This window comes from Lithobates pipiens, unplaced genomic scaffold (assembly GCF_037356315.1).
Source record: "Lithobates pipiens isolate NorthernLeopardFrog02 unplaced genomic scaffold, aLitPip1_a1.2 Scaffold_10, whole genome shotgun sequence".
Lineage (NCBI taxonomy): Eukaryota > Metazoa > Chordata > Amphibia > Anura > Ranidae > Lithobates > Lithobates pipiens.
Window position 1 is genome coordinate 40,697,607 of NW_027507686.1, and position 72,089 is coordinate 40,769,695.

A 72,089-nucleotide genomic window follows, 5' to 3' on the forward strand; every position below is an offset into this window, starting at 1 on the left:
ACTGCTGCCCTTCTGCTGCAGTAGTCCTTTATCAGTATAGGGACTGAGGTACAGTCTGCTAATCATTCACAACCTACTTGTTCCACAAAGGTCCTTATAAGGACTGGTAAGGTATAGGGTACTACAGTACATAGGGTGGAGTGAGGTACAGTCTGCTATTCCTTAAGGGCTGGTATAGGTCCATAATACATAGGGTTGAGGTGCACTACTGCTGACTGCTGCCCTATACTGCAGCAGTCCTTTATCAGTATAGGGACTGAGGTACAGTCTGCTAATCATTCACAACCTACTTGTTCCACAAAGGTCCTTATAAGGACTGGTAAGGTATAGGGTACTACAGTACATAGGGTGGAGTGAGGTACAGTCTGCTATTCCTTAAGGACTGGTATAGGTCCATAATACATAGCGTTGAGGTGCACTACTGCTGACTGCTGCCCTATACTGCAGCAGTCCTTTATCAGTACAGGGACTGAGGTACAGTCTGCTAATCATTCACAACCTACTTGTTCCAAAAAGGTCCTTATAAGGATTGGTAAGGTCTAGGGTACTACAGTACATAGGGTTGGGTGAGGTACAGTCTGCTATTCCTTAAGGACTGGTATAGGTCCACAATACATAGGGTTGAGGTGCACTACTGCTGACTGCTGCCCTTCGGCTGCAGTAGTCCTTCATCAGTATAGGGACTGAGGTACAGTCTGCTAATCATTCACAACTAGGGATGAGCTTCGTGTTCGAGTCGAACGTACGTTCGACTCGAACATTGGTCGTTCGGGCGTTCGCCGAATTCCGAACGTTTGGGCCGTTCGCGGCAAAATTCATGTGGCCCACAATGCACTGCGATGGCGCAGTGCATTGCTGGCTCATGATTGGCCAAGCATGCACTGTGACCCCGCATGCTTGGCCAATCGCAGCGCCAGCAGCGAGGAGAGCCATGGTTGGCCACAGGCATCCTGCCTGTGGCCAATCATAGCTCAGGCTGTGTAGTGCACGCCCCACACTATATAAGGCCGCCTTTGAGGCGGCCTCGTGTAGTGTGTTAGCATCTGAAGCAGTGGGTGTTCTGTGTACCTTCAACACAGTTACACACCAATCGTTTTTGGCTGATTTCCTATCTTGCTCTTGTGTAGTGGTTACTGTCTGTGCCCTGACCGCAGTATACACCACTATATTCACCTCACCTATATAGCTAGTGATCTAGCTTTAATAATAGAGCTTGCAGTCAGTAGTGCCAGGAGATAGTGCGTGCTGTCTGCGTGCTCTGTACCCAGTACATACCACTATATCCACCTACATAGCTGTTCTCTATTTGAGCCCAATTGCCATCTGCAGGAGTTATTGGAAGTTGTGTGTGCTTCCAGCACAGCACAGCACAGTATACATCTGTATATACCCCTTTAACTCTGCTGTTTTCTGGTTATTGTCTGCGTGCCCTGACCGCAGTATACACCGTGATATTCACCTCACCTATATAGCTAGTGGTCCATCTTTAATAATATAGCTTGCAGTCAGTAGTGCCAGGAGATAGTGCGTGCTGTCTGCGTGCTCTGTACCCAGTACATACCGCTATAATCCACCTACATAGCTGTTCTCTATTTGGGCCCAATTGTCATCTGCAGGAGTTATTGGAAGTTGTGTGTGCTTCCAGCACAGCACAGTATACATCTGTATATACCCCTTTAACTCTGCTGTTCTATAAAAAAGGCATCTGCAGGAGTTAGTGGGTGTTGTGTGCCTCCAGCACAATATAAACTACCCAACTACTGTTTTACCCAACTCCCTTCAGGCCATTACCATGTCTGGAAGGCCAGCAAGGAGAGGCAGACAGGCGCGAGCCGATAAAAGAGGGCAAGCAGGCTCTGTGTCTAGAGACAACAGTGCTGGTCGTGGACGCGGTGCATTGTCATCAGCACATGGCCATGGGACATGCTTGTCCTTCTTTTCTGCAGCTGGACATGTTGAACCGCAACATGCCAACGACTTGGTAGAGTGGATGACCAAGCCCTCTTCATCCTCCTCATCCTCTCTCACCCAGTCTCAGGGTAGTAGCAAAGCAGCTGCCAACGCATCGTCTTCCCTCCTCTCAATGTCATCATCAGTGACTCCTTCGCTAGACCCACCACATCCTCCTGAGGAGTCTCCTGAACTCTTTGAGCACAGTTCTGGGTACATGCTCCAGGAGGATGCCCAGTGTTTGGTGGGCTCTGATGATGACACTCAGCTAGAGGAAGGCAGTAGCGTGAGCGCAGAGAGAGAGGATGCTCAAGAAGCACAGCAATCTGGCAGTCATGTTCCACAAGCTGCAGCATACTGCCAGGTTTGCTACAGCGATGAAGAGGGAGGGGATGATGAGGGCACTGACTCCACGTGGGTGCCTGGAAGGAGGGAGGAGGAGGAGGAGGCACATGTCCGGGGGCCAGCTTAGGGGCAGCACACCGACTGAATCACACCGCAGAGCTCCGCCTGCGCAGAGCGCTTCCTCTGCGCGTTATTCTAAAAGTTCTTTGGTGTGGGCCTTTTTTGAGACGAGTGCATCAGATCGCACCGCTGCTATTTGCAACATATGTCTCAAGCGTATCTCACGTGGCCAAAACATCAGCCGCTTGGGCACCACATGCTTGACCAGACATATGTTGACCTGCCATGCAGCTCGTTGGCAAGCGTACCTCAAAGACCCACACCAAAGAACAAAGCGGACCTCTCCTTGCTCCTCATCAGCTGGCATCTCCAACCCCACTAGACCTTCAGTCCTCTCTGAAACCTGCTCTGAGAGGAATGAAGGTGTAGAATTAGGTGTGTCACAGCCAAGTGCTTCCGGGAACCCTGCTAGTGGTACATCCACATCCGATTATAGCAGGCAAATGTCCCTGCCCCAGCTGCTGGACCGGCGGAAGAAATTTACTCCCAGCCATCCACATGCCCAGCGGTTGAATGCTAGCTTGGCTAAATTGCTAGCACTTCAACTGCTGCCTTTTCAGTTGGTAGACTCGGCCCCCTTCCGTGAGTTTGTACAATGTGCGGTTCCTCAGTGGCAGGTCCCCAAACGCCACTTTTTCTCATGGAAGGCGATTCCGGCTCTCTACCGGCATGTGGAAGGCAATGTCCTTGCCTCGCTGGACAGGGCGGTCAGCGGTAAGGTGCATATTACCGCTGACTCATGGTCCAGCAGGCATGGACAGGGACGTTACCTGTCTTTCACGGCCCATTGGGTCACTCCTCTGGCTGCTGGGAAGGATGCAGGACAAGGTGCAGTAGTGTTGGAGGTTGTTCCGCCACCACGCCTCCAAAATGCTACTATTGGTTGTGACACACCTCTCTCCTCCACTCCCTCCTCTTCTTCTTCCTCCATGGCCTCTTCCAGTGCTCTGTCCTCAGAACCAGCGGTGCTCCGTAGGCGTTCCAGGGGCTACGCAAGTATGCAGGCAAAACGATGCCATGCCGTGCTTGCGCTGGTTTGTTTGGGGGACAGGAGCCAAACTGGGGCGGATGTTTTGTCAGCTCTGCAGGGGCAGGCCGAGAGGTGGTTGATGCCACGCCAGCTTAAGCCAGGAATGGTGGTTTGCGACAATGGCACCAACCTCCTCTCCGCCCTCCGACAGGGACAACTGACCCATGTGCCCTGTGTAGCTCACATCCTTAACCTGGTGGTGCAGCGGTTCTTGGGCAGGTACCCCGGCTTACATGATGTCCTGAAGCAGGCCAGGAAAGTCTGTGTGCATTTCCACCGATCATTTAATGCCTGTGCTCGGCTGGCTGAGCTCCAAAAGGAGTTGAACCTGCCCAAGAACCGCCTTATATGTGACATGCCCACCAGATGGAACTCAACATTGGCCATGCTGCAGCGGCTGCACACGCAGCAGAGGGCCATAAATGAGTACCTGTGTGACTACGGCACCAGGACAGGGTCAGGGGAGCTTGGTTTTTTCTCACCACGCCAGTGGGGCATGATCAGGGATGCATGCACTGTCCTGTCACCGTTTGAGGAGGCCACAAGGATGGTGAGCAGTGACAGTGCATGCATCAGTGACACTGTACCTCTTGTCCACCTCTTGGAGCATACGCTGCGTGGAATAATGGACAGGGCACTTGAGGCAGAACAGAGGCAGGAAGAGGAGGACTTCCTTGCCTCTCAAGGCCCCCTTTATCCAGACAGTGTTCCTGCTGTGCCACCCATCACACAGGAAGAGGGTGAGGAGGAGGAAGAGGAGGAGGAGGATGATTGTGTCAGCATGGAGGTGGAGGCTGGCACTCAGCATCAGCATCAGCAGCAGCAGTCTTATAGGGATGATTTACAGTCCCAAGAAACACGTGGACTTGTACGTGGCTGGGAGGAGGTAGCTGCGGATCATGTTGTCCTTAGTGACCCAGAGGACTCCGGACCGAATGCCTCAGCTAACCTACGCTGCATGGCCTCCCTGATCCTGCAAAGCCTGCGGAAGGATCCTCGTATTCTTCGGATCAAGGAGAGGGACCATTACTGGCTGGCCACTCTCCTTGATCCACGGTACAAGGGTAAGGTTGCCGACCTTATCTTGCCATCGCAGAGGGAGCAGAGGATGAGACATCTCCGGGAGGCCTTGCAGAAAGCTCTGTGCAATGCGTTCCCAGAGACTGGGAGGTCACAAACTCCTGGTCCTGGACAACGTGTTGCTGAGGCATCAGTCAGAAGGAGCGGTGGAGAAGGTGGCCATCTGACTGATGCTTTCAGACAATTTTTTAGTCCGCAGCCCCAAGGTATGATTGGTTCCAGCACCCATCGCCAGCGTCTAATTTACATGGTGCAGGAATACCTAGGGGCAAGGTCAGACTTGGACACCTTTCCCACCGAAAATCCTCTGGCTTACTGGGTCTTGAGGATGGATCACTGGCCAGAGGCAATTGAGCTACTGGCCTGTCCTGCATCCAGCGTTCTTTCGGAACGCACCTTCAGTGCTGCTGGTGGCTTTGTTACCGATCACAGGGTGCGCCTGTCCACCGAATCAGTTGATCGACTGACCTTCATCAAGATGAATCAGTCTTGGATCACCCACAGCTACCAAGCACCTGAAGCTGATGTAACCGAATAATTTTTTTTGAAATACCACATCCCTTCAAGACTGCCTATGCTGATGCTGAGTGACTGTCCTGTTATGTTGATTGTCTATCCTCTTCCTCCTCCGCTGATATGTTGGAAGAACATTTTTGGTTCTGGGTGATGCCAGCAGCCCAATTTTTCTGCCCCTGTTTAACAGGGGCGTTTAATTACAATTTTTGATGCAATGCTTTGCAGCAGGGCTAATTCCTGCAATAAAACTAGAGTATATGGCAGAGGTTGGAGTGTGGTGGCACCAGCACCAGTGCCTAAGGCCCAATTTTTCTGCCCCTGATTAACAGGGGCATTTAAGTACAATTTTTAATGCAATGCTTTGCAGCAGGGCTAATTCCTGCAATAAAACGAGAGTATATGGCAGAGGTTGCAGTGTGATGGCACCAGTGCCTAAGGCCCAATTTTTCTGCCCCTGTTTAACAGGGACATGTAATTACAATTCTTGATATAATATTTCACAGGAAGGCCCCTTCCTGTGCCCACCCAGAGTAACGGTGAGGACTTATAGTGTTGTGGCACCAGCACCACAACCACCAAAGGTCAATTTTTATACCACTGTTCAACAATGGCATGTAATTACAATTCTTGATATAATCGTTCACAGCAGGGCACTCCAGCGCCCACCAAGAGTCACTTTCAGGGCTTACAATGTTGTGGCAAAACCAACACCTTGTTCCGCCATTTCTGCAGAGCATATAGGGCAGGCCCCTACTTTCAAACATCCAACTTACAAACATCAGACAGCAGCAAGTGAGATGAAAAAAGATGGACGACAAAACAAATTATACAGGGGTGATAACCCTTCCCTATGTTTTCCAAAAAGCTTAAAAATAATTTTTTTGACTGGAGCTACACTTTAAAAATGTACCAGTTGAAAATTACAAACAGATTCAACTTAACACAACAAACCTACACAGTCCCTGTCTTGTTTGCACCGCCTGTATACTGCTGTTCTGAGTATATAGGGCCTGGGGGCCACACGCATTTCCTTTTTTTAATATGGGTACGGGGTTCCCCTTAATATGCGTACAAGACCCAAATAGGCTGGTAATGGGCAGGGAGGGCTACCCATGCCATTTTTCTCAATGATTTTCAACCATATTGCAGGAACCAGATATAACATTAAGTGCTCATGCACACGGACGTTTTAAAAAACTGGCTGCAAAGCTAGCTCCGATGCCTGGAAAAATCGTTGTTAAAAACGTGATTTTTACCACGTTTTGCATTGACGTTTTTGCGCGTTTTTTAGCGTTAGCGTTAAGTAGCGTTTTTTAAGAAACACATCTCTTGGCTATAGCACTCAGAAAACAAAGAAAATATGTTGCGCGTTTATGCGCGTTTTTGCGCGTTTTCCCGCGATTCGCGTTTTTACAGCTCTAGCTCCACGCCACGGAACGCACTGGTCCTGGGTTTTTTTTACAGCTTAAAAACGCCTATGCCATTTGCAGCTCAAAAACGCCTAGGTGGGCATGAAGCCATAGACTAACATGGACAGCCGTTTTTAAGCTGCAAAAAAAGCTCAAAAAAGTGGCTGTAAAAACGTCCGTGTGCATGAGGCCTTAAACCGCAAGCAGTTTTAAATGGTGTTATTTCCGTTTAATGTCATTTTGTGCAGGGACTGTTCTAAACACGGGAAACACGTGGCACTTCACAGGCATACTACAGACACCCCCCAGGCACCATATTTAAAGGAATATTTCACTTTTTTTTTTCACTTTAATCGTCATTAAAATCAGTGCTCCCGCCAAAACGGCTGTTTTTTAAATCTTTTTTTGCATTGACCCATGTCCCCTGAGGCAGGAGTCAGGTCCCCAAACCGTTTTTAGGATAGTATCTTGCATATTAGCCGTTAAAATTAGCACTTTCCATTTCGAACGTTCGAGTCCCATAGACTTCAATGGGGTTCTAACGTTCGTTTCGAACGTGGGGTCCGTTCGAAAGTTCTGGTGCGAACCGAACCGGGGGGTGTTCGGCTCATCCCTATTCACAACCTACTTGTTCCACAAAGGTCCTTATAAGGACTGGTAAGGTATAGGGTACTACAGTACATAGGGTTGAGTGAGGTACAGTCTGCTATTCCTGAAGAACTGGTATAGGTCCACAATACATAGGGTTGAGGTGCACTACTGCTGACTGCTGCCCTTCTGCTGCAGTAGTCCTTTATCAGTATAGGGACTGAGGTACAGTCTGCTAATCATTCACAACCTACTTGTTCCACAAAGGTCCTTATAAGGACTGGTAAGGTATAGGGTACTACAGTACATAGGGTTGAGTGAGGTACAGTCTGCTATTCCTTAAGGACTGGTATAGGTCCACAATACATAGGGTTGAGGTGCACTACTGCTGACTGCTGCCCTATACTGCAGCAGTCCTTTATCAGTATAGGGACTGAGAGTTTTGTCACAGGGTCATTTAAAAAATGACAGGCAGAGGAAGAGGCATGCCCTTCCGCAGGGGTGGTAGGGGTAGGGCAGGAGCAACAGGCTTGAGCCAAAGTGGGAAGATGCAGAAGGTGCGTTCAATTACTTTAAAGGACGCACCAGACTTGGTTGAGTGGCTCACTCAGCCTTACTCTTCTGCACCCTCCTCATCCTCTCGATCTGCACCCTCTTCTTCACTCTCTGCTATGTGCACCCCCAAAGACACTACCACCAACAACACCACCACATACCTTCCGCTTGAGTCACAGGAATTATTTTCCGATCCATATCAAGATATTTCTGATGCGCAGCCACTCTTGGTATTGGATCAGGAAGAGGAGGTAGCAACAACCGCCACTCAGCAGTCTGATGACAGTACCCAGATCAGCCCAAGGAGGAGGTAGGTCCCCGCTGTTGCTGCCTACTCCGAGATCTCTACTTATAGCGGTGGGGAAGGTGACGTCGATGATGACGTGTCTAGTGATGTCACGTGGGTGCCCACAAGAGAGGAAGAGGAGGGGAGTTCAGAGGGAGATATGGACCAGCAGATAGGGAGGAGAAGCAGGAATAACTTACATTGCACAGGAGGGACAAAGCAGACTGCAAATGTATCAGGAGCGCGTCATGGACCATGTACGGTCACATCTGGCACTCCCAGGACACCGGCACATGGCTCCGCAGTGTGGGCTTTTTTTTACGTGTCCGCTGCTGACAATAGCGTTGCCATCTGCAATCTTTGCAGTCAACGCATTAGTCACGGTAAGCCCAACACTCACCTAGGGACGACCGCCTTAAGAAGGCACATGAGCAGCCATCACCGAGCCCAGTGAGAGCAACGGAACACACAAAGCCACACTGCAGGCTCTCACCGTCCAGCCTCGTCTTCTATTTTTCCTTCTCCTCTCTCCTCACAATTGTCCTCCACTCCACCTTCCATCACGCCAAGCTCACGTTTTTCTGCAAAAAGGCAGGCTTCCGTGGGCCTAATGTTCGAGCGTAAAAAAATGATGACGCCGGATAACCCTCTTGCCCAATGGTTGACGGCTGGCTTGTCAGAACTCATAGCCCGCCAACTACTGCCATATAAACTGGTGGACTCGGAGGCCTTTCGAAAATTTGTGGCCATTGGAACACCACAATGGAAGGTCCCAGGAAGGAAGTATTTCTCAGAGAAGGGCATCCCAGAGCTATATGGCCATGTTCAGCGGCAAGTGAATGTATCTCTGGCACACAGTGTCGGTGCCAAGATACATCTGGCCACAGACACGTGGTCTAGCAAACATGGGCAGGGAAGGTATATCACTTTTACTGCCCACTGGGTGAACCTTCTAACGGCCGTCAAGCATGTAACCCGTGGCACCCGTGTAGATTTGGTTTTACCGCCACGGATTGCATGCAGGCCTGGCTCTTCTTCTCCTCCTCCTCCTCCTACTCCATCCTCCTCCCTCTCCTCCTCGGCTGACTCCTCCTTTTTCGCTGCTAGCATCTCTTCCGCTGCGCCGCCCAAGCTCCCCAGAACCTATTCGACCTGCCAGGTGAGACGTTGCCATGCTGTGCTGCGTCTGTTGTGCCTGGAAGCCAAGAGCCACACTGGCCCGGCACTCCTTTCAGCTTTGCGTTCACAGGCAGATCAGTGGCTAACACCGCTCAATTTGACAGTTGGTAAAGTGGTGTGTGACAACGGTGCCAATCTGCTTAGCGCATTGAAACAGGGCAAAATGACGCACGTGGCATGCATGGCATACGTCTTGGTCGTGCAGCGATTCGTTGTCAAATACCCTGGGGTCCAGGACATCTTGCGGCAGGCAAGAAAAATCTCGGCCCATTTCAGAAGATCTTACACGGCCATGGCTCGCCTTGCTGACATTCAGCGGCGACACAATCTGCCGGTCAGACGTCTTATCTGTGATTGCCCGCCGCGATGGAACTCAACCTTCTATATGCTTGATAGGCTGCTCCAGCAGAAACGTGCAGTTAACGTCTACCTGTATGAATTCTGCGGCAGAACAGGTTCTGGGGAGCTGGGGTTTTTTTCACCGCGCCAGTGGCTGCTCATGCGCGACGCATGCAGACTTCTGCTCCCATTTGAGGAGATTGCCAAACCGGTCAGTCGCAGCCATGGCGCCATCAGTGACATGGTACCTTATGCCTTCTTTATGGAGCGTGCATTGCGTTGTGTCATTGATCAAGCTGTGGAGGAGCAGGAGCGGGAAGATGAGGAAGTCGCAATGCTGGATGAATTCCCAGGGGGGGCTACTCTATCTGAGACAAGTGAACAACAGGAGTCTGAAGAGGAGTCAGAGGAGGATGGTGCCGGGGCGGATGAGGAGGAGCAAGAAGAGCATGCTTTAAACCTTTCTGGGATCCCTTTTGTGCGTGGATGGGGAGAGGAGAATGAAGAGGACAACATTATCCTGGATGATGAGCAGGAGCCAGGCCACCACACCGCTTCCAGTTTAGTGCAAATGGGGGCCTTCATGCTCCAGTGTTTTAATAGGGACCCCCGTATAAAAAGCATAAGGGTCAAGGACCAGTACTGGGTGGCAATGTACTTAGACCCCCGGTACAAACACAAAATGGCGGAAATGTTACCGCCGTCACAGAGGGCTCTCAGAATGGAGCACTTCCAGGCCTTGCTTCGAGAAATGCTGCATTCTGCTTTTGCGTGCGCTGGCAGAGGAGCAATTTCCACTCCCAGAGAAGGAGTTGCGGGTACCAATCCAACAGCACCTGCAAGAAGAGGCCGATTTGAAGATGTGTTGGTGACTTCGGATATGAGGTCATTCTTTCAGCCGACCCATCGACAGGTGTCATCCGGATCCAGCATCAGGGAACGCCTAGACCGTCAGGTGTCCGACTACATCGGGTTAACGGCCGATGTGGACGCTCTGAGGAGTGATGAACCCCTGGACTACTGGGTGGGCAGGCTTGAGCTCTGGCCAGAGCTTACCCAATTTGCAATCGAACTGTTGGCTTGCCCCTCGTCCAGTGTCATGTCCGAAAGGACGTTCAGCGCAGCAGGGGGGATCGTGAACGATAAGCGTACTCACCTAGCTCACGACAGTGTTAACTACCTTACATTTCTAAAAATGAATGAGGCATGGATCTCAGAGGAATTCAACACCTGTGACCAGTAGACCATGTATATGTCTAGAAACTATTTTTTTAATCGACCACACAGGCCTTCTTTCTTCATTTGGCACTTGTCCAAAAAAAGCACACTGTACTATATGCCCACACCCTCCTGTTTGAAGAGGTTGAGCGGTGTCATATTTCTACTGGGGCTGCTTATTATGAGGGGCTCCCACCATCCCTGTGCTGTGCTGACTTCCTCCTGGGGCTGCTTATTATGAGGGTCTCCCACCATCTCTGTGCTGTGCTGACTTCCTCCTGGGGCTGTACCTCTGCTGTGCATATTATGAGGGGCTCCCACCATCCCTGTGCTATGCTCATTATGAGGGGCTCCCACCATCCCTGTGCTGTGCTGACTTCCTCCTGGGGCTGTACCTCTGCTGTGCATATTATGATGGGCTCCCACCACCCCTGTGCTATGCTCATTATGAGGGGCTCCCACCATCCCTGTGCTATGCTCAATATGAGGGGCTCCCACCATCCCTGTGCTGTGCTGACTTCCTCCTGGGGCTGCTTATTATGAGGGGCTCCCACCATCCCTGTGCTATGCTGACATCCTCCTGGGGCTGCTTATTATGAACGGCTCCCACCATCCCTGTGCTGTGCTGACTTCCTCCTGGGGCTGTACCTCTGCTGTGCATATTATGAGGGGCTCCCACCATCCATGTGCTATGCTCATTATGAGGGGCTCCCACCATCCCTGTGCTATGCTCATTATGAGGGGCTCCCACCATCCATGTGCTATGCTGACTTCCTCCTGGGGCTGCTTACGGTGCAGGTGTCAGTGCTGTATATCACGGTTCTGTGCCAGTGCTGTATATGACGGTGCTGGTGTCAGTGCTTTATGTCACGCTGCTGATGTCAGTGCTCTCTATCACGGTGCTGGTGTCAGTGCTGTATATCACGGTGCTGGTGTCAGTGCTTTATGTCATGCTGCTGATGTCAGTGCTCTCTATCACGGTGCTGGTGTCAGATCACGATGCAGGTGTCATTGCTGTATGTCACGGTGCTGGTGTCAGTGCTGTATATCACGGTGCTGGTGTCATTGCTGTATGTCACGCTGCTGGTGATCATCTCCTACACCCTCTTCTTTGCCTACCCTGACCTTCCCTCTCCTCCATTGCCTTCATGCGCTCCACAGTCCTGAATTGTCACAACAATTTCACATATAAAAAAAGAATGCTTGTAGTTGTCGATCCCAGATTCACCCCATACATGTGTTATGTCATTGGCCATGTGGTGGGACTATGTTTACACAGCTAGTAATTATTTTGTGGCTGAAAATTTGACCTGTAGGTTTGCAAAGTTCGCCTCCCATTGAAGTCAATGGGGCCCGCCGCGAACGTTACGGTTCGCAAACTATCGGCCGCGTTCGCGGTCTGCGTTTGCGAAACGTCCCGTCGGAAGTTCGTCCATCACTACTCACCATCAAATTTAACTGAACTTTAGCAGTTTTGCAAAGAAGAGAGGACAAATATTGCAAAGTCTAGATGTGGAAAGTTAAGAGAGACAAATCCCAACATGCTAAAGGATGTAATTAAAGCAAAAGGCGGTTCAACAAAATACTGACACAAGGGGGTGATCCTTTTTCCAACCCAGTGATTACCGTATTTATCGGCGTATAACATGCGCCGGCGTTTAACACGCACCCCGAATTTAGGAGGGAAGTTTAAGGAAAAAAAACTTACATTTAAATGCCCATCAATGCAGCCTTATCAGTGTCCAGTGCAGCCTTGCCCCAGTGCAACCTTGTCCCAGTGCAGCGCATTGCTCCAGTGCAGCCTTGCCCCAGTGCAGCCTTGCCCCCAGTGCAGCCTTGCCCCCAGTGTCTATCGCTTGGACGGAGTGGAGCGAACACCGTCGAGATCGCAGGGACTGAGCGGAGCCGAGATACACATAGCCGAGTGTACTCAGCTCTTCTTGGCTCCGCTCACAGTCATGCCCAGTCCCGCCCTATGATGGACATACAGTAACGCATGACGGGACTGGGTGTGACTGTGAACGGAGCCGAGAAGAGCCGAGTACACTCGGCTATGCTTATCTCGGCGGTGATCGCACTGCTCCACTCACAGTTAGCCGAGATTGGCGGGGGATCAGTGGAGATCGGCGTATAACATGCACCCACGATTTTCCCCTGATTTTAAGGGGGGAAAAGTGTGCGTTATACGCCGATAAATACGGTATGTTTTTTTTTTTTTTGACATGTTGGTGTTATGTCTTTCACTTGGATTTTATAAGTTGCACTGAGTAAATACAGCTGGATAAAGCATAAGCGGTAACCCCGAGCCAGACTCGGGATCGCATCGCTGGATACAGGGAGGACACAGGGAGAGTTACTTACCTTGTCCCCTGGATCCAGCGATGTCCTCCACGCTGTGTGATCGAGCCATCCTCCGCTCGATTCACACAGTGCCAAATGCCGCCGAGCTCCATTCCCTGCGACGTTACGGCGCACGGGAGCGGAGATCGGCGCCAAATTCAAAAAAGTAAAAGTACACGGAACACACACAGTACTGTAATCTTACAGATTACAGTACTGTATAAAAAAATGACACACCCCCTTTGTCCCTAGTGGTCTGTGCAGTGCCCTGCATGCACTTTTATATTATAAATACTGTTTTTATGGCTGGAATTTGGAGATTGTCCATAGCAACCAGAAAGTGTCCCTTTTTCACTGTTTTAGGATTTGATTACATTATTGAATAATTTTTATTATTATTTATTATATTATAAACTTTATCATACCCGGGATGTCTGCTAGACTCTGGTTTGAACAGATTTAAGAGAGTTATTCCTAAGAATTACAGGACTACAATATAAAACGCCAAATTTCCATGCAAAATAATTGTACCGCTTTCAGCACCTAAAACCAGAATGAATCATACCGCCAGGGAGGTTAAACTAGAAAGAAGAAAATATTTTTTTTTTCTATTTTTTTTTCCAAATTTCCGCTCTTTTTTTGCTTATATCACAATAAAAAACATAGTCATGAATAAATACCACCAAAAGAAAGCTCTATTTGTGCGAACAAAATGATAAAAATTTTATTTGGGTATAGCGTAACATGACCGCGCAATTGTCATTGAAAGTGTGACAGCTCTGAAAGCTGAAAATTTGTCTGGGAAGGAAGGGGGTGAAAGTGCCCGGTATTGAGATGGTTAAATAACACATTCTTTAATCCATTAAATGCATGAGCACCTTAGATCAGAATTTCTGACAGTGATAAAGAAGAAGAGTCAGGTGACATTTGGTCGGTTGATAGCACCACATAAGCTTTCCTCTTATACCTCCAGAGCTCCCAATATAAAAATCTCCTTTAAAGTGTGCGTGAAATATTTTTCAGACAGCAAACATAGTTTCAGTCTATGATATGCAATCAGGTCGTTCTTATCCCCTTTAAACCAGTCGTGGTATCTAGCTGGATTTGGCAATTATTAATTTAAGTACTGACAGTAAAATGATTTGAAGGAAATTGCTGTTTCAGATTTATGAACTTTCTTTAATTCATTTAATTGCAATCACTGCTCGGATTTCGACAAGGAAATTGAATAAGTAAAAAAAGTTTGTCACTTGTCAGACATACTTAAATATGCTAATTTTATATCTCTGGCTTGATAGTCATTCTGCACATTTAATAGAAAATTATAAGAATGGAATTGCCAGGGTAACATGACTGTATTGTAGTGGTTCTATCGAACAAAATATAACCTGTATCAGCACTAATGCATTCAATGCCTGGCAAAGCAGTCGACTGCATGGGGGGAGAATTTTGCCAAGTTTCAAACAAGTATGCCTAGTACACACCATGAGAAAATCGGATGAAAATACTTCTTTCAGGGCGATCATCCAATAAGCTGATTGTTAGGGACAAGCATGAATATGTTTCTTGCATGATAACACAACAAATGATTTTCATGTAGTTAGTATAGTATTTGTATGAATAAAATAGCGTGACCAAGACCACTGGAGAGAGAAGAGGAAGAAGAAACACTGGAGAGAGAAGAGGAAGAAGAAACACCGGAGGAAGAAGACACAATTTTTAATAAAGGACTTGGTAAAAACTGTCTCTTGTGTTTTGTAACACTGCACTTCTTTCTTTTTTGGTGAATTGGTAGGGGTACAATGTATCCCATACTTATTCACATAGGGGGAGGCCAGGATCTAGGGGTCCCCATGTTAAAGGGGTCTTCCAGATTCCAATAAGCCTGCTGCTCGCAGATCCCGGCAACCACCACCCCAGGGTTGTTGAGAAGAGGACCTTGTCTCTATTAACATGGGGACAAGGTGCTTTGGGGTGGGGGGCGGAGAACCCCCCCATGTTGAGGGCATGCAGCCTGGTATGGTTCGGTGGGGGTGCACTCGCTCGTCCCCTCCCTTTCCTGACCTGCTAGGCTGCATGCTCCGATAAGGGTCTGGTATGGATTTTGGGGGGGGGGCCCACTCCATTTTTTTAAACAAATTTAGCTGTCAATGGGGAAACCCGCTGACAACTGATGACTCATCAGTTGTTAAGGATGTGGCACCCGGCTTCCTGACCCACTCCTTAGCAACCAGCTATATACAGTGTATTTACAGTGTGTTTAAAGACTAAAAAAAAGAAGCAAAGTCTAACGCAAAATGCATGAAAACTGCATGCAAAAATACATAAAAAAAGAGGGTTTAAAATACAAAATGCACTGTAAAACGTGCATCAAGCGCAGCACACATAGATGTTAACCTAGGGTAAATGCAGAAAGCCCAGCAGTGGGTCCTGGCGATAACCTGCGGACCGAAACACAGTTAAAAGTAATGAGAGGCTGACTCAGATAATTGTTGCATTTCACATGCAATTACATATGGAACGATTGCCTACAAATGATCGACCCTGAATGTAGACGGCTTATGATTAGCTACAAGAACTGTCAGCCACTAGGGATGGGCGAATGGTTCGGCCCGAGCATAAGTTAGGGCCAAACTTTGGTTATTTGGATTTTCTGCAGAACACCAAATAATATGCGGTGTTCGGGGCAAATTCAAAAGCCACCGGAACACCGTTAAAGTCTATGGGACATTAACATGAAAAATCAAAAGTTTTCATTTTAAAGGCTTATATGCAAGTTATTGTCATAAAAAGTGTTTGGGGACCCGAGTCTTGCCCCAGGGGACATGTATCAATGCAAAAAAAAGTGATCTTGGGGACATGGGTACAAGGTGCTTTGGGGGGCTTCCCCAAAGCACCCTCCCCATGTTGAGGGCATGTGGCCTGGTACGGTTCAGGAGGGGGAGTGCTCTCTCATCCCCCCTCTTTTCCTGCAGCCTGGCAGGTTGCATGCTCAGATAAGGGTCTGATATGGATTGTTGGGGGGACCCCACACCATTTTTAAAAAAATTTGGTTTGGGGTGGCCCTTAATATTCATACCAGACCCAAAGGGCAGGGCAATGGGCTGGGGGGATTCCATGCCGTTTTTTTCAATGACTTTTATCTGTATTGCCAGGACCGACAATTCATTATAGCTGTACTTTTAAATTACTTTTTTCCCTTTAGAAATGTCATTTTGTTCAGGGACTGTTTTAAACACGGGAAAAATGTGCCACTTTACAGGCATACTATAGACACCCCCCAGGTACAGTTTAAATTAATATTTCAATTTAATTTTTTCACTTTAAGCATTATTAAAATCCCTACTCCTGAAAAAATGGCAGGACCCAGGTCCCCAAACACTTTTTATTACAATAACTTGCATATAAGCCTTTAAAATGAACACTTTTGATTATTCATGTTTGTGTCTCATAACTTTAGTGGTGTTTGTGCGTTCTGCCAAATTCTGGTGCGAACGGAACCGGGGGGGGGGGGGGGTGTTCGGCCCATCCCTATCAGCCACTCATTGCTTTCAATGGGGCTACCACCAGCAGCTGGGTCTCCCGCATGTAATCATTATTAGCTCCATTAGCAAGTGAGAACCACACGCCTTCTGCTGCGGTGGAAGATGGGCCTTGTAGTTTATACATTTACAAATTTCTGTTAATGAATAATGTGGCTGTACAGGGGAAACCCCACAGAGCTGTGTCATTTTTAATGTGACAGCATTTACGGGGAAATGAATCCTGTCATGGAGGGGAAAATCAGGGGTTGAGGGTGTTTGGTTCTTAGGAACATGTTGCATGATACACCCTAAATATGGATGTAACATTTATTATTGGACTAAATGTACAAGAAAAAAAAAGATTACAGTGTGATTTTTTACTACAGGAATGAATTGTAAAATTGTACAGCAACAGAGTTATTAAAATGAGCAAAGAAAGGCCCTAGAGATAAATAGCACAAGCTGGGTTTTTTTTTCCTACAAGAATTAAAATACTTCAGGGCAGAGGTCTCCAAACTTTTTAAACAAGGGCCCAGTTTACTGTCTCTCTGACTTTAGGGGGGCAAAACTGCAGCCAATGGGAGTAGAGAAGGTCCAAACGTCGGTGGGAATAAACAATGCCCCATCGTTGGTGTCAGTGGGAGGAATTGTGCCCCATCATTGGTGTCATTGGGCCCAATTGTTGGTGTCATTGGGAGTAATTGTGCCCCATCACTGGTGTCATTGGGCCCATTTGTTGATGTAATTGGGAGGAATTGTGCCCCATCATTTGTGTCATTGGGCCCAACTGTTCGTGTCATTAGGATGGATTGTGCTTCTGGTTGTGTCGGTGGCAGGAATTGTACCTCATCATTGATGTCATTTTGCCCAATTATTGGTGTCATTAGGAGGAATTGTGCCCCCCTGTTGGTGTAATTGAGAGGAATTTTGCCCTTTCACTGGCCTCAGTGGGGGGGGGGGGATTATGCCACATTGTTGGTATCAGTTGATGGAATAGTGCCCCAAGGATAAAAGCAAGCAAAGAGCCACATCTGGCATTGGGCCGCAGTTTGGAGACCACAGCTTTAAAGGATACATCAGTTTAAAATTGCCCAGCAGCAGAACACTTTTAATCAGGGCTAATGGGCCTAACTGATGTATGCCTAACTTTTGTTTCATCTATGGGGATGGGGGAATGGCGAATGTGAGTGATATAATGTGAGGGGATTTAGCTGCACATTAGCTCTGCTTACAGTTTTTCTTTTTTGTAGGAGTACTAGCATGCTGTGTACAAAAAGCACCTCTAAAAATAGATGTATGCGACCAGAAATGCTTAGCCTTGAGCGCCAAAAACATGTAAAAGCCCATAGCAACAGAGGCCTACATTTTTTAAAGGGAGGCCTTGCGGCAGAAAAAAAATTCTCCCAGGTGATTTTGTACAAAAATTTACGCCAATCTCAAATCGACAGGATTGACCTTGAACCCATGTTAGCAGCGAACCAAATGATCCCTATTGTGTATTTAACAACTTTTACCTAGAGTAATGCTACATGTTCTTTGCAGCCCTTTTTTTCTTTACATGAACTTTGTGATCTTGATATATTTTTCCCTAGGCATCAATGGCAATCTTTTTTTTTTGTAGTAACCAACCATTTGGGATTCAGATACTGAAAGCAAAGCATTGTACCCTTTTTGTATTTTCCGATGGCTGTCATAAATTAGCTGAAACCTGGTAACTGGATTGTATTAGCAGTAACAGATGACAGGGTGGCACTGAAAATAGTCTCATTTGCCACTCAGATGTTATGCTTGTCTGTTTGAATCAGGCCATCTTTGCTGTTGTAACAGACTTTAGTATTTGTTGATACGCTAAAGTGCAACACTTTGCATTTTTATCGCTGATTTTTATTTTTGTCTACGCTTTGATAGGCCTTCACATAAAATATGCATTCTTTTCATCAAATTATACTGTGGATTATATTAAAATATTAAAACACTCTCAGCTCCGGATGTTATAAACATAACTTTAATGTTTATCATTTCGGCATGCGGAAGAATTCATAGTTTTGATCTAAAGTTCTGTGTGGAGGCCATAGATAGTTTAACGGCCGGTAAAATTGGGCTAATTGCCATCAATGTACAAAAACGCGTTTGCAGCAGATGTATGATTCAAACTAAAAAAACTATTTTCGAAAGTTCAAGGGGAGCTATTCAGAACTGGATTAATACAGCCTTCTATTGACATTTTCTTTTTTTTTAACCACTTGCCCTCTGGCAGATTTACCCCCCCCCTTTCATGACGGGCAATTTTTGCTATGCAGCACTGCGGTACCTTAACTGGTAATTGTGCAGCCATGCAGTGATGTATCTAAATGAAATGTATATATTTTTTTCACACAAATAGAGATTTCTTTTGGTGGTATTTGCTCACCTCTGCGGTTTTTATTTTTTACCCTATAAACAAAAAAAGAGTGACAAATTTGAAAAAAAACGCAATATTTATTAATTTTTGATATAATAAATATCCCCCAAAAAATATAGCTATTTTTTTTTCCTCAGTTTAGGCTGATACGTATTCTTCTACATATTTTTGGTAAAAAAAATTGCACTAAGCGATTAGTGGTTGGTTTGCGCAAAAGTTATAGCGTTTTATTTTATTTTTTTATATTTTTTATTATTATACCGTATAAACAAAAAAAGATAGAAAATTTAGGAAAAAAAAAAACAAGATGTTTTAGTTTCTGCTAAAAAAACAGATCCCATAAAAAAAAATCTGATTTCTTCATATATTTAGGCCAAAATAGATTCTGCTCCATGTCTTTGGTATAAAAAAAATCCCAATAAGTGTATATTAGTTGGTTTGCATGAAAGTTATAGAGTCTACAAATGACTTTACATATACTGGAATTTTTATTTGGCTTTTTTTTTATACTAGTAATGGCGGTGATCAGCGACTTACAGCAGGACTGTGACAGCGCGGCAAGCAATCTGACACTGAGTGAGAACTGACTGTCACTGACATCACCAGTGATACTAATATGGTGATCAGGGCTAATAAAATGCAATGACACTGTACCAATGACACTGGGTAGGAACATGTTAGCATCTAGGGAAACTGTGGGGTTAACTGTGTGCCTGGGAAAGTATTAATGCGTGTACTGTGTGCTGATTTTACTAAGGCCAGGTTCACATAAAAAGGAAAATTTATATCAAATACTTACCGTAATTTTCCTTTCCTGATGGACTCCATGGCAGCCTACGTATGGGTTAATCCCCGCCTCTCATACCTCATAGGACCCCACTCCCATAAATCTTTGCTTCTGAACAGAGACTGTGCTCCGTAACTTAGCCTACTCCAGCAAATGGGAGGGAACTCCTGCTGCCATGGAGTCCATCAGGAAAGGAAAATTACGGTAAGTATTTGATATAAATTTTCCTTTTTCCTGACAGACTCCATGGCAGCCTACGTATGGAAAATAACTAGCCATACACACCCGGGTGGGAAATTGCTGGTTAACAGAAAAAGGTTTAATTGGCACCGTCAACAGATAAGACATGCAAACCAAAATTAACCAACGATAAAGAAGCCGGCTCAACACAATAATGTGTCATAAAGGTATTAATTGATGACCATGAGGCCGCTTTACAGATTACTTCTGGAGAAACATGACGAGCAGCCGCCCATGATGTTGAAACGCTCCTGGTAGAATGAGCCGTCACCGCCTCTGGAGGAGCCAAACCCTTAGCTTTATAAGCCCCTTGAATAGCCTGAACAATCCAAGCTGCGATGGTTCTTGAAGAAGCATGTGATCCCTTATTCTTTCCATGGAAGTAAACAAAGAGATGGTCAGAAGTCCGAAAGGAGCTGTGGATTCCAAGTACTGTTTTAGAACTTCTCCAACATCTAAAGGATGAATGTTAGAATCTCCGGAAGTCCGAAAAGTAGGAAGAACAATCTCCTGGTTCTCATGAAATACAGATGTGACCTTAGGATTTGACCCTAACATGGGAACCAAGACCACACGATCCGGGAAAAACGTCAGAAAAGGTTCTTTGCAACCCAGAGAGCTGATCTCGGAGACCCTCTTGGCCGATGTTATAGCCACCAGAAAGGCGGCTTTGAGAGAAAGAGCCTTGATAGATGATTGAACCATATGCTCAGGTCTTTCCTCTGAAAAGGAGTCTTATTGCTCCCCTGAAAAACTGTCTGACAAGACGGTGTTTGGCCCAGGAAACGCCAGTAAATGCTGAAATTGCCGAAATTTGAACTCGTAAGGAACTCACTGATAGTGACAGGTCTAGTCCCGCATGTAGGAAACCCAAAATGTCTTGAATCTTCAGGTCACTACAGGAACTGCCAACGGAAGAAGTATAGTCAGCAAACTTCGCCCAAATTCTTTGATAGACTTTATTAGTACCTGGCCTTCTAGCATTCAGTAGAGTAGCGATGGCAGTACTTGGACACCCTAATGCTTCCAACCTTCCCCTTTCAAGAACCAAACCATCAGATGAAGATGGGCCGGGCATGGGTGAAGAGATGTTCCCTGTAGCAGGAGATCTGCCCTGGAAGGGAGAGGAACTGGATCCGAAAACTCAGCTGCATTAGGAGCGGAAACCACGGCCTGTTGGGCCAAAATGGAGCAACCGTCACCACCATAACTTTCTCCCACCTGAGTCTTGAAAGGAATCGCAGGATGACCGGGACTGGGGGAAAGGCATAAGCCGTGCGAAACCTCCACTGATCCGTCAGTGCATCCATACCGAAGGCCTGAGGACAACGACACCTCGTATAATATTTCTCCGGATTGAAATTGCACGGGGAGGCAAACAGGTCCACTTCTGGCAGGATCCCCAGAGACAGAATCCATGTGAATATCTCGGGATGGAAAGACCACTCGTTGTCCAGGGAGAACCTTAATAGGAAGTCCGCCTGGACATTCTGAATTCCGGGGAGATAAACCGCCATCAGATTTGACAAGTTCATCTGAGCCCAAGACATGATCGGGCTCACTTCCCTCAGCAGAGAGAGACTGCGGGTGCCTCCTTGTCTCTTGATATAAGACACTGCTGTCATGTTGTCCATCCTTAGGAGAACCGAGGTCCCTGAAATCAGGTGAGAAAAGGCTTGAAGAGCACGGAGAGCAGCACAAAGCTCTAGAACATTGGATACTACCTCTTGGGCTGGAAATTCCCACACGCCCTGGGCTATTTCTGACAGACACAGGGCGCCCCAGCCCATGTTGCTAGCGTCCGTCGTTACTGTGATCCAAGAGACGGAAGCTATGGAATGGCAATTGAGGAGGTTCTTTCGTTGGAGCCACCAGAAGAGACTCTCCCGCATGGAGGGGGTTATCCTGACCAGATGGTCTCGAGACCCCTGGTCCCAGTAGAAGAAAACCCTTCTGAAAGGGACACATCCTCCATTGTGCCCACTTTATCATGGGGCTGTGGATACCATAGTGCCAATTATCTTGAGGCACTGTGAGGCCCTGAGAAGAAGAGAATGCAATGCAGGCCGAATCCTGTCTCGGATCACCGGAATTTTCTCCACCGGAAGGGAGATGGTACATTCGACCGTGTTGAACTGGGCTCCGAGAAAAATCAAAGACTGAGTTGGGTCCAGATGACTTTTTTCCCCCGGTTCAACAGTCAACTGAATTCCGTGAGTGTCGAGATGACTTGAGTTCGATGTAACAGTAGCTGTTCTCTGTCTTGGGAAAGCAATAGTAGATCGTCTAGGTAATGGTGTAATCGAATACCTTTGATCATGATTAGTGCTACCACAGCCAGTAAGAGCTTCGAAAACACTCGAGGCGATGTTGTAAGCCCGAACGGGAGACATACAAATTGAAGATGTAATTCGCCCACTGCAAACCGAAGGTACCTCTGAAACTCTTTTGCGATCAGAACATGGAAGTAAGCATCCTTCAAGTCTATGGAAATCAACCAGTCGCCTGGTTGTATTGACTGACGTATTGTTAGTAATGTCTCCATCTTGAATTTTTCCTTCTTGATGAAGGAATTCAGATGCGTTAGGTCGATAACTGGTCTCCAGGAGCCATTCTTTTGAGGACCATAAAGAGGGGGGAGTAGACCCCTTGAAATCTCTCTCTGGTTGGGACCGGAATGGCAGCGCCTTGAGCCAACAGGGAATCTGTGTAAGACAGGAGTACCTCTCTCTTTTTTTTTTTTTTTTTTTTCACAAGTGGTAGGATTGTACCTTGATGTAGTTGACTTAGAGGATTTTTGGCTTGAAGACTGAGCCCTTCTCCAATTCTTCCTAAATTCCCGACCAGGCCTGTAACGGCGAGCATCTCTAGCACGCTCTTGTTCTTGTCTGGGCTGAACTTTCCTCTGACCCAAGAGGCGACGATCCTGGGGTAAGAACACTGATTTACCCCCAGTAGCACTGGAAATGGCAGAATCAAGTTTGTTCCCGAAGAGGGAGGGTCCCTCACAGGGAATCTTACACCATGGGGGCAAGATCTGCAACCCACGGACGAAGCCACAGAGCGCGCTTCGCAGTAACTGAGGAGAGCATGACACGTGCCACTAGGCGGATAATATCAAGGGATGCTTCCCCCAAAAGACTGATGCTAACTTCAGTTCATGTACTGGTGAATTCCGGATAAGTTCTTCCGAAACGCTTCCCAAAGCCGCACCAACATCATCCGTCCAAGACTCCATGGCTTTAGATAATGCTGCAAGAGCCAGAGCTGGCTTACAAGCCATGCCTGCGGTGATATAAATGCGCTTCAGGTCGGTGTCAATCTTCCTCTCTAAACCATCCTTGAACGAAACGGAATCTTCAAGAGGGAGTGTAACATGTCTGACTAGACGCATTAGAGCCGCATCAATAAGAGGGGCTGAATCCAGATATTTAACTTCCTCGCTTTTAAACGGGTACATTTTGGCAATCTTGGAAATTAAGGAGTTCTTCCTCTCCACTCTTCCCCATTCGTTTGAAATAATCTCACCGAGCTCACCCAAGAAGGGGAAATTCGGGCGGTCCTTCTTAAGGTGTTTAAAGTACTTCCTCTGTTTAGAGGGTGCTTCAACTGGCTCTTCCCATTTTAGAGTGTCCTTGACTGCTCTGACTAACTGCGGGACAAGAGAAAAATCAAAACCTGCAGTTGAATCATCAATCTCACTGTCTGAAGATTCACTTGGAGAGACACTGTGTCTGGAGGGACCCGGAATTACGGGGTCTGCATCTACATCGACAGGAGCTGTAACGGAAGGAGGGTTAAACATCCGATCAGACTCTGCCTTGTTCAGAGATTCTTGAACCACCTTCCTGACCAATGCATCCACTTGCTGGTCTCCGGCTCCCCTTTCCTTCATAGCTCAGGAATAACAAGACTCACAGAGAGATTTACCCTCTGGAACGTGAGATTTACAACCCCAGCAGGCTTTCTCTAAGCAGCTGGAACGGTGGGTTGAATGACGACCAGATCCAGATCTTGATCTATGGTGTCTGGAGGGTGATCTAGAGCGTCTAGAACTTGACGTAGACTGATGATGATGTAACCTAGACTGGTCAGTATCTTTGCGTGCCGATAAATGACGTTCAGACCTAGAAGGGCTAAATAGAAAGAAAAAACTACAGCAAGAAAACCAAAAGTAATTACCGAAAACAACCCAGCAGAAGGAAACAATATTCCTACCTGCAGCGTAAGGGTTGGCCACTGGGGGGCGATGATACGTCCATAATGAGAAAGTCTGTATGCTGGAGAGATTTGAAAACACCATAAGCACCTGACAGGAATCAAATAATAGAGCTTCCTGGCGAACAGAACATACCTCCAAGCAAGACACACAGCACACTCTCGCAGAGCGATCCCAACCATAGCTGTATCTGACAGCTATTTAAAAGTTGGCGCCGATGGTGACGTCACCATACCCCCCTGGCGTCGGTCAGCGGAGTTCGTGCGCATGCACGATCACCGCCGTCTTCCGAAAACTGCGCACGTTCGGACCAAGCCTCGATCCGAACGAGGCACGCGCCTGCGCAGAACGAACGGAAGAGGCGGCGGATTGGAACGCAAATGCGCTCCAGCCACCATACATACCAGGAAATGGAAAGAAGGAGATGACAAACAACACACATAAACAGGCTGCCATAATGATAATGATTAAAATCAATACGATACCGCCACGGCACGATCCCGATCCATCCTGACTGGGGGTACTCCACCCACTGCACGAACGGGACATCAAAATAGAGGCCTCCTGCTAATAGCAAAGGATGTATGGCCAAATTGCCACTTGCCTGCCAATGGCAGGTTAGTAAGCTCTTCATGGCATCGCATATATCGCCCGTTTCCACCCGGCTAATAGCTGGGACTGCTGGAATCACAATCACCCTCAGGATCTTCGTGCAAACAGGACTGGACCGGAACTCTTCATAAGGTAAGCAAACACCTTGGTCCTAGGAGGAGGACAAAAAAGGAACACAGTCTCTGTTCAGAAGCAAAGATTTATGGGAGTGGGGTCCTATGAGGTATGAGAGGCGGGGATTAACCCATACGTAGGCTGCCATGGAGTCTGTCAGGAAATGAGGTTTAACCACTTAACCTCCCAGACCATTTTGCTGGCCAAAGACCAGAGCACTTTTTGCAGTTCGGCACTGCGTTGATTTAACTGACAATTTGCGTAGTCCTGCGACGTGTCTCCCAAACAAAATTGACGTCTTTTCCCCCCCCCCCACAAATACAGCTTTCTTTTGGTGGTATTTGATCACCTCTGTGTTTTTAAATTTTTGCGCTGTAAACAAAAAAATAGCGACAAAATTTAAGATAAAAATGAATTTTTTTGCTTTTTGCTATAATAAATATCTGCCAAAAATATATATAAATTTTTATTTTCCCTCAGTTTAGACTGATGCGTATTCTTCTACATATTTTTGGTAAAAAAAAATTGCAATAAGCGTTTATTGATTGGTTTGCGCAAACGTTATAGCGTCTACAAAATAGGGGATAGTTTTATGGCATTTTTACTATTTTTTTTTTTTTACTAGTAATGGCAGTGATTTTTATCATGACTGTGACATTATGGTGGACACGTCGGATAATTTTGGTGCAATTTTGGGACCATTCACATTTATACAGCGATCAGTGTGATTAAAATTGCATTGATTACTGTGTAAAAGTGAGTGGCAGTGAAGGGGTTAACACTAGGTGGCACTGTATGGGGTTAAGTGTGTCCTCGGGAGTGTTTCTAACAGTAGGGGGGATGGGCTAGCTGTGACACATCACTAATCATAGCTCCCAATCACAGGGAGCAGAGATCGGGAGAGAACGGGGAGATGCTTGTTTACATTAGCATCTCCCCGTTCTTCCACTCCGTGAGATGATTGCGGGTATCCCCACGGCGATCGAGTCCGCGGGACCCGCGACCCGACTCACGGAGGTCCTGGTCGGCACACGATGGCACGGCTGCAAATTTAAAGAGACATACAGGTAAGCCTATTTGCCCAGTCGTGCCATTCTGCCAGCGTACATCGGCGTGTGCCGGTCGGGAACCGGTTAATGTGGAAAAATATAAAATAATGCATTTGGGGGGCAAAAATATGAATGCAATCTACTCACTTGGAGGAGAACCTCTGGGGGATGGGAAAGGACCTGGGGGTCCTAGTAGATGATAGGCTGCTAACAAAGCAAACAGAATATTGGCATGCATTAAAAAAGAGGATTAACTCCAGGGATAAAGCAATAATTCTCCCGCTCTACAAAACAACAAATTATTTGTTTCTATCAAAATTGATTGCAGAGTATTGGCGAGTATTGGCAGAGTATTGTCGAATATTGGCTAGTATTGACAGAGTATTGCAGAGTATTGCAGAGTATTGCAGAGTATTGCATAGTGGCAGGATATGGGCACTAAGCAGCGCTGTGGGCTGGATCTGTAGTGCCCACAGTGCTGCAAGCGATCTCACCCCCTCTCCTCTCACACTGTACTGATTGGTACAGAGAGGGGAGGGTGGAACCGGTGTCATCACATGACGCCAGTTTGTTTACAAGTGATGCTCCGTCATTTGACGGAGCGATCACGTGGTAAACTGCTGTTATCAGCGGCCATTTACCGTGATCCGTGATGCTCCGGGGGACCCGGCGTTCACGAATGTTCCCGGGTGCACGCCCCGGAGGGCACGTGGGAGCGTGATTCTGTGAGGACGTCCCATGGACGTCCACCCAGAATAAGCCAACCCCGCTGTAGCCGTCTTTCAGCTATGGCCCGGTCGGCGTGTGGTTAAACCGGTAAATAGATGGCTTTAGTTCTGCTTTATGATTTACTGCTGTTCAGGGGCTCTGGGCTTCAGCAACATGGCATCCGCCAGCAAGAAGAAACAGGAACAATGCTGGAGACGATTTACAGCACATACTTATTTTGATAGCATAATTAATAATGTGGAATGTATGTTCCTTGCTAAAGAACATTCTTTTTTATCAAGTTGTGATGGGTAAAATTCTGCTTTAACTGACACATGCTGCCGCTGCTAAATTTGGCCCCGGACATCAATAGACTCTGCTTACAGTTGGGTTAGACAGACAGAATTAAAGAGGCACCTGGGAACTAACCACTTACTTTCAGCAAAGATATTTCATACCAAAAATGCCTGGGCACCAATCTTGCCACTGGCAAAATATACTTATCATTGTTTTAGAAAAAGCAATACAAATGCATGATGTGCAGTTACTTTTGCAGAAAACTCAGTGAGATTGACTGTTGAATGACAATATATAAAATGTTTAGATACATATGGATATGTATTTATCTGTATACACCTTTTGTGTATATATTAGGGAAATTACCTGAAACTGAAGCACTTGAGACAATTGCTGCAATTTAGTTTGTTTTTTTTGCTGCCTAAAAGAAATACATATAAACTGTGGCAGCTCATAGTTTTCACAAATATTTGGAAGCTCAAAGCAAGTTGTTGTCGAAAGATTTGCATGACGCTGTTCTAAAAGGTGAAGCACATTCCTTTTTTGAAAGTGAGAAATGCAGATTGATTCTGTTTTAAACGACTTGCTGACCAGCCTATTGTAAAAATACGTCAATACAGTATTTTTTTTACTGTATGCGATTCTACTTAAAGCAGAGTTCCACCCAAAAGTTGAACTTCCGCTTAATTGCTCCCCCCCCCTTTGGTGCCACATTTGGCACCTTTCAGGGGGGAGGGGGGAACCTGTTTTTGATTGGTCCCCTTTCCGGCTTCCGGGAGACCAGGCCGCGGCCCAACTCCACCTTCCTCCACTGCTGGCCCAATCAGAAAGCGCAGCAGGCTTCACGCACGCACAGTAGGGAACCGGGTGTGAAGCTGAAAGGCTTCACTGCCAGGTTCCCTTACCTGGAATGGCGGCGGCTGCACCAGACAGTCAATCCGAAGATCGTCTGGGGTGCCGACATCGCGTGCCCCCTGGACAGGTAAGTGTCCATATAGTAAAAGTCAGCAGCACTTATTTGTAGCTGTTGACTTTTTTTCCCCTAGGCGTAACTCAGCTTTAAGATAAAAGTGGTCCCGTGGGCAGATTCAATATAGGATCACTTTTAGAATCAGTGGGAGGGGTGCACCTCCCCGCCACTTACCAGTTGTTTCCGGGCCTACCTGACCGATTGCTGAAATGTGGGAGCAATCCGATGCTGGCAGTAGCTGGGTATGGAGAACAGTGAGGCCAAGATGGCTACCACTCATTGGAAGACCGGAGCAACATCTGATGTCACTTCCTGTTCCTCGGCCATAGTATATAATATATATATATATATATATATATATATATATATATATATATATATATATACACACACTTTTTTTTTACATTTTTTGTACCTTTTGCTTCTAAAGGTAAATGTGAGATCTTGGGTCCCAGATCTCTCAATAAAGAGGCCCTGTCATCCTTATTGTTTACATTCTGTTTATTAGGAATAAAAGTGATCAAAAAATAAAAATAAAAAATGGAACAGTGTAAAAAAAAAAGTGAAATAGGAAACAAAAAGTTTAATTTATTTCACTGTGGTTCGCGCATAAGTATATGCGTACCTATATAATGTTTGAGGTTCTAAGTAATTTTCTATCAAAAAATATAAGAAAAGGCCTGGTCAGCAAGTGGTTAACCACTTGCCGCCCACCGTATAGCAAAATTAAGTCGGCAAAGTGGTTCTGTCATCCTGACCAGACGTCAAATGGCATGATCAGGATAACAATTCGCTGCGCACCCACGGTGGTGCGACGTGTCACACTGCAACTCCAATCTAGGTACAAAGTCTCTGACGGAGCCTCTTTACCATGTGATCAGCTGTGTCCAATCACAGCTGATCACAATGTATACAGGAAAAGCAGTGTATCGGCTTTTCCTCACTCGCATTTGACAGATTGGCTGCTCTCCTGACAGGGGGGTCTGCTAAATGATTATCAGCACAGCCCCCCCAAAGATGCCACCCATGGCCACCAGGCATGACAATCTGTGCCCACAAATTGTGCCAATCAGTGGCCATCACTAATGCCTGCCAGTGCCTCCTGATCAGTGATGCCCATCAGTGCCACGCATCAGTGTCCATCAGTGCCACCTATGAGTGCCCATCAGTGCCACCTATGAGTGCCCATCAGTGTCACATATCAGTGCCCATAATCAGTGCCCATCAGTGCCATCTCATTAGGGCCACCTCATCAGTGCCCATCAGTATCACCTTATCAGTGCCTGTCAGTAGAAATGGGCGCCGTCAATAAATTTGTTTCATTCTGTTCCGTTACGGTTCGTATTAAAATGAATTCGTACTTCGTATTTTGTGTCCGAAATTCAATTTCAATTCGTACAAAATACGAATTGCCATTAGGTTCGTTAACTTGTACGAACGTTCATTACAATTAATTTAAAGGCAAAAATATACCTCAATATGACAGTCGATGCTGATGGAAGTTTGGTTTTTATCCAAAATACGAAATTCCGTTGAAGAATTTTCTATCCAAAATACGAATTTTCGTTAGATGAGGGGTTCCACCATCCCTGTGCTGTGCTGACTTCCTCCTGGGGATTCGTAAACAAAAGTTCGTATTTCATACAAAATTCGGACGCATGGCAATTCGAATTTCGGATCCTCCCGAATGTACGAATTTAGGGAAATTTGTACGAATTTGAGATTCATACGAAACGAATCACACATGTCTATCCGTCAGTGCAGCCTCATCAGTGCCCATCAGTGAAGGAGAAAACTTTCAGGCTTTTTTATTTGTTTATCAAAAAATAAAACCCAAGAGGATGTTCAAATACCACCAAAAGAAAGCTCTATTTGTGGGAACAAAATGATAAAAATTTTGTTTGGGTACAATGTAGCATGACCATCCAATTTGCGCAATTGTCATTTAAACAGCGACAGCATTGAAAGCTGAAAATTGGGGGGGGGGTGTCCTATATTGAACTGATTGATTAATGTCGCGTACACACGACTGGACTTCCGATCGTGTGTGGGCTAATCTGATTGTTTTTCATAAAAAAATATTGACGGACAGACTCAATTCCTATGGGCAAAACCATTCGCCTGTATGCTGGTCCGACAGGCCAAATACGACGCAAGGGCAGCTATTGGCTACTGACTATTGAACTTCCTTTTTTAGTCCCGCTTCCCATCATCATGTTGAAAATGAATGGACTTACGAACGGACTTAGTCCGTTCATGTGTGGCCAAGTCTGTTCCTCCGGAAAGTCCATCAGAACGCTGTCAAAAGTCCGTCGGGAAGACCGTTGGACCTAGTCTGCCGGAAAGTCCGGTCGTGTGTACACGGCATAAGAAGACTCTGCTGTGTTGGTCCAAAATTGTAAACAAGGACGTAGATATATCTATTCCTAATACATTGCTTGAGTGTTCACGAGTGACTGGTTTTCCACAGAAGAGAATAAGACAGTCAGGCATGGCCATTGCAAAATATCAAAGCCAAACTCTAACCAAAATGTTGTTTTTAAAAAAAATTTTTAAATAGAACAGGGGATGGTAAAAACCTCTGTCTGGTTTTATAGCCATCTGAGTCCTTTGGAAAAGGACAGGACATAATGGAAAACCTCTTCAACTGGGGCACAGAAGAACAAAAAAAAAAAAGAATTGGGGTTGAGTAAGCCATACCCCATGATTGTAATAGAAAACAACCCTTGGATTGCCTTCCACCCCCTGGACTGCAAGGATTATATGCTTATTGTGTCTAGTGGTACACAGATAAGGAGAAAAACATACCCCACTCCTGGTTCCAGCAGGCTTTTTTGACCCATGCGATCAGTTCCCCCACAGTCCCTTCTCTAAGGTGCTTTGGGCTGTGGTTGCACATGATGATGTCAAGGCCCTGACCACAGACCAGAGTTTAAAGTGGAGTTCCACCCATTTTTTATACTTAATGTCACTTGCATGCCCATTGATCATGCTTTGCCATCGCCAACATTGCTATGGCAATCCATCAGGAAGATGGAGAGTCGTGCAGCGGCATTACTGAGCATGTGCAAAATCGGGAGGAAATTCCAGAAATGAAGACAGGAGGGCTTCAGATGCTCACAGCTTAAATGGAACATGTTTGCTTCCGAGATCAGTAGGTACAAAACTATTTTTAAAGTAAAATTATAACACATATGACGTGATGCAATTGTTAATGTACTAATGTGCATAGGATGCATTAACCGATTCAGCCCCAGAAGATTTTAATTTCAATAGATTTTTATTGAAAGCTTAAACACATAAACAAATGATTGTTTATACAGTGCACAATTGTATTATAAAAGTCAATAGAGTACCGAATAGACAGAAAATAAACCCTGAGAGTTATTGAGCGAGGCTTAACTGCATAAGCTATCTGGTGAGAACCAGGTAAAACTTAAATTAAGAAATTCTAACGAAACAACATCTCAATAGTTATATAACCTTTGGTTCCAGAGAACCCATATGTGAACTGTGAGGTCGAGCCTCCTGGGCCTAGCACCCCAAATGGGAACTTGCTTTGCCGGGACCCCTGAGACCCCACCTAACCCAGGAACTGGAATCTATGAAACATCATCCTCTAGAATAAGTATCGGAAAATAAATGCCCCGAAATGGAGGACAGTGACTAATCTTGGACTAAAAATAACTAATCCATGTGAACCAGATAAGATTATGAAAAATCAGAGCGCATGCGCGGGGTCTCCTAAGATGGCCGCCGGCATCTAGAGCTCCGCTCCACCGCCGCCCTGATCTATCCACCGGAGCCTTCCGAGCGCCCCCACGCCATACCGGACAGCTAATCCTGGTGGGGGAACACTCAGGGAACCCGCGGATGGCGTCCCCGAGCGCCAGAAAGGACTTATCAGGCCGTATGAAGGCCGAAACCGGCCCTGTCAGTTACGCCAAGATGGCGGCGGCTACACGTTGCCTCCCAGTCACAGCTCCTCAGGAGGAATCCATAGCGGACCAGGACCAGGATCGGATGCCTTTTCAAGGTACAGACTGTGCCCCTCTACCTTCAGTTCACTCTCCCTCCTCCACTGAGTCATTGCTAGGGGGATTGAGTGCAGGATATCCCACTACACCTATGAGGGATCCCCATACAGGCATGCTGCTGGCAGTCAGTGAGGCACAGGAAGATTTCCCTCCCCCCACAGACTTTCCTTCCATGATGACAGCTTTTTCACATATGCTTTCCAAAAGCCTTGCTATTCAGGCTACTCAGATCACTACCTCCATACATGCAGATCTGCAGCAAATAGGTCTGAGACTGGACACTGTGGAACGGAAAACTGACCAGGCTGTATTACGGATCAATCAAAATTCTGCTAGATTGGAGGAGGTTCAGGACCAACTAGAGACTGCGTTTGCAAAAATCGATGACCTCGAAAACAGGTCAAGAAGATACAATTTTAGGGTACGGGGGATACCAGAATCTGAAAAAGAGGTTCACAAGGTGGTGAGATCTCTCATTAAGAATTTGATCCCTGACATCCCAGATCGCCATCTGGAACTGGATAGAGCACACAGGGCTCTCCAGGCCCCCCGCTCTGACGGTTTACCCAGGGACATTATAGTCAAGCCGCACTATTACTCGGTGAAGGAGGAGGTCATGCGAAAATCCAGATATGCAGAAAATCTATCGTTCCAGGGTCACAAGATCCAGCTATTCACTGACCTCTCCCCATACACTATACAGAGGAGAAGGTCGTTTAAACCTTTATTACAAGTTTTGATGGACAAGGAAATCGCATACAGATGGTCGTTCCCTTTGAGGCTGAACTTTTCTTACAAGAACAAAAGCTTTGGATTCTCCTCATTCCAGGAAGGCGAAAAACTTTTGACTCGACTAGGTCTGATACAACTGGAACCCGCAATGGAAACTTCCAGCAAGGGCACCCCAGCTTCAACCAAGAGGCCTCCCCCAGCGAGCCCGCTGCAACAGATCTGGCTGACGCAAAGCTCCAAACGATCCAAAGAAAATCTACCACCTTGAGACTATTTTAGTTTTCCCATATGGGGGCTGAACTCACACTTTTTTGGGGTTCCCATGGTTGAGGCCCGGGCCACGGGACTCGGGGGTCTTACGGGACTCTCTTGGCCCCCTCCTCGACCTAGAGGGTTATGGTTGGGAAGTCTTCCCATGTTCTGCAATGTTCTTTTTGGGGGACTTTTTCCCCTCCCTAAGTTGCCTGATGTTCTGCTCTTTTTTCGCCATGTATCTGTATGGAGGAGGGCTTTGGCACTTTTTGCATTTTTTAACATTTTTGGTATTTTTTATAACTTTTGTTATAAAATTTCTTTTTGCATAATAACTTTGGTCCGGGTTAACAATTTTTTTTAGTTTCAGGTTGAGGTCTCAGGCCTTGCTATTACGGACTCGAATGACCGGTACAACGAACTCTTCTCATATCAGACGGGCCTGTACAGTATATGCATTATTGGGAAAGTTACTTAACTGTATAAGGTAGCAGGGAATGTTTTCGGGGATATGCTCATTTTCACAATCCTTGTTTTGAAAAGTCCTCTTCGGCCATTAGATACTGGTATGACAAGGGTATGGTCATTTCTCCACCATCTCTATTTGGGGGGAGGGGGGGTGGGGGAAGATGGGTCTGAATAGGAGATTGGGCCATTATTTTTGCCATAGGTACAGGAGTGTTACTCCATGGTCATAATTTTTGAGGGGCGCTCGGTTTAAATTCTAGATAGGAGCTGGTGACAGCTCCACAGTTTATATATTTAAGGTGGCGGGGCGGTGGTGGATTTAGTGCGCTCCCCCTGGCTCAGAGGTAATGTTTACGCTTCTGGGCCATTTTCGGGGTAACCTTTTCTGGGGTTGTCCCGTTCATTTACGAAGGAGAGTTGATTGGAGGGGTTCCGATCGCTCAGGGGGGAGAAAGGGGACGGGGGTCCCCTGTATGTATTTTTCTGTCAACGCAAAGATGTTACAACATGGTTCTCCTCATGCTGATGTTCTCTCTCTCTATGATGGTTTATTCTTTTTCTTTTTCATCTCTTTCTTTCTCCTTTCTCCTCATGTTTATTGCAGACAAGACAACTTCACATACGACATCCGGCCTGCACTCCTGGACATTTATAGGATCTCTTGGTGGTTCTTACTTCGCACACAGCGTGGCTCTCCTCATGTGAGCGGTGAGTTATTTTTCAGTTGCGTGGGTTCCCCCCCTCTGGTCCATGGCTGACACACCTGCTAAAGTGCCCACCCTTAAACTAGTTTCGCATAACACTCAGGGCCTTAACTCTCCACTAAAACGCAGGAAGATTCTAGAACATTACCGATCCATACATGCAGACATTTTATTGCTACAGGAGACGCACTTCCCTTCCTCTTTCAAACCCACATTTTTACATCAGCACTATCCTCAGTTCTTTTTGGCCTCCGCGGAAAACAAGACTAGAGGTGTGGCAGTGTGTTTCTCCAAATATATAAACCTCTCTCAACCTGAGATTGTTCAGGACCCACAGGGGCGATATATTCTGGTTTCGGGATACATAGACGGAGAACACTACACATTTGTTTCCTACTATGCACCCAATAAGGGCCAAAGCTCCTTTTTTGCATCCATGCTGAGGAAGCTTCAGATCCATCTTCAGGGCACGGTATTTATTGGAGGTGACTCAAATGTTGCATTTGACTTTTCTCTGGATAAATCGGGATCTGGGGGGTCAAAACCCAAGCGTCCGTCAAAACAGAGCAATAGCATAGCTCGCATGCTCCACGCGGATGGTCTGATTGACTCTTGGCGGGAGATGAACCCTCGGGCGAAGGACTATACGCATTTTTCGGCGCCGCACCGCACCTACGCCAGAATAGATCACATATTTACGAAATCTCAGACGGTTCCTCTGCTAGTTAATGCCAGGATTTTGGACTCGTCCTTATCGGACCACTCCATGGTGGTGGTAGTGTCCAGGAGACCTGTGGGCTCCGGGAACCGCCCATGTTGGCGTCTCCGGGAATCCATTCTGAGTGACCCTGCACATAGCGCTGTGTTGGAGGCTGCTATTCGGGAATACTTTGAGCTGAATGATACCGGGGAGGTATCGCCAGTTACTTTGTGGGCTGCACATAAAACTGTAATGAGAGGCAAATTAATCCAGTTATCCTCTAATCTCAAAGCGCAACATCGGGCTGACACCCTTAAACTCACGGAGGAGTTCCGTTCCCTAGCTAAAACACACAAACAGCGTCCTACGGCAGATTCATTAGCCAAACTAGACGAGGTCAAGGCCCGACTGAATATGTCCTTAACTACAGTGGCTGCTCAACATCTTTCCTGGACGGGGGCTAAATTTTATGCACAGAAAGACAGGGTAGGCTCACGCCTAGCAGTAAAACTGACTCCCAAGCCACGATCTCAGTCCTTCCCTAAGATCAGGATTCACTCAGGGGACCTCTCTCAGAATCCTGTTAAAGTCATGGACGCCTTTTTGCAGTTCTACTCGGACTTATACAAGCAGGGGTCTAGTCCCTCCAAAGGTGTTCGGGAGAGGCTCCTGAGTGATCTCCCACTGCCCAAGCTCTCGGAGGATCACAGGGACCTTATGGAGGATCCGTTCACTCAGGCAGAAGTACTTGACACTATTAAAACGCTTTCAAGGGGTTCTGCCCCGGGTCCGGACGGATTCTCCAACGGTTATTATAAGAAGTTTGGCCCTTCTCTGGCTCCTTATCTGGTGAAAATGTTTAACTCTCTCAGGGATGGTACCGCCATGCCTCTGGACATGAACTCGGCATTTATATCGGTGATTCCAAAACCTGGTAAAGATGCCAGCGTGGTAGGCAATTTTAGGCCTATATCGCTTATCAATAATGATATTAAGATAATGACGAAAATACTGGCGAATAGGCTTTCAAGCTTTATCTCCCGGTATATCCACAAAGATCAGGTGGGGTTCATCCCTGGGAGACAAGGACCAGACCAGATTAGACGCGCAGTAGATGTTATTTCACTCCTACAGGCACAATGGGACGGAGGATCCCCGCAACAGGGGTTCCTGCTGTCCATTGACCTTCATAAAGCCTTTGACTCTATTGATTGGCGGTACCTTACGGATATTTTGGAGAGGTGGGGGTGCGGTAAATACTTTCTTAACCTCATATCGGCTCTGTATTCTAATCCGTCGGCTCAGGTGCGTCTGTTGGGCAGATATTCTAACAAGTTTGGTATCGGTAGGGGGACAAGACAGGGGTGCCCATTATCTCCACTTCTTTTTGCCATAGCCATAGAAACTTTAGCCATTGCCTTACGTTCTAACCCCGACATTAGGGGGGTCAGGTGTGGGTCTGGCGAACATAAATGCGCCCTATATGCGGATGACCTTCTTCTTTTTGTTACATCACCTCTGACCTCTATGCCCATCATTAATCGGATTTTATTAGATTTTAGTAAGATCTCGGGACTCCGGGTCAATATGGAGAAATCTTTAGCCCTGAATGTTACGCTCCCTACTGATGTGCTAGCTCAACTTTCGAATAATTTTACCTTCTCCTGGGCACAATCTCAGCTCCCATACTTGGGAATAAAACTCACTTCAGATATACACACTCTATTCAAAGCTAATTATCCCTACATGGCGCAAAAATGCAGAGAGGATTTAGTACGTTGGTCTGGTTGTGGCATCTCCTGGATGGGTAGGATTAATGCGGTGAAAATGACACTTCTACCACGTCTATTGTACTTGTTCCGTTCGCTCCCAATTCCAGTCCCCAAAACATTCCTTGACAAAATGCAAACGGATATAGTGAGGTTTGTCTGGGGGAAGAAAGGCTATAGGTGCTCCTCAGCCACACTCTACCGATTGAAATCTCAAGGAGGGTTGGGCCTTCCCAATTTATGGGGTTATTATCAAGCGGCACAACTGGCCCAGATATCAATGGCTTTCTCGGTTTTTGTAAAACCGGACTGGTTATTGATGGAAAGGCAATCTATTCCTCACCACACAATAGATTTCCTGATGGGATGTTGTCCTAAACGCAGACCAGCGATTCTAGCTCCCACTCTCTCGCATTCATTGGCGCTTTCTTCCAACCTATTCAAACGGGGCTCTTTGATCTCTCCACTGAAACCTCTGACTCACATTTTTCATAATGGGGATTTTCCTCCGGGGGAAAATATAGAAGCTTTTAAATGGTGGACGGATAAGGGGTTATACAGAATCGGTCACTTCTTTTCTCCTTCCGGCCCCCTTTCTTTATCACATTGCCAAAAGAAACTAAATATGCCTGATTCGGAAATGTTCAGATTTACACAAATTTCACACTTTTTGAATTCCATTTGGACTTCAAAACCTCTTCCTCCTTTTATAACGCAATATGAGCAATGGTGTGCGCAGGTCACGGACCAGAGGGGGGGCATTTCCCTGATTTACGCGGCTCTCATGGGGAAGGACAACAAACCTCCCTACGCTCTCGCGTGGGAAGCTGATTTGAACAGCTCCTGGGATCTGAAACAGTGGTTCAGGGCCTCGATGAGAGCTCACAAAGGTATACTTAATATCTCGCTAATAGAGGCAGGTATCAAAGTACTGTTTCGTTGGTACTATGTTCCTTCCAGGCTGGCAAGAATTTTTCCGGGTTCCTCACCAGGGTGTTTCAGAGGATGTGAGCTGGGAGGAGATATGTTTCATATCTGGTGGTCCTGTCCACGCATCCGTTCCTTCTGGAGGAAAGTGTTTCGTACAGTTAGTACAATTACGGGGACCGCTGTACTTCCGCACCCCAGTTTAGCCTTACTTAATCTTTCCATCCCGGCGTTGTCCAAACATTTACAGCAATTAGCGTTTTTTGTTTTCCTTGGGGCTAAAATTACGTTAGCTAAGGCCTGGAAGAAACATACAGTTTCGTACAAGATGTTCAGATCCAAGGTAACATGGATTATGGTGCAAGAACAAATAGTGGCCAAGTGGCATGACAAAACGGAAAGATTCCGGTTGATCTGGGAACCTTGGGCGACATTGTGTAATATCTCTCTTATTCCAGGAGTGCAGCCGGGTGCTTTGTCTTCTAGGACAGGTAACATTTGATTAAGCTTTTTACATTGCCTTTCTTTCCCCCCCCCATTTTTGTTTCCCTTTTTCTCACGTTTTCTCTCTTCTCTTCTTCTCCACCTCCCTTGGTGTTTTGGGATGGGCCCCAATTGGGGTTCTAAGGGAAATGGCAGTGAAGTTGTAGGCCGGTCTTGGCCCGATATATTTTTTTTGGGTATCCCAGGTTTCTGAACTTTGTTGAGATGAGTGGGGGGGTATCCTGGTCTTTGTGGGCGGGCCCAGCCCTTGGATTGCAGCTTGATCCCGATTGGGGCACCAGGGGGTCTGTGGCTCGTGTGCTTTGATTAGACATAACACCCCACGGGGGCATAATTGCTTAGGATGGGTACAAGATAATACTAATGTTTTTACAATGCACTTCCTGTTGGCTTTATTGTTTAATTTGTCAATATTCTGATCTAGTGACATATATGTCTAGCTCTGCTTAGCCTATGTATGAGTGGATTTAGCTTGTATTGTATTGAGGAGTATTTTCTCTATTTTTTTTGTTGTTCTGTTCAGATGCAAATCTTCAATAAACATTATTAAATTAAAAAAAAAAAAAAAAAAAAAAAAAAAAGATTATGAAAAATCAACATACAGATCTGAGGCTAGAGGTTTATGATCTTATTGAGGGTTTAAACCTCACGTTGTACCTATACTAGGCCTGATAAGAAGCACTAAATCAGAGGTAAAATATAACCAAACGAAAGAAGAGAGAAAGAAAAGAAAAGAAGAAAGGAAAAGAAAAGTAGACAGAGAAAAGATAGCTAAGAAGGAAGCGGGTCTCTCTCACCCTACAGCAACCTGGAGTACCTGGTCAAGGTAGACACTTAGAGGTATAATTGATCCAAGGATCCCATATCGCTGTATGTTTGTCTACCGTATTAAGGAAGATGCTTACTGTTTTTTCCTGTACCATGATCCAAGAAATTTTCCTTTTAACCACTCTCAGGGAAACCGTCGTTTTTTTCCAGGCCCTGGCAATAGTGAGTTTAGTTCCGACCAGAATAAATCTAATGAGTTGTTGAGTTAATTTCGGGACCCCCTGCAAGGGGAAATTGAGTAAAGCTATTTGAGGTGTTTTGTGAATGGGGAAAGCCCCAGAAGATTTTACCCCCTTCCTGACCAGAGCACTTTTTGTATTCGGCACTGCGTCGTTTTAGCTGACAATTGCTGACAAACTGACAATTGCGCGGTCGTGCAACATTGCACTCAAACTAAATTGATGTCCTTTTTTTTTCCCCACAAATAGAGCTTTCTTTTGGTGGTATTTGATCATCTCTGCGGTTTTTATTTTTTACGCTATAAACAAAATAAAGCGACAATTTTGAAAAAAACGCATTATATTTTACTTTTTGCTATAATAAATATCCCCCAAAAATATATAAAACATTTTTTTCCCTCAATTTAGGCCGATATGTATTCTTCTACATATTTTGGTAAAAAAATCGCAATAAGTCTACATAATAGGGGATGGTTTTATGGCATTTTTATTATTATTATTTTTTTATTAGTAATGGCGGCGATCTGCATTTTTTATCAGGACTGGGACATTATGGCGGACACGTCAGACAATTTTGACAGATTTTTGGGACCATTGGCATTTATACAGTGATCAGTGCTATACAAATGAATTGATTACTGTAAAAATTTCACTGGCAGGGAAGGGTTTAACACTAGGGGGCAATCAAGGGGTTAATGTGTTCCCTAGTGTGTGTTCTAACTGAAGGGGGAGGGGACTGTGTAGGGGAAGAGATAGATCACTGTTTATACTCTGTATGAACAGACGATCTGTCACTTCTCCCCTCAGAGAATCGGAAACTGTGTGTTTACACACACAGTTGCCAGTTCTCCGTGTGCCCCTAGCTTTCACGGGAGGCCGGCAGTGATCGCGTCCGCCGGGCACACGCATCGGCTCCGTGGGAAAGCAGGGGGGCGTGCGTGCCCCTAGTGGCCACAGGGTCAGGTAACGTTACATAACGTTGTTTCACCCAGCCGAGCCATTCTTCCGCAAAACAAATGCAGTGGCTGGTCGGCAAGTGGTTAAGGTGAAAAAATGCAAGGGTTTACCCTTTAACCATTTGCCCTCCGGAAGATTTTACCCTCTTCAAGACAATATTTGCTATGCACTGTGCTAATTTAATTGGTAATTGCGCAGTCATGCAAAGCTGTACTCAAACAAAATGTGTATCATTTTTTTTCCCCAGAAATATAGCTTTTGTTTGGTGGTATTTGATCACCATTGGGTTTTTTATTTTTTGCACTATAAGCGAAAAATGACTGTTAATTTTGAAAGAAAAAAAGAACAATATTTTTTACTTTCTGCTATAAAACATATCCAATAAAAAAATAAAAAAAAATTATTCCTAAATTTCCAAAAAATCCCAATAAGTGTATATTGGTTTGCATGAAAGTTATAGCGTCTACAAACTATGGCATATATACTATAATTTTATATATATATATATATATATATATATATATATATATATATATATATATATATACACTAGTAATGGCGGTAATCAGCGACTTATAGCTGGATGGCGTATAATCTGACACTAACTGTCACTTTGTGGAACTGGTTAACTGCCACTGACATCTGCAGTGACACTAATACAGTGATCAGTGCTAATAAAATACACTGACACTGTACTAATGACACTAGATGGGAATGGGTTAACATCTGGGGTAATCAAAGGTTTAAATGTGTGCCTAACTATGTGTAAAGTGTTTACTGTGTGGTACATTTACTATGGGATGTGCCAGTTTTTATTCCTTGCTTTTGCAGGGAAACAAAAACCATCACTTTGCCGCTGTCAGGCCGCGTACACACGAGCGGACTGTTCGCCCAACTTTGTCCGTCCAACAGTTTCGGCAAACAGTCCGCTCAAAATTAGCATGGACGGACATGGCCACACACGACGAACGAACAGTTTGCTGAAACCGTGCGCGATGACGTGAACGGCACGTACGACGGGACGAAAAATACGACGTCCTATACACTGCATTATAGCTTTCGGCGTGAAAATCCTTTCTGAGCATGCGCGCAACTTTGTTTGACGAACAAGCCTACACACGAGCGGGCTGTTCGCTAAAACAAGGTTTCAGCGGACAGTTTTTCGGAAATTCCGAAAAACCTTGTCCGTCCAACTGTCCGCTGAAACTGTCCGCTGAAAGCCCACACACGAGCGGACTGTCCGCCCAAACACTGTTCAGCGGACAAAGTTGGGCGAACAGTCCGCCCGTGTGTACGCGGCCTCAGAAGAGAGCTCTGTGTTGTTTACTTACACAAAGCTCTCTCCTGTCACTCGCTCTGCCGATCGGCGGGTCCTGGCCATAAATCATTGGCCTGGAACCGGTGATCGACACGTGCAGGAGCCAGTGACAGAACAGCCGTGTGAGCACCTGCGCCTCTACCTGGAAATGCAAAATCACCTTTATATAGGTGATTCTGCTCAGCCGGCTCGCACTGTAATGCCCTGTACACACGGTCGGACTTTCTGACGGAAAACGTGCGATCGGATTGTGTTATCAGAAATTCCGATCGTGTGTGGGCTCCATCTGGCTTTTTTTTGTCGGAATTTCCGACAAACAATGTTTGAGATCTGGATCTAAATTTTTCCGACAACAAAATCTGATTGTTTAAATTCCAATCGTGTGTAGACAATTCCGATGCACAAAGTGCCACACATGTTCAGAATAAATTACGAGACGAAAGATATTGGCTACTGGCCTCTTTATAGACCCGTCGTATTTTACGTCACCTTGTTCTGAACGGTCGGATTTTTCGACAACTTTGTGCGACCATGTGTATGCAAGACAAGTTTGGACCAAAATCTGTCGAAAAAAATCCGACGGGTTTTGTCGCCGGAATGTCCAACCGTGTGTACAGGTCATAACAGTAAAACAACAGTGTGTAGTTGGCAAGTGGTTAAATAGAAAGAAAAACGTTTCCCTCGCTGCACATCCACAGTAAAAATCACATTTCAGACATCACTTTAATGCCATTATTTATTCAAATAATTATTTATGCAAACAAGCATAAATCATTTTAGTGAGCGCTACCCTTTACATAAAATTACATTAGCTTACTTCAAACTAATGAGCTGTCATTCCAAAGTAATATCGCTTTTAGCTTATGTAAATAATCAGAGCCGAGACAGGTGTAAAGATAACTAGGGGGAAAAAATAATAAAAATGATCTATCCCCCGAAAAAAATAACAGCCAATCCATATTCACTTTATTTGCCCTAATTTCATAGAACCTACTAAATCTAGGGCAGAGACGGTGCTTAATATCCCCCTAAGGCTGTAAGAATAAATGTAGATACAATTTATTGAGCACAGGATAAAAATGACAGTTGCATGCAAAATGTTATCACACTTGTTACAGCTGACATTCTTGAATCACCAGTTGGGGTTGTACGGCACTTAAAGGGAACTGGCTATAAAAAAAAAAAAAGAAAATGTTTTTGATGTCGTTTGAGATCCCTGAGGTGCAGACATAATCAGCACATAGACCCCAATTTAACCCGGACTTGAAGCTTTAAAATGTCACCTCATTTTTCAAATTTGGCTTCTCTGAATTTAATGTGAAAGCCAGGGGTGGAGGCTGCTCTTTCTTGGAGACAAGTTAAAGCGAAACGCTAATGGGGAAGTCATTTTATTTTTTTATCAAGTTTTATTGTTTTTAATAGTTTTATCAAAGCCTTTATTCACAAACTTTGTAACACTAGGTGCACCCATAATAATTTCAAAGAGCATTATGGGTCCTTAAAGAGAAACCATGCTGTTTGATTTTAGACTCTCTTTCTAATGCCACGTACACGCGATTTGACTTTCCGGCAGACTTGGTCCGGCGGACAATTCGATCGTGTATTTGTTCCATTTTTTTTTCCAAAAGTCTGATGGACCTAGAAATAGAACATGTTTCAAATCTATCCGACGGACTAAAAATCTGGAAAACCATTCATCTGTGTGCTAGTCCAACAGACCAAATACGACCAAGGGCAGCTATTGGCTACTGGCTATTGAACTTCCTTGTTTAGTCCCGTTTCATCACGTTCAAAAAGAATAGACTTTCGAACAGACTTAGTCCAGTCATGTGTGGCCAAGTTTCATTCAGAAAGTCCATCAGACCTCTGCCGAAAAGACCGTCGGACCTAGTCCAACAAAAAGTCTGGTCGTGTGTACGCAGCATAAGCCCTTGTACACACGGTCGGACATTCTGACAACCAAATCCGTCGGATTTTGTCCGAAACTTTTGCATACGCACAGTCGGACAAATTTGTCAGAAAATCCGATCGTACTTAACGTGATGACGTTATTTCGTTAGGACGGGACTACATTCAGGCTAGTAGCCAATAGCTTTGGTCCATGAATTTGATCTGAGCATGCATGGCACTTTATCCAATCGGAATTCTCTACACATGATCGGACAAAGTCCGATCGGATCATGTTGTCTGAAAATTTTATAGCCCAGCTGGAAAACTTGGTCCGTTGGATACTCTGATGGAAACAGTCCAATGGAGTCCACACACTGTTGGATTATCCGACAACACGGTCCTATCGGACATTGTCCATCGGAATGTCTGACCGTGTGTACAAGGGCGAAGAGTCTGAAGTTCGTTCTGGATGAAACACCTCAGAAGAACAGGGCTCAAATTGGCACACTTTTCTTCTTCTTTAGGCACGATAACACTGATGTAAATTTACACAGGAGGAGACTAAACTCTGCATTAAGCATTTGCTTGTGTGCCTGGACTTACAAATAGTTACTCCCTTTTTCAGACATTTTGAAACTTGGTGTATTAGGAACAACATGTAAGCTTCCTCGCCACTATCACCAAACACCCTTTCACCCAACACCTCCCCACACTCTTAGGCAGGCCCTGCATTCCTAACCATCCTTTCCTTCTGCACCATGTCTGCCAACCTCCTATCAGCACCTATACCCCCTTTGGGCTTTTCCTGAAATTTCAGCCAGTCCTACCTTCCCACTACTACCCAACTCCTCCTCCTGCAATGTCAGCCAGCCCTACCCCCACTATCCCCCAACCCCCTCACCTTCAGCAATCACAGTGTCATGGTCAGGTGTCAAGCTCAGAAACCAGTAGCTATAGCAGTAGAGAGGCTCCCACCAACCAACTGGATAGGTAAAGTAGCAGGTCACCCTGGTAGATGACACAGGATCAGCCAAGGTGTGGAGTCTAAACACTAACCAGTGTTCACCATGACTCCTGATAGTGGTGATGGATTTGTTATATTAGGACCAGGTTGTGGTTCTCAGGATCACCCCACCAGGAGGTGAGCATGCCGGGTCCAGTAGTAGAAGTGTGGTCAGAAAACAAGCCAAAGGTCAGTAACAAGTGGTCACAGGTTGGGAAAGAGTGGAAGCATAGTCATGGCAGTGGAGATATGGACAGCATCAGGAGTGACAAGAGCAAGATAGAGAGAGCACAGTAATCTGGCAAAAAAGTGCAAAGGCATTGCTAAAATATTATGTTTATGTAGGAAGCAAAGGGTTCAAGGTTCAAGAGAAACAAGGTTCAAGGCAAGATTGTTGAAGGCATTGTCCAAGGAGCTGTGCAGCATCCCAGGTGGCTCAGCAAGAAGAGACATCCCCAGAAACAGCAGAGGTAACAGGTTCAGACCCAGATCCGGATACACAGGATCTCCCCCTTTATCACCCTGCACTCTTCGGGAGCCCACCACTGCACTCTCAACCTCCCAAGATTACCTTTTCTTTGCATCCTTCTTTCTCTCAGCATCCAATCTGTTACATGTCTACTTCTTTTAGAATCCACTACACTTGCAGCCATCCTTCTCTCATTGCCTACAGCAGCTGTAACCCTCTTCTTTCATTAACCAATGCATTGCACCTACCTTTTCTCAGCACTTACTGCATCTGCAGCTATATTTCTCTCACCACATACTATCATCCCATGCTTGCTCCTTCCCTTTTCTTAGCACTTGCATTTATCTTCTCTGACTACCCTGCACATCTGCATGCTCCCTATCCCCAACATCCTTTGCATCTGTACCACTCTCCGCTCACCTCCATCCATGCCTTTACCTGACTTTTCTCAACACCTTCGATGCCAGAACACCCAACACACTTGCACCCCCTTTCTGATAGTGTAAGTGCATGCTTCCCTCCACTTTCACTCCAAGCCCACACCCCCCCACCCCTTTTTCAGTTACCCAATGTCTGCTGGAAGCACACCTCTCATTTAATCCATTCATCTTTTATCTGTTAAAATAACACAGTGAATGTGAAATAAGTATGACTGTTTTGGGCATCCCCACCCTTGTTCAATTTAAGGATGGACAGGGATGCCCTAAGGTAGGGGTGCTCAACTAAATTTTTATTTTATTTTGAATACCATAATGAAGAATTTAAACAACAATCAGGACCATCATTCTCTGTGGGACCAATCCCCGTTGGATGTTTACCCACTGTGTAATCACAATCACATAAACCTCATAATGCACCACATGCTCCGGTAATGATACCAACCTTATCATACAATTTTCTGAATTCACCTTCAGAACCTCTGTATGGATGCCACTAGATGTAATTCACATAGTTTCCAACTGTCCCGAATTACCTGGGACATTCCCAGGATTTAGACCTTTGTTCGGCTTTTAGCATTTTCTGGGAAATGTCCCGGGAAATCTGTGTTTTCCCATTTTCCTCCACCGCTGCTAGAGGTCCACGGCCTGCAGTAAATTGTCTCCTCCGGTCACCATTTTACAGAAAACTAGCTCTCGGGACACCTGATGTACAGAGGGGCTCCACTGGGGACACCTGATATAAGATGGATTCCGCTGGGGAACACCTGATGTAAGGAGGGTCTCCACTGGGGGACACCTGATGTAAGGAGTGTCTCCACTGGGGGATAGCTGATGTAAGGGGGGCTCCACTGTGAGGACACCTAATGTAAGGGGGGGCTTCACTGAGGGATAGCTGATGTAAGGGGAGCTCCACTGGGGGACACCTGATGTAAGGGAGACACTGCTGGGGGACACCTGATGTAAGGGGGACATGGCTGGCAGACACCTGATGTAAGGGTAACACCACTGGTGGACACCTGATGTAAGGGGGGCTCCACTGGGGGACAACTGATGTAAGGGGGACAGCGATGGGGGACACTCCTGGTGTAATGAGGGACTCTACTGGGAATGCCTGATCTAAGGAGGGACTCCGCTGGGAGTGTCTGATGTAAAGAGGGATTTCTCTGGGAGGACACCTGCTGTAAGAGGGGCTCCATTGGGGACACTAGATGTATGGAGGGGCTCCATTGGGGACACCTGATGTAAGGGGATCTCCGCTGGGGACACCTGATGTAAGGGGGACTCTGCTGGGGGATACCTGATGTAAGGAGAGACTCTGCTGGGAGTGTCTGGTGTAAAGAGGGATTCTACTGGGAAAGTCTGATGTATGGAGGGACTCTGCTGGGAATGCCTCATGTAAGGAGGGACTCCGCTGGGGACACCTGATGGCATCTGGTGGCAGGTGACGTGGCAAGTAACACATTCAGAGCTCCCACTGATTACGCATTATGGTGAGTTGAACTATTTCATTTTATATTGCAATTTAATAATAGAAAACATTTGCTTCCAGGTGTTTGGAGCATCTTTATCTGCTGATTGGTAAACTTTCTGGATTACACATATTTCTATTGTGGTATAGGATCTGGGCCTGCTGTCCCTCTATCCCTCTTTCTTTCCTTCCTTCTCTCTCTCTCTCTCTCTCTCTCTCTCTTTTCTTTCTCCCTCCATCCCTTGTTCATCTCAGACTCTAACCACACCCCCTTTGAGTCATGCCCCTTTAAGTCACGCCCCCTTAAGCCATGCTAAAAACTTAAACTTAAACTTATTTAGTTTAAACCATTTTTCTTTACCTGCCACGTCACACCTAAAAAAATGAATGCCCTGCCCCCTAATTATAATAAGACTCTGCCTACAGACAAAAAAGTGTCCTTATAATTTTTTTTTTACAGTGTTGGCAACTATGAATTCACTTATCTAAAGGCTCTTCTTCCCTTGTCTGTAAGTTAGAGAAAAAAAGAGAAGAGTGGGGAGCCAGCTGTAATAGTGGCTTGTGTATGACAGCCTCAGGGATTATGGAGCACCGGCAATCATTTAGTAGAGCGATGTGCACCCGAAGGAGTCTTTGTGGGTTGCCATAGGTTTGAGGTCGTGAGCCACATCAGACGGCTCCACAGGCTACATTTGGCCTGCAGGCCACAGGTTGAGCATGCCTGCCCTGAGCTGCCATTCCTATTTTACATTCACTACAATTGCATTTTACTCCTAGCACTTGTATATACAATTTATAATATATACAATTTTATACATAAAATATATACAATTGAAAAAATAAATGAATACATAAATGTGTCTAAGTATATATATATATATATATATATATATATATATATATATATATATATATAAAACACATTCCTCATATATCGTAATATAGGCAAAAGTTAACACAAATTGTAAAAATGAAAAAAAAAAAAAAATAGTGCTGCTTTTAAGCTAAAATAAAACAATACAGACATGGGTTTTATCTGTGATCAATACATACCTCAGGAAAAAAAAATCTATTATTACTTGTTGGGAAACAAAGAGCCCATCTTGCATTTTATGCTGTAAAAAAATATCCAAGTTCATATTATAGCAAATATAACAAATTGATTTATATATATATATATATATATATATATATATATATATATATATATATATATATATATATCTAAATGTTGAATGAGGGGTCCAGATTTTCTTCTAGTGAAGTTTTGTATTTATTACCTTTTGTTGTACAACATCACAGAATCCACTAACAAAGCAGGCATCTGTAATTGGGTTTCTGCTTAAAGGCAACAATAAACATGGTACCAGGAACGTAAAGTGTACTGCAGTGTCGGGTGACCTTGGGAAGCAGTGCCTGAGGCACCTTGCTGTGGTAACTGATATCATTAACTGTGACTGTGATGCCTGGGCTTTTGGAGTAATCAGACAATTGCAGGAATGTTTCACAGGGGGCACCTTATGGAGGTCAATCTTTCATGCACTCATTATGATGCCCTACGTGTTTGATTATATGAGAACAAGTAAAATCTACCTTGAGGCATATCAAGAACTCCAGCTGGAGGTATTAGAATTCTTGACAGAGTAAAGTAGTGTATTAAAGGCTTTGCCACCAAGGATCCTCTTTAAAATGGGATTCCGAGCCCACTCTCTGCATAGCACGTTTCATCCGAGACATCAAATAGCTCGTAGGATTCCTATCAGTCTTAGAGTAATGCGTCTTTTTTTCTAATTCTAACTTGGGAAAAGTTTTTTTTTTTTTTTTTTTATGTTTTCCTCGTCTCTCTTTGACGCAAGAAGAATGAATCCACTTTGCACAATTTAAGTTGCTTGCCATTTTTTTTTTTATATTGCAAAACCCCAGCCAAATATAGCATGATAAAATTGAATAGACCCTTAAAGCAGTATTCATGGATATTTCACCTTTGGGGGAAAAATACTAAATGTACATATTTTTGCTGAAAGCTGTGCACTTTTTATTTTTTCTCCAAGGAGCCTACAAGGCACTGCACCTGAGATTAGTGGACTTTGAGTCCATGCCTTTGTTCAGGATGTCAGTTTGAAAGCTGCAGGGCTTGTGAATGAACTACAAGGGTGCTGCTCATCAGTGCCCCCTTAGTCCATTGAGAACTACAAGGCATCTGTCGCAGTGGCATACGGGACTTGTAGTTCATACAGTACATTCACAGATTGCTGTGTTTAAAGCTGTGCTGTTTTTTGTAAAGGAACAGCAGATGCTCGGAGAAGTTCCCCCTTTTCGCTGTCATCGGGGACTGTTGGACCATATTACACATTACATGCTAAATATAGGTATAATGTGTAATATGCTCCAAAAGTTAAACTTAGCCTTTAAACTCAAAAATAAAAAAAAAGAATACATTGCATCTGGGCCTATCCATGCCTAATCCATGCCCATCCATGCCACATTAGTGATCATCTGTGCCTCATCCATGCCTCATCAATGTTCATCCATGCCTCATCAGTGCACATCTATACCTCATTTGTGCCCATCCATCTCTTATCAGTGCTTACCCATGCCTAATCCGTGCCCATACATGCCTCATCAGTGCTCACCTGTGCTCATACATGCCACATCCATGCTCATACGTGCCTCATCCGTACTCATACATGCCTGATCCATGCCACATCTGTGCCTCATCAGTGCCCATCCATGCCACATCCGGGCTCATCCGTGCCCATTAATGCCTCATCCTTGCCGCATCAGTGCTCATTTATATCTGTGCAAAAGAGAAGGGGGGGAATACTGCCCTAAACCTAAAATTAGTGCAAAATGAAGCTGCTAACACTTAAAGAAAGTCAAACCAACATGTGAAACAATATGTGTAGCACTTAAGAGTAATAACACATGCATAAAAACATGGTAATAAGGTGAGAAACATACACATAAATGTGTAGACGAAAAAACGTCCAAAAAATATGTGACATCCGGAGTCACCCAAAAGCAACCCCGTGGGTGCTATAGCAATAGTGAGAAAAGTTCATCTCTGATGCAGATAAGAATGTGTCAGTCAGATCAAAGAAAACAATGTGCACACAATAGGGTACACTTACCAGCAGTGATGGACACACATACCATACCATGCGGCGGTGGATCCAATGCGCTTGTAATTCTCCTGTTGGTGTCACCTGGAATATATGGATGAGCAGATCCCAATCTCCGACCCGAAAAGGCACACAGAGGATCATAGAAACGTCAGCCAGAGGTATGTTCTGTAGAAGATGAGCTCAGAACAAAACTCATGGTGCTCTCCTCATGCTCAATTACGCCTGTTTGTTTACCTAGTCAAGCAACTAACTACAGAGAGTAATGATTACCTTGTTGAGCAAGACTAGGCAAACTGACACACCTTGTCCTCAAAATATCTGTGCCCATCCATGCCACATCCATGCCACATCAGTGCTAATCCATTCATCATCCATGCCACATCAGTGCTCATCCATGCCACACCAGTGCTTATCTGTGCCACATCAGTGCTCATCCATGCATTATCCCTGCCACATCAGTGCCATCACTGTGCCCATCAGTTCCACTACAGTGCCCATAAGAGCTCTACAGTGCCTCACAAAAGTGTAATAGGTATTCTGGAGAAAGATGACATGTTCAAAGGACTCATTATGCCTCCTAGATTATATGTGTTGGGGTGTTTGCTTTCCAAAATGGGGTCATTTTGTAGGCATTTCCATTGTTCTGGTGCTACGGGGCCTTCAAAAGTGTAATAGATAGTCAAGAAATTAGATGTGTAACTTATGCCCCTAGAACACCTGATGGCGCTCCCTGCATGTTGGGCCTCTCTATGTGGCCAGGCTGTGAACAAGTCTCACACATGTGGTAACTTCATACTCAAGAGGAGCAGCAAAATGTGTTTTGAGGTGCAGTTGCAAGTATAGTTGTATGGAAATAGGATCAGTAGGAAGAAACCTATGAGGAAGGAAATAAGTGCTATCGCACAGAAAGAGAGTGCAAGAAGGTTGCTGCCGCCCTTAAATACACGGGCTTTAATTAAAGTCCGTGCTTTAAAGTTTATATAAGTAATTGATTTGGGCTATTGGCGCTACCTCAGAAATTATAATTAGGTTTTAAAGATGCAGTTAGTGACCCTCACCACTTCACAAGCCTGAACTAGGTCTATAATATTAGTGTGACACCTTCACAATTGCCTGTAGATATATATTGGTAACACCAATAGTGTGCAATAGTAGTTGCAAGTATGCATATGCCACAAATAGGACTTTCTTTGTGGTACTTGATCGCCTCTGCGGTTAAACACATCATCTTGGATTCGGCTTCAGCAGTCAACGTTACTGAAAGCCCTTAAGTTCTGGGCTTTGCCTATCAGTGCTATAAATAAAAAAAAAGCGACAATTTTGAAAAAAAAAGCAATATTTTGTACTTTTTGCTATAAAAAATATCCCCGTTTTTTTTTTTTTTTAAAGCATTTTTTTTGTCAGTTTAGGCTGATATGTATTTCTCTACATATTTTTGGTAGTAAAAATCGCAATAAGCATATATTGATTGATTTGTGCAAAAGTTATAGCATCTACAAAATAGGGGATAGATTTATAGCATTTTTATATATATATATTTTTTACTAGTAATGGCGGCGATCTGCAATTTTTATCATGACTGCGACATTATGGCGGACACATCGCACAATTTTGACACATTTTTGGGACCATTGGCATTTATACATCGATCAGTGCTATAAAAATGCATTGATTACTGTAAAAATGTCACTGGCCGTGAAGGGGTTAACACTAGGGGGAGATCAAGGGTTTAACTGTGATTCCCTAGTGTGTGTTCTAACTGAAGGGGGGGTGGGACTGTCTAGGGAAAGAGATAGATTGGTGTTGATACTTGTATGAATACACGATTTGTCTCTTCTCCCCTCAGAGAACAGTTTACACAGAGAAATCCCGGTTCTTGCCATGTTACGAGCGATCGCGGGAGCCCGGCGGTTATTGTGTCCACCGGGCACTTGCATCGGCGTGCGTGCCCCTAGTGGGCACTAATAGAAGCGATTTGCGCAGCCAAGCCATGTTTCCGCACGGCGGCTGGTCGTCAAGCGGTTTACTCCCCCACACTGAATGTGGCTTTGAAATTGTGCAACTTCACTTGAATATCAATGCAACTTGCCTGACATCTGTGTCGCACATGAAATTGCGAAAAATAACGCAAAAACTTTTTTTCAAATCGGTGCAGAACCGCAAAGTTGGTGTTGCACCGATTTGAACAGTTCCATTGCCGACAATAGGGTGCAACTTCATGTGATTTGGACCCGTCAAAGCGGTATGAATGGGGGCTCAAAGATCCAGGATGTACGAAGGATGTACTTATTCTCTGAATTATGTATTAATGATTGCAGAGCTGCATTCCATTGTGTCTTTCATATCTGCCTAGAGTTAAGCTTTAATAATGGATGATTAAACTGCTGTTGCAGATGTCTTCTCGGCTTGTCACTTAACAATCAAAACATATTTATTTCCAATGACATATTTTAGCTTAATTGAAGAGTAATTAGGAGATGAAATGATCCTGTCCAAAAAAAGAAGGAGAATGAATAGAAATTTAAAAAAATGCAATATTTTATATATGTCTCTTTCATAAATGTTATATATTTAAATATTTCCATATAGCTGTTCACGATTTTATCATATTATCATTAAATGCAATTATCTGACTGCAATAAAATATTTTAAAACATGCCAAAAACTATACCTAACTAAATAGTTTTCTGCATGATCGTCCTAATGGACTAAGCGTAAGACAGACGTAAACCTGCACTTTCATGGGAGAAATAGAGCACTTGACCAGAAGATTTGCCCCCTTGATGACCGGGCCATTTTTTGCGATGCGGCACTACGTCGCTTTAACTGACAATTGCGCAGTCATGCAGCGCTGTACCTAAACAAAACTGACGTCCTTTTTTTTCCCACAAATAAAGCTTTCTTTTGGTGGTATTTGGTCACCTCTGCGTTTTTTTTAATTTTTGCGCTATAAACAAAAAAAGACTGAGCATTTTGAAAAAAAAAACTTGTTTACTTTTTGCTATAATAAATATCCCCCCAAAAAAATAAAAATGTAAAAAACTAATTTCTTCATCAGTTTAGGCCAATATGTATTCTTCTACATATTTTTGGTAAAAAAAAAAAATTGCAATAAGTGTATATTGACTGGTTTGTGCAAAATGTATAGCGTCTACAAAATACTGAATAGATTTATGGCATTTTTAGTATTATTATTTTTAGACAGATCTGACACTTTTGACACTTTTTTTGGGACCAGTGACAAATTTACAGCGATCAGAGCTAAAAATAGCCATGATTACTGTATAAATGTCACTGGCAGGAAAGGGGTTAACACCAGGGGGTGATCAAGGAGTTAAGTGTTCCCTAGGTGTGTTCTAACTGTAGGGGGAGGGAACTGTCCGACTGACAGGGAGTAGAGACAGAGCACTGTTCCTGATCACAAGGAACAACAGATCTCTCTCTACTTCCCTGACAGAACGAAGATCTTTCTGTTTACATTGACAGATCCTCTTTCTGTCTCTCTCAGGAGTGATTGTGGGTCACCGGCAGACACGTGCATCGGCTTCAACGTCACGCGGTAGGCGTGGGCATGCTCCTTATAGCCTTAAAGCGGCCACCGTACAGCTATGGAAATTTATGCAGGGGAGCCAACCTGCGGCTGGTCGGCAAGTAAAGGGTAACTCCACTTTCATGGGAAAAAAAATAGCAATATAGCCTATACAATCGCGACACAAGTCATATTGTGATTAAATGTTATTAAAAATGACCTTTCCTTTTCAATCTGCAGTGCTGTAATTTTCTGTAAAGTGCAATGCAATATGGCTACCTGGAGGTGTTCTGTACACAGATTGTATACAGAACGTCCCCCAGAAACAAAATTTCCTGCTTGTGTGATTGACTCACTGATTTTCCCAGATGTCTGCACTAAGATACAGTACTGGTCAGATTTTTGGCATCCTCTGCAACAAAAATATAATTTTTGGTAAAATACTGCCAATAGGAAATAATGACTAAAAGGATGCAAACCCCGCAACTTTCCCCATTAGAGCACTGACACTTCAGCAGTTGGTTGATAATTATGAAACCACTCCCATTACACTCACTTAGCACATGGGCACAGAGGAAAACACATTGATTTCTTCAGAATAATAAAAGGTAGGAGTCTGCAATAAAATTTGTTAAAATTCTTGCAATGTACAGAGATCTCCCAGAGGGGAGTGTTTTTTTTCTCAACAAATGTGAAGTTATGCTTTAATGGACTTTTTAGGCAGACTTCTTTTTACTTCGAAAAATAGAAACTTGGGAGGAAGGCCTCCATAAGGGATGCTTATTTGGTAGACCATGTAGGTCTGGTACCTCATCGCAATCAATGATATACAAAATAATGAACCCTAACAAACTAAATATAAGGACTATAGTGGTACCCAATCTATGTTAAAAGTATCAAAAAGTATTTACATGCACATGTATACATGTTGAAAAGCATATAAAACATAACCAAAACCATCTAGTACTCCTTGAATACAGGTTCTTGGTGGCTCCCCTATAACAGAGCAGAATGAGTTGCTGTAATTTGGACACAATTTGCGTTTCGCAGGACGTAACCCGCTTCTTCAGGAAAAGTTTAATCAAGAACATTCACGGTTAAATGGTCAAAAAACGTCGACATAGAAACACATTGAATGGTCCTCCTACAAATGGTCATTGTCACTCATATAATACCACACAACGGTCCTCCTCATTTTCCAAGATAGGCGTTAGTTCCAGTATAATTGGAACTAAGTATCCACAGTCAAATTGTATAGTGTGCTCCTAGTGATATACAAGGTGTTGTATTAGGTAGGTAAAGAGGTTCCCATCATGTCGTTCCTCAGATTGGCATGGAGTGTGATAGATTCTTTTTACTTCCTGGACAGACTTTGAGACTTAGTTCATGGGCTGCGGCCGGTTGAATGGCCGAGCCACGATGACGGCACTCCCTCGCATGTCCGCGGGAGTCCTGGCCACAGCATGCCATTCCTTCAGAGCGTATGTGCCGGCGAAGTTTTTTTTATAAGCACTGACACTGAGGCAAGAGGTGTGTAGGATAAATAGAAAGCTTTTTGATTTCTGCAAAAGAAGTACATTAATGGTATATTGGTACAAGGGGGAGTTGGAATTTCGAAAAACAAAAAAGATGAACTTAGCATCCCAGCATCTAGCAGACCCACCCCATCTACCCGTGTCAGGTGCTGGAATGCTAATTCCCTCACCCAGTGTAGGTAAACACTGTGGGAATGGTTGCCCCCATAGGCGGCAGGTAATGGATGGTCTTACATGGTATCCGTCTAATGAAAAACATTTGTGCCGTGGCCAAAGGAGATTCCCTCGCCGCCTCTGGACATTAAGTGTGCAGTGGGCATGGCCAAAAAAAACAAAGAGTTCACATGCTGCAGAACCCAGAGGTGACCTTTTACACATAGCTTCTGGGTTCTAACTAGGTAGGGGAGAACAGTGAATGGATGTATGCTGGTTTTCCTCCCCTCTAACCAGTGGTACCCACCATAGCAATCCCAGGTCCGCCAATAGGAGTGTGTGAAACATGATGGAGGTGTATACAGCTGCCCAATTTCTTCCATACACCCTAGGAACATTCACCCCCACCATTTTTCCCACGCTCCTACTAACAGACCTAAAACTGGCATGCCGGTGCCTGCTGCCACCAGGTAGAGGGGAGGAAGACCAGTGAACATTTTGTCCCCTACGTGAATAAAATAAACTTTAGTAAGAAAAATGTGAAAAAAAAAAGTTAAGCCCAGGCACTTAAACCCCCCCAAAAAAATGTTGAACCCACCCGACCCCTAAACATATGCACATATTAGTGTAACCACACACAGTGTGGGGTACCTATGCACAAAATGGCACATGCTGAAGTGAGAGTTGGAGTAATAGCAATAATTCTAGAGCCATTATTCGTTCTAAACTCTAAATGGGTGACCTTTATGGGTTTTAAAATATTGCCTATAGAAAATTTAGGTATCATAATTTGTTGGCATTTTATAGGCGTAGGCAATTTTAAAGAGGCGCTTTGGTTGAATTACAAAATTTCACTAAAAACATCTTCAGTATTCATAGAGAGTGGTTTCTGTAACTAGGCACTTAAATCGCAATAAAATCAATTATTTTCATATGTAATGGGGACTACAATACTTCCTAATTCTAAGTAAGGGCACCTGAACCCAGCGCCCACTTATTTACGAGATTTCAGTGCGGCTCCAATGCACATCCAATTTTTATGTATGCACATTAATCACACAGCGCGGTGCACATACAAACAGAGGATTCCCAAAGACTCCAGGAGTAAACAGGACAATGTTTATGATGTCAATTGCCTAGGTGGCCATCGGAAACAGCGGACACATTTGGAAAGAAAGAACTTAGCAACAACAAGAAAAATTTTGACTATCCAAAAGGTCATAAATATTTGCCTGACAATTTTAATGAGGCTTGTTTAAAAAGAGGGTGAAGAACCACTTTACGGCTTGACCATTTTTTATATTTTACACAAAAATGGGTAATTTATTGCATTTGCGTGCCCTAAAATAAATTTTAGTGCATGTTTACTGAAATTTTGGACCTGATAAACCACTGCGCTCATGGCATTGTAACAAACAAATGGAACTACTTTATAAAAAAAGATATAATGTTTGAGGGTTTTAACTAATCCTCAGGCCAAAAATGCCCATTCACAGCCAATAGTCGGCTTGTCAAGTTTACATACATTCCCAGCTGCTAGCTAGTAGGAGCCAAAGGATTAAGCGACGTTAAATACTGGCTTATACGTGTCAATTTTCACCAATATGCATGCCACGTTCTTTTTATTATCTGCCCATATGTATGCCTTTTTTCGTATTCCAAAATTAGGAGGTATGGAATTATGAAGACTGCTGATCCTTCTTTTGAGTAGCAGGCTTGTTCCCTGGTTGTCATTCCGATCCTTTGTTTATAATGCTTTCTGAGTCACTGACCTCAAATAGAATTGTGACACTTTTCTGACAAGTTTGTTCTCGAGTTTTTCACTAAAAAAATAGTATCACTTGGTTCAGTCAGGACATAAACATTTTGTAATGAGGCCAGCAACGGTGGAACCAATGCTTCACTCACGACAGGGTCACTTTAACCAGAAACTACATTTATCATTTCCCTGTGCAGTGTGTAAATCATTCAACTGGCAGCCTCCATACTTCTCAGATGACAGGTTTAGTTTATTGAACATACGTAATAAAGGAGTAAAACGTGCTTTGAAGGAGAAGGGGAGGAGAGGTATATACCGTACTTTGGCTCTGGTTATTAGTAACGATGAACGTGTCATAGATCTATATGTAGCGATTATCCCTAAAGAGCTGCTGATGCTTGGGCCTCCTGATTCTGGATGGCAACAATCCTTTCTGGCAATGCCACACCATCTGACACACTCAGACTAAATATAGAAGATTTAGGCCCCTTCCATATCCTGATAAGGTCCTCCCATCTGTTTATCATGTCAGATTGGATGGTCCAGTCTCTCCTCTGGACCAGCGGGTATAAAAGGACTTGTGTTTGTTTACACCTGCCTACCTCTAGTCTGATCCAGTCCGCTAAAAAACCAAAAAGCAAAAGGGGATTGTACTCCTTTGCCTAGGTGGTCAGGTCAGAGGGCAGTCAGGTGAAAATGGACAACAAAGTCCATTTGCTCCCAGCCACCCGTAGAGCAAAGCAGAGCAGGCTCTGTCCATGTCCGGACACGGATGTGTAATTCGCCCAAACTGCTCTGATCAGTAGAGGATTTGTGTACATATCTCTTGCAGATCGCAACGGAGTCCACCATGTGTGAAAGGGGCCTTATTTGAGAAATGTTCCCAACAAGGCACCCCAACAGAACAGTAATAGAAATAAACAGATAATAAGTTTATATAACACCAGAAAACAATGGGAGGACCAAGTGTCTCTGCATCAGTAACTTGAAACCAAGGAGGCCCTAACTAAAGGAAGATAAAGGTCCTTCAGTCTAACCAAAGCCCTCCAATGGACAGTGTAGTTTAATTGTTGGAGCCCAAAGTTCCTGCATTGGAGCACTCAGGTTTAACAGGTATCCTACAGTACCGTGTGTAAGTACCCAAATTGTATCAAAAGTTAAAACGATATTGTCCCTTTAAGAAGTGGGAAAAAAAGTTGAGGTCAGCAGCCTCTCACCACCAAGCAGTCTGTGATTACATCTTCTCCCACCCTCTAGTGCCCTGGACCGGTGACATCAGCGGCAACTCAGAACCCGGAAATAATGATCTCTCAAAGAACTGTTGATGTCAGCAGGGCTCAGGACCTGGCAGTGGTGATCTCTCACAGCAGTAACCTCTTTGTAGATGTGGCAGCAAAGTCTCTCTCTCCGACACTACAGTGAACACAACAGCAGCAGCTCTTCAACACAGCAGCACACTGTAATGGTCACCTCTCACTTTCACCCCCCATCATTCTCCTAGACTTACCACCACCAATGTAAGGAGCAGTTTCCCCAATGGACTAATCATACACAAAAATGAAATCCCAAACTTACCACCATCAAGACTTACCACCACCAATGTAAGGAGCAGTTTCTCCAATGGACTAATCATACACAAAAATGAAATCCCAAACTTACCACCATCAAGACTTACCACCACCAATGTAAGGAGCAGTTTCCCCAATGGACTAATCATACACTCCAATGAAATCCCAAACTTACCACCATCAAGACTTACCACCACCAATGTAAGGAGCAGTTTCCGAATGGACTAATCATATACTGCAGTGAAATCCCAAACATAGGGACTGGTGAATGAGAGGGATCAAGGAAGATATGTCCATCATTTTAGGTGGGAAGTGTAAACAGGTGAGCAAGTCTGTAGATTTTAGGACTAGTTGACATAGCTGCCTACTTGACTCCTGTTTTAAATTCAGTACTATGAACATCTCAAGTGAGGCTACTCTGGAGGAACCCTGTGGTTCCACCAAATCCTGGCGGAGAATGGTTGCATTACAAATAAATGTAATGCACAGATTGTACAGGCACATCCACTATTAGGTCCCAATCAGAATTCACTGGCAGGTAAGGTGACAGTCGGAAAAATTTCATTATATAGAGGTATGTTTTACTGACAGTCAGCAATCGAGCGGGTGGCCATGCATGGCCTTTGAGGCTCTAGGCTGCAGCTTATGTTGGCTTTGCAGAAATCTGAATCATGGAGCTTTGCTCAAAACATGACAATCTACTCAGAGATGTCAACCTGAACGGTTTACAAGGTGATAAGGATGTGGCATATGTTGCAGCGAAATTCCAAACATAGGAACTCAGGACTCTTTTTAATGAGAGGAATCAAGGAAGATTTGTCCATCATGCAAGGCGAGAGGTGTAAGAAATAGAGTGAGTCCCTGGATTTTAGGGTGAGCTGACACAGCTGTCTACTTGACTTCTGTTTCAATGCTAGTACATACTGTGAACATCTCAAGGGAGGCACTTAATCATATCTATTCGTACCACTAGCAGTAGTTTCAGCATACATCTTCGAAGCCCATGCAGATTTCATAAAAATCATAAGCAACACAAAGGCCATAACGAGCAAAGAAATGTATGTGCCCAGATGCAGCACTTTGCGTATTATATTATTTATGTTGAGTACCATGTAATAGTATATTGTGCAGCGCTACTTTTGCAAATCCATTTTACAGCATGCCTGGAAAGATGAATGTATTCAGCACTCCCCATTATCATCTCGCAGGGCTCTGTGTAATGTTTTCTGGAGCAGCTTTCTTTATTATACCGCTAGCATTTTTCAGATGTATGTTGCCTGCACTAATTGTCTCTGTGCTGACAGCACACTGTTGTATCTGCTTCTCTGCAAATACCTGGAAAGTCGATGCACTTATGTTAATTGATGTCTCGGGAACATAATCTCCAGTAATACGTTGCTCACATGCTGTGAGCTTTTGCATATTAGACCAATTTCATAATTCTGTGTTTCTAATATATTGTTTTAATTGTTGCCCGTGTAGCTAACTGTTCTGCATTTTTCATTACTAAACATGTTCTGTGAGCAATTCTGTCTGACAGAGGCAATTTTAAGACCTTTAATCTGACTTTCCACTTGATTTGTTTTCTTTTGTTTTTTTTTGATGTTTGTTGTTTTAAAAGAACAAGTTTGTTTCAACACATATAACATAGATGTAGGTTCTGTTCCAAAAAGAAATACAACAATTTCTGCACTCACTCTAAACCCCCTCAACCCAAGTTGCTACATAAATATCTTATTTATACATTGTGGTTTACCGGGATTATGGCTGAAGCTATCAGCTGGTGGCTGGATTTCTCATGAAAGTGCTTTGAGCGACTCATAAGATGCTGGAACCCTTTCAGAAGGGGATGCCCATCCTTCCCGCCGCTCGCCGGTGTTTCTTAGGTGCGCTGGTCACAGAGGCGATCAAAGACTAGACCATCTTTGATCACCTCTATGGCCTTGGCAGACCAGAGCAAAGCCATGACGTCACTCCCTGTCCTGTCACTCCCTGCACACAATTTTTTGTTTTAAGCAAAAAGATAAAAACATTTTTTTTTCTTTTGATCCTTTGCTTAAAGGTAAAGGAAAGATTTGGGGCCTTTCTGTATGTGAGTGTATGTGAGTGTTTGTGTGTATATATATATATATATATATATATACATATATACATATATATATATATATATACATACATATATATATATATATATATATATATATATATATATATATATATATATATAATGTTTGGGGGTTATAAGTAATTTTATAGCAAAAAATACTGATTTAAACTTTTAAACATCAGGTGCCAGAAAGGGCTTGGTCTTCAAGTGGTTAAAGCAGGTTCCATTCAAACAAGGTCCAGTAAAGAAAACACGTTCTACTTCAAATTACCTGGGAGACTGGAAACCGGTGCTCTGGCCCAAGTGCCTTTGAAACTCTCTATGGGTACATACGATCAGGTCAAGATTATTAGTAGGTACAGATGGTTAAGTGATAAAGCTGGTTTCACCCCTCACAGGGCCCTCCTGGATGCCAGATAATGTATATCCCTATGGAATGTACTGATAGTATGTTTGGAATACCTTGTATTCCCTGGTAGAGGCTATGTGATTTTCAGTGTACCTCAAATGGTTTTATATGAAAAGGATTCATTTGTGCAGATGAACCCTTAAGACTAGATCAGCTCATACACTTTTCTATTGGGTCAAATCAGTGGAGGCTGCAATTTTTTGGAAAGATTAAAGTATTTCGGCCCTGGATACCACTGGTCTTCTGATATTTCTTGAATCCCGAAGGCAGTATCTAGACTACTCACCCCTGCGTCCAAGAGCGCTGGGTCCTGAGGAAGCAGTTAAAGTGAAACGTGTTGACCTTTGATTTCATGGATAATTCTTTTAAAGGTTTACACAGCAATTGAGTAGTATATATGGTTTTCTGTTGGTCCTTCATCAAATGTTGGGCTCAGATTTTTGACCTTTCTTTTAAATATATGATTTTAGCTATAATAAACTTTGTATACATTTTTTTATTCACTGACATGTCTGTTCTGTTTGTACCAGTAAAGTCCAAATAAGCTGATAAGAGGCATGGATGAGCTCAGCTATGAGGAAAGATTAGAGAAACTTAATTTATTTTCTCTTGAAAAGAGGAGATTAAGGGGGATATGATCAACGTAAATATATATATGGGGTCCATATAGTGAACTTGGTGTTGAATTATTCACTTTAAGGTCTCCACAGAGGACAAGCAGGCACTCTTTAGGTCTAGAGGAAAAAAGAGTTCATCTCCAAATACAGAAAGGTTTCTTCACAGTAAGAGCTGTGAAAATGTGGACTAGACTGCCTCCAGAGGTGGTTCTGGCAAGCGCAGTAGATTGCTTTAAAAAATTATTCTTTCCTAAATGTAAATATAATGTAATATAACTGGATACTAACATTTCTGGGTAAAGTTGATTCCCTCTCAGGGGATCAGGAAGAAATTTTTCCCCTGTAGTAGCAAATTGGAGCATGCTTTGCTGTTTTTTTTTGCCTTCCTCCAGATCAACTGTGGGTGGAAGATTGTGTATATGGGATCGTATTATTATTATTTTTTTTGGTTGAACTAGATGGACTTGTGTCTTTTTAAAACCTGACTAACTATGTAACTATATATAGGTAAGGGGCAGGGCCACCTGGTTACGTCCCCCACCGCCCCTTCTGACATCACAGACTGGCGCATGCTGGGCTTGTGACATCAGAAGGGGTGGGGCCACTGGGTGACATAGCCAGGTGGCTCACTCCTTGCCTAAATAATGTCAAAGTGCAAAGCAGGCATTCAACAGGAGGCCATCCCAGGAGGCGGAGCATTTTACATATTTTTTTTAATTTTCGGGTCAGAGGGACCCGATACTCATTCACATAGGGGGCGGGATCTGGGATCCCCCTTGTTAAAGGCAAAGGGGGTGTCCAGATTCCAATAAGCCCTCCACCCAAAGTCCCCCACAACTATAGGCCACGATTGTAGGGATGAGGCCCTTGTCCCCATCAACATGGGGACAAGGTACTTTGGGGCAGGAGGGGTGCAGAGCGGCTCCTGCACCAAAGCACCCACCACCCCATTTTGAGGGCATGTGGCCTGGTAGGGTTTGGGGGGGAGCTCGCTCATCCATCATTTCCTGACCTGCCAGCTGCCTGCTCAGATAAGGGTCTAGTATGGCTTTTTGGGGGGACCCCACGCCGATTTTTTTAAATGCTGGCTGAAGGGCCTGGAATGGACTGGGGAGGGGGACTCCACGCCATGTTTAAAAAATGTTTCTATTGCCGAGCAATGCCGTATCCTTTTCTGTACATACATCTGTCACTGGGGAAGCCAGCTGACAGATGTGGACTCATTGGTTGTTAAGGACGCGGACGGCCGACCAGTTATTCTTCACACAGAATAAACTGATCAGAATTGTTCTAAAAAGTTAGAATTCATTAGAAAATTAATAATCAAAACAAATTTTAACAAAGACAAAACAAATTTTAACCAAAACATAACTAAACTAATTCTGAAACCAAACTAAACAAGTTTCATAAAGAAAATAAATTAGTAACATAACAAATCTATCGAAATCTAAACACATGTTTCCGTTCTGCACATGTCTAATGGGCACCAAGATAGAACGCCGATGAATTTCGAAACACATGGCAGCTATGCTGAGAGTAAATGAGGAAATGAACATGTATGTATCTGGGTGTATGGTATGATGGGGACTGAAAAAGGATTTGCCAGCAGTGTGACAGTGACTGCACAGGGAAACCAGATGGTTTGATAATTACTTTCTGACAAAGCTACATGGGAGGTCATTGGCTCTGATTCATTAAAGAGGCAATACCACCTTGGTGTGTTAAAAACCATGAAAATAGATGTAAACCCCTATAAAATAGCATTAGTTGCTAAAACACCCTGTATCATTAGCAGTTGCCATTTTTTTAAAATATATTATATAATATATTATTATATTATATAATATATTATATAAAAAATCTTTGCAGCCATTTCCTGTCTACATGCACTAGTGCTGTCCCGTGATGTTTTTCCAACTATTTTATCTTTTATTGGTCAGTCTGCTAGGAGCTGTTTCTGTATTAAGAGCTCCTGGGCTTTCTGGTGGCCTTCAACAAACATGTTAACCCCTTCAGCTCCTTTATCATGGGAAAGCTGTGATTGGTTCTCACAGCAGTCGTAGGATGGGGATTCTTCCTTTAGTTCCCAAATTGAAGGTGAAACAGCTCTGTTAGCCCTTGTACACACGGTCAGAAATTCCGACGGAAAATGTCCGATCGGACCGTGTTGTCGGATAATCTGACCGCGTGTGGGCTCCATCAGACTTTTTCCGTCAGAATGTCCGACCAACAAAATTTGAGAGCTGGATATACAATTTTCCAACAACATGATCCGATCGGACTTTGTCCGATCGTTTGTACAAAATTCCGATCGGACAAAGTGCCACGCATTCGCTCAGATCAAATTACGAGACCAAAGCTATTGGCTACTAGCCTGAACGTAGTCACGTCGTAACGAACGAACGTCATCACGTTCCGAATGATCGGATTTTCCGACAACTTTGTCCGACCGTGTGCATGCAACACTAGTTCCAGCAAAATCCGTCGGAAAAAATCAGACGGATTTTGTGGCTGGAATTTCCGACCGTGTGTACAAGGGCTTAGTGCGCTGGAAACAAGTAGTGTGCGTGCTTTCAGCACACAAAGCCACCATGGATGCATATGTGCGGTGGCTGGATGTTAAAGCCCTGCACCCCTATTGGCAGCATGTATGTATTTGTTATGCAGTCAGAAAGAAGTTAAGGGTGTGTTTTATTTTATTTTCAAAGTCCAAATGTATACATCAGCTTTTACAGGGGTATTTTTTTTTGTGTATGTTTAGACAGTTATTCCATGTACAGTGTATACTAGAAATAATTATATGTTTTTTTTTTTTGTATATTTTTTACATAAGTCTGTCCATACTTTTTGTCTCCCTTCACTGCTTTCACCCAGAGAGACCAAGTTTCTTCCATACTGCATGCTGGCAGGGAAAACAAACTAGAAGACTTTGCACACCGATTTACTTTGAAGCATCTAGGATGTATTTAGCTGATTTAGGCCTCTTTCACATGGCGCATCTAAGCATACGTTCTTGCAAAGGATGGATGCATGCAACACCTGTGCATCCTGTATGGGCAAAGACATACCTCCTAACCGTCCCGGATTGCCCAGGAAAGTTCTGCCTTTGGGAGATCTGTCCCGGGACCCGGGCACCTTCCTTCTGGGAAAATACAGTGTCCATGAACTGCCTCCTGGGCCGATCTAATTCCCCCTAAAAAAAAATGCCGGCGCATTGCAGCTGTCACTGCCCTAATGTACTGTACTCCTGGCCGAGACTCACTATTATTTGCTACCGGCCGCTGCCTGGCTCACTGCCCAAACTGGTTGCTAGCTGCGGCCCGCCTGGCTCCCAGCAACCAGTGATGTCATGATGAGGAGGAGAGCGGGGCCCCAGCATTCAGAGCAAATTAACTTTGAAAAGGGCCAGGAATTAAACAGCAAGATTCATCTCCCATAGACTTCAATGGGGACCCAAGCTATGTTTGGTATTTATGGACTTCCCGCTGGGTTCACCAAACCTCCAGTGACTCGAACAGTTCTCTCATCTCTAATTCCGCATACAGACAATCGGACTTCCCAGCAGACTAGATCCGACGGAATTAGTCTGTCGGAACAATCCGATCATGTGTGGGCTTATTCGATTGTTTTTCAGTTAAAAAATCCCATGGACTTAGAAATAGAATATGTTTCAAATCTGCCTGACAGGCACAATTCCTATCGGGAAAACTGTTTGTCTGTATGCTGGTCCGGACCAAATACGATGCAAGGGCAGCTATTGGCTACTGGCTATTGAACTTCCTTTTTTAGTCCCATCGTACGTCATCAAGTTCAAAACTTTTAAACAGATTTAGTCCGTTCGTGTGTGCGCAAGTCCATTCATTCGGAAGGTCCGTTGGAACTCCGCCGAAAGTCCGTCGGGAAGACAGTTGGACCTGGTTTGCCGGAAAGACCGGTCGTGTGTACGTGGCATTAGGCAGCCTAAAAAGCACAAAGTAACTAGGACTTCATCTGGGAAGATAGAGCCTGCCCAATGGAACAAAGATTGCTTCTAAATCTATCCAATGACAGTGATATGCGAGCTTGTATATTATTACTGGTATATTATGATATGAAATGTGGCATTGAGATACATAGAAGTAATATTTGATGTCCGCATTTCTATGAAAAAGCACGATCATTTATTGAATTGCTGCTGTAATGTACTATTGTTGTGTCTTTAAAACATGTTCATAGTGTTTACTATTTATGTGTCTGGTCCTACAACACATTTCAGCATTGCTAATAATGCAATCCAGTTTTTAAAGTAGATCTCCCAACAAATATTAATTTTTCTGTGCACAGATTTTTTTTTTAACATATTCAGCCCCCCATTTCCTACCCTGGAAAGGCAAATGTAATTTTTAGGTTAAGAGGTCCTCCTTTCTGCCCATGAGGCATCATCATGAATGCCCACAATTTGTGCAGATGGGATTCATGGCAACTCCCCGCATGATTTACTCCAGAAGCGGGGTGCTATCTTGGATCACATAACTGGTACTAACCATCTCTCTCAGTGTATGTAGCAATGCAGCCCAGTGCAATTGCTGATCATGTCAATGCCATAGTGAATTTATTCCAAGGCCTGCAGCTTTATCACCTCCCAGAGGAAGAAGCAATGGCTGTCAGGATCACAAGATTTACTAAGTGAAATGTTTGGCTATATGTATTGATTTTCTAGGAATACATGGATAGATGTATAATTTATGGTATACATTGTAGTTGTACTGTATAGTTTTAGATTGTATGAAATGTTGGGTTTAGAAGAAACATAGAAACACAAAAGAGTGACAGCAGAACAAAGACCAGTTGGTCCATCAAGTGTACACCATTTTTCTTTTTTTATTTATATTATGCTTTGCTTGTTTGTGATTTTTTTGCTTGAATATACAGTAGATCTGTGCTTGTCCTAAGCATGTTTGAAGGCACTTATTGTTGAGTGTCACTACCTTAGTCTATTCCAAGCATCAACTGTTATATTGGTTAAAATATTACTTTCTAACATGTGTTTTGTTCTGATAGTATGATTTCATGTCCCCATGTTCATCATCTTAGTTTCATACTGAAAGCACTGCCCTCCTGGACCTCATTCACACCCTTCATGTATTTAGAGCAGCCTTTGCCTGAACAACCCGTTCAGGGGTGCCTTGACAAAATGCCAAAAAATTGCTCCAAATTGCCCAAAAATTGTGAATAAGCCAGTGGTTGGATCAAGCCTGCCCTTTTGTTACACAAAGCCATAAGTTTTCATTGTGCAATAACATTACAACCTTGGGTACCATGTGGGCCAGCTGCCAGCGTCCTAACAACTGCTGACGCCATTGAATGAAAAGGAGGACATTTGTCACAGCATCCTTGTTTGACCACTCACGGCTCTATGTCAGCACTGGTGTCATATTAGCAGCATAGTGGAGAGAAAACGAGGAAGAAGAAATACTGGAATAATAGATACTAGTCAGTGTGCAAAAGCGTACTTGCTTAGCAAGAAATAAACATCTCTAATTTGGGTATCCTACGTGCGTGGATGCCGCTGCAGTATGTAAAACTATTAGGGGTGCCTCGAAATTGTGCATCATTTTCTCCTTGTCAAAATGTTTTATTGAGTTAAAGTCTAGAAGATACATGAATACAGAAAAAAAAGTCAGAAATTGTTTACATATGGTAACAAACGCACAAACAAGCTCATCCTTACTGTGGATGAGTGGAAACAAGGGTCTACATATGTAGGATATGGGTATGATTGGTTTCAGATGCATATGGCAAACAACAGTATATAAGCAGTCTACAATCGCTGGCATAGTAGATGATTATTAAACCTGTTACCAAATTATAACTCGAAAAAAGACAGTGCCTCAAAAGTGGGGTGAAAGGAGGGAGTATGAGCAGTCAGAGAATGATTACTATAGAGCGCTTACCTCCAAAAGGTCATATAGAGGAAAGAGCAAGAACAGGTTCAAGAGGGGAGATGTTTCCCAGGACGGGTCTAGTTCAGGGGATGATGCAGGGGAGTAAAAGATAAGTAAAATTACCAAGGCATTAATAAGGACTTGTTGAAGTCAGGGGGTAAGTAGTGTCTAACCCAAGGTTGCCCTATTGTTTTAAAATTTCGGTATCCTGTTTTTTTCAATGGCTGTCATTTTAGTGTAGATACGGGCCCTATTCATCCTATGTTTAGCTGCAGCCACAACCAAAGTTTGAGATTTCCACGCCTTGGCTATAGTTTGTTTGGCCGCTGTGGTAAGTTGCAAGAGTAATTGGAACTGGGTACGGGTCAGCTCAGCTGGCTTTAGGTTTAAAAAGCCATTGGAGGATCAGGGTGGACGTTGGTTTCTAGGGCCTTAGAGGCCATTACGGAAATGTTCTTCCAGAACTCTTGTGCGATAGGACAGTGCCACCACATGTGAAGGTGGGTGCCTTGAGCTGAGCAGCCTCAAAAAACACATCCCACGGATATGATGGGGAAAATTGTGCATCATGATTGGAAAAAATGAAAAAAGGATTGAGGAACATTGATTTAGAGGTTCATTGCTCCTCTTTCCCTTCTTGCCTTCAGACTGTACATAATAGTAAGCTTAATAAAAAGTTTTTTTCTGATATATTTTATCCCTCAAATCTTTAACAATTTTTATTCCCCATAACTGACTCATTCTATCTTATCAATATATTTTTTGTAAGAGAGGTCTCCAGATATATAACTCCAGTTTATATAACATGTAGGTGGGGTGCAGCGTGGTGCGGTGGCAAAAACACACACAGTCTTAGCCCTTGTACACACGGTCGGAGATTCCGACAACCAAATCCGACGGATCTTGTCCGAAACTGTTGCATACACACGGTCTGACGAAGTTGTCGGAAAATCCGATCGCTCAGAACATGATGACGTTATTTCGTTACAACGGGACTATGTTCAGGCTAGTAGCCAATAGCTTTGATGTAGGAATTTGATCTGAGCATGCGTTGCACTTTGTCCGATCGGAATTCTCTACACATGATCAGAGTATGTCCGATCGGAGCATTTTGTCGGAAAATATTTCCAGCAAGTTGGAAAATTTGGTCCGACGGATATTCCGACGGAAACAGTCCGATGCAGACCACACACAGTCGGAATATCCGACAAAACGCTCCGATCGGACACATTCCTCCGAATCTCCGACCGTGTGTACAAGGGCTAAATGTGATGAAAGAACATGTATTGAATTAATGCAGAGACAGTTCAAAAAATAAACCAGTGGGAAGGCAGCCCAGCCAGGAACCCTCACAGTTCCTCAATGTGTATAGAGCAGTGTTCAGCCAAACTGACAGCTCCTATTGAAAGTGGCAGAATGTGGCCTTGCTATCCTTTGCCCAAACAGGAATATGTCCAGAGAAGTTGCAAGCCCTATGATTTCCCTCCTCAGCAGGAGCCTTACCCTGCTGCTAGTTCTGTCCCTGCCATGGTAGGGTACTACCCACTCGCAAAATGCATGCCAAACCTGGGAGCCAGGGTCTTAAAAAAGCTCTGCCTGGCCCAAGATGATGGCCACAGTCACATGGGGCGGAAGCATCCAATGGGTTAGCTTCCCCAGTCATCCAGGAAACCATAGAGGAACAATGCTCTTCTTGAATTTCTCTCTGACTGCAATGCTGCTGCAAAAGAGCACCACCTGCAGGGGAAAAAAGTAGACTGCACCTGCCAACAAACTGCTTGGGTTACTGCCTGGAAGGGGGATATTCTTTACTGACCTTGGCAACCAGTAACTTATTGCTGCTGACCACCAGTGAATGGGAGTTCATACTCTATTTAGACAAGTCCCTTTACAACATGCCCAAAAATTCAGCAATATGTAGTCATGCTCACTTTTCCACCACAGATATAATCAAGAAGTTTTTTGGATTAGCAAGTCACTGGGATTTTACTAAAATCTGCTAATGGTCTAATTTGATGGATAGTAACAAAAATGTATTTTGCCAAATATGTTTACAACACCTCACACATAGAAGTCAGAGGTCTTTTTGCCTTTGTGTGTGCCGACTTTGAAGGAAATAACATTATTTCTGAAAAATGTTATTTGTGAGTCGTGAACCCAGCAGTGTTCATCTTTCACTCTGAAGGAGAATACTTAAACGCAAAATATTCCATTGGAGATGATTTTAGCCTCGGTGAGAACACCTTTCACAGCTGTTTGAAACCTGCACAACTTCCTTCCTCTCCTGCTGGGGCAATAAATGGTGGGGGGGCCATTACAGCTACGCGAAGATGAAAAAAAAAACATCACTTTTAGTCATTTTTAACTCTTCATATTTAAAAATATGTCTGACAGAGCTGGGAAATAGAAATTCACAAGGTAGTAATTTCGATTTTGAAAAAATGTTAAAAATAATCTCCAATTTTATGCAATAGACTGCTAAAATAAAACAGAAAACAAACCAAATAAACATAGCTATCAGAGCCGAAACTTTATCTGATTATAAGTCATATCTTTTGTAGCACCCTCTAGTTAGGTAGTTGCTAAAGTGAGGATTTTTGTTGGGGGGGGGGGGGGGTAGATAAGTTGAGGCAGGCCTGTTTGTTTTTATTTTGGGCTGGGAGTGTCTCAGGGAAGCAGTTGGTGACACAGGCCACATCACTTTACTGTCACCTCCCTTAAGGAGCCTTGACCAATTGCCAACTTGGATTGACAGGGGACAGGCCTCCTTAAATACCTGGGGTCAGCCCAGCTGGGGAGGAGTTGATGGGTTGAAGAACTGGAGTGAGAGAGTCTGGAGGCTGTCAAGGACTACGAGGAGCTCCCCAGTCTGGGGGGGTAACCCTGGGCTGGGGCTCAGGTCAGTGGGGGCCCATGCACTGTGAGCACATGGGCAAGATAAGTTCAGGTAGGCCTTGCTAGTTGCTAGACATGTTTGTTTTTAGGGTAGCAGTTGGTGACACAGGCCACATCACTTCACTGTCACCTCCCTCTTTCTTCTAGAAAGTGCTAGAAGGAGAGAACGAGAAGAGAGGTGGGGCTGCCTGGGGTATCTTAAGGAGCCTTGACCAATCCCCAAATAGGATTGACAGGGAGCAGGCTTCCTTAAATACCTGGGCTCAGCCCAGCTGGGGAGGAGTTGATGGGTTGAAGAACTGGAGTATGAGTGTGGAGGCTGTCAAGGCCCATGGGGAGCTCCCAATGTCTGGGGGGGGGTTAACCCTGAGCTGGGGCTCAGGTCAGTGTCGGCCCGTGCACTGTGGGCGCATGGGCGCTGCCCCCCCATCCATGTGCCCGGCCCCTCTCAGGACGCCGAACGCATGGATTCCTATGGCAGGGGTGGGAGGCGGTGGTACTTTCTGAAGCACCTGATTAGAGCCAGAGGCTCTAATAGGCTTCAAAATAGGGTGGGCTCAGGGCGCAGAGTGCACGCTGATCCCACCCAATTTTCTGACGATAGTGAATACATTTTCGCTATTTTCACACTAATCTTCCTCCCCGCCAATCAGGAGGCAGGGCATCAGACCTGTTTCCTGATTGGCCAAAGCCAGGAGACACACTAGAGCGGAGGTCGGTAAGTCCCTTCTATCAGAGCCGCACACGCGGGGGGGTTGGGGGTGTCATGTCTGAGCCACACATGTGGGGGGTTCGGGGGTGCTGTCAGAGCCACATGCAGGGGGGAGCTGCCAGAGCCACGAGCTTCGCGAGTGGGGGGTCGGTAGTCACAGTGGCTGCACATACTGGGCACAAGTGGCTGTATATACCGGATACAAGTGGCTGCATATACTGGGCACAAGTGGCTGCATTTGATAGGCACAAGTGCCTGCATTTGATGGGCAGAGTGGCTGCATATGATGGGCAGAGTGGCTGCATATGATGGGCAGAGTGACTGCGTTTGATGGGCACAATGGCTGCAATTGATGGGCACAGTGGCTGCATGTGATGGGCACAGTGAGACCGCAATGGATGGGGGGGATTTCAGTATTTTTCAGTTTGTTTCCGCACCCCCAAAAATTTTGAACACCAGCTGCCACTGGCTCAGGTGCATCCAGGCAGAGTGACGAGATTCTGGTAGGTGAGCCACATGAGAAAGCAAGCAGACAGCAGGGGAGAATACTTCTAATGCACATGATCAGAATTTTGGTCGGAAAAAGCACTGATGATTTTCCAGACGGAATTCCGATGGAATTTCGCTCAAGCTATCTTGTCTACACACGGTCACACCAAATTCCGACCGCCAAGAACGCGGTGACGTGCAACACATACAACGGGACTGGAAAAAGGAAGTTCCATAGCCAGTAGTCAATAGCTTCCATCTTGTAGTTGAATCTGAGCATGCGAGTTTTTGCATGTCGGAATTGCATACACGAACAAACTTTCGGATAGGAACTTTTTCCAACCAAAAAATTGAGAACAGGCTCTCAATCTGTTGTTGGCCGAAATTCGCCAGCAAAAGTCCGATGGAGCATATACAGAATCCCATTTTACGACCAAAAGCTCTCATCAGTCTTTTGCTGGCCAAATTTCTGATCGTGTATACATGGCATTAGAGTCTCCAGGGAGGACTACTGGTTTCAACCAGGAGAGGTGATGAGTGAGCATTGCTGGGAAGACCCTAGGGGCTCCACTAGTGAAGCACCAAACAGAAAAGTGCACAGGTAGGAAAACAATGTTGTCAAAAGTATTGGGACACCTGCCTTTACACACACATGAAATTTAATGGCATTCCAGTCTTCGTCTGTAGGGTTCAATATTGATTTGGCCCACCCTTTGCAGCTATAACAGCTTCAACTCTTCTGGGAA